This window comes from Camelus bactrianus, chromosome X (genome assembly GCF_048773025.1).
Source record: "Camelus bactrianus isolate YW-2024 breed Bactrian camel chromosome X, ASM4877302v1, whole genome shotgun sequence".
NCBI classification, from domain to species: Eukaryota; Metazoa; Chordata; class Mammalia; order Artiodactyla; family Camelidae; genus Camelus; species Camelus bactrianus.
Genome location: NC_133575.1, coordinates 87,499,201 through 87,560,148, shown reverse-complemented (window position 1 = coordinate 87,560,148; position 60,948 = coordinate 87,499,201). Strand labels below are relative to the sequence as shown.

Here is a 60,948-nt window from a genome sequence, read left to right as displayed (position 1 = left end):
ATGACATGAAAGACTGACACTAAGATACCTGAAAACTCAAAATCACTACTATAATGAGGACTGTGGGGGATGACAAATAATTTCCCCTCTCCCCTTCTAGGTTCTTGGCTGAGATGCCCCTGTAATAAAAAACAGATTAATAAGAGAAAAACAAAGACATTTAATAACACATACACATCCTGTATACTAAGGAGAGACCCAGGAAAACTGAGTAACTCCCCAAAATAGCCCAAGATACCACCTTAAATATCATCTCCAGCTAAAGAAAAATGATGTTGCTGCGGGGGGAGGCCAGTTAAAGGAGCTGGCCAAGAAAAGCACAGTTAACAAGAGTAAGGTTGTTACGCAAATCATCCTTGCCTTCTCCACTGATAAGAGTTTCAAGAGATTTAGTCATCCTTCTCTTCCCAGTACAGAGAGGAAAAAAACCCTTACAAATGGAGATTTCTCTTATAAATGTAAATGTCTCTCACAAAAGGGTAACTTTTCGGTTTTCTGAGCTTCTGCTAGGCCTGCCTTTTCCTAAAAACGATCAGCCTAAAATAATCTTTATGCCCAAGAGGCATATTTTGGGGTGGTAAATTCTGCTCCCCTTCAGGACATTGCAAACTGATTTGTGTCATTATGAAGAATATTTAACATGAGAATCTGCAGAAGACAACTTAAATCTTAAGCCCATATAAAAAACTTGACAGAGGTTGACCAGTTTACTCAAATTGGACAATACTAAAAATTCACCTGTCACCAATAATGAGTTGTAAAGCTGAAACTTTTATCAGTAACAATAATAAATTGATTAACCATGCAAAGGAAAGATTGAATTATCTTTATGTTTTCTCCAAGAAATATAAAATTACAAAAACATGAAGAGAGGATCGAAGAGTTTGTAGTAAAACATTGCAGGGAAAAAAAATCATAGAAATGTGCCAGGTAGTAATTAATAAAAGTGTTATTTGTATGGAAATTGGGATGTTTTATATGTTAGCTGTTCAAATTTCATAATTTGTTGTGATTTCTTTTCTCATTATAAATAAATACCAACTTTGGCACCTAATTGCCTGCATTGCCCATACATTTTTAATATCCTTTGTCTTAAAGAGGGTCCCCCAAATTGTAAGTTTCAGACCCCGCATCCTAGATCTGTTCCTGAGATGGTAAGAAGTAGTACAAAATTTGTTTGCAATTGGAAAGGGTTAATAGGGATGTGGATGTGGTAGAAAACTGGGAAACAGCAATTGTGGAGGTTGAATCAATAATCTTGAAGACCAGAACATGTGACCGTCAGCTTTTAAAATCTGAAATTCCAAGATGTTCTGGTATTTTGAGATTATGTGACCTCAGAGGATGACTTCATAGACCACCCCCAACACACACAGATGGGCCGCTCCAGCTGCTCTGTACATTTCAAACTTCCAAAAACGTGGCTGCCTGAAAGATCTATTTTTGTATTATCACTGCTCAAGGAAAACAGGTGGCTGGGTTGTTTGCTTATTCCCCCCTCCCCCACACACGTGAATCTATCTCCTGCTTCCCAAATGACAATAGATAGTTCTTTTTTATTTTCTAATGGCAAACAGGAAGTAAGCTGACAGTAATAACAGGAATGATAGTAACAATAATATCCATAAGGAACAGAACTGACATATATTAAAAAGGAGACATAGTTGCAGTAAGGGGCTGATCTCTGATAATCTGAGAAAGACACATTAAAAACGCCAAGGAGATGATACACTTTTCATGTTTCTGGCATGTTTTTTTAAAGACTGAGTGTCAAGTTGGGGCGAGAAGGAGGGACAACCCGGCTTCTGCTGCAGTGCTGTTGCGAGGGTTAATTGGGGACCTGAACTCACTGTTAAAGCGGCCTCGCTGGACAAAGCGCTGACGTGAACTTTGTCACTGTGTGGTCTGAGTCCTCTTTCGCACCTGAGCACCATCTCCCTCTTACTTTGGAAGCAGGCGGGGGCGCTTCTGGACACTAGACCAGAGGAGGAGAATACCACCTGCCAGGGATCTGAGCAGGTCTGAAAGAGCAGAGGATATCCGAAGGCGAGGGCGAACACCAATGCGGGATCTTTCCTGCCCCGGCTCTGGTCCACTTTGGGGCAAAAAAAATGGTGGGCTTCGGGGAGGGGTCTGGGGAGGGGGCAGCGGTCGAGTTTGGGTGCGAGCTTCCCACTGCATTGAAAGCAGGCTGGCTTCCGGCCCGGGAAAAGAGGAGGAGGAGGAAAACTCCCGGGTCCCCTGCGAGGGGGTATGCAGGTGGGAGCCACCTGCAACCCACTGCAGAGGAAAAGGGGTGAGGGAAAGCGGACCCCTGAGCAAGCCCCGTAGTGCAGTTTTCACCCTACAGCCACGCCTTCTATCCATTTTGATTCAGAAAATGGTGGGCGAGGGGGAATGCTGGGGAGGTGGGCGGGACCCGTGCGCGGGTGCCAGCTTCCCATTGCGGAGGATGAGGGCGTGTCTAGGGAAAGATGGAGAAAGACAGGTAAGCACCCCGGATCCCTGCAGATGGGTGCGAGAGTGGCTGGTGCCAGCAGCCCCCAGGGTGGGGGCGGGCAGACATGGACGCGAATCCAGGACTGGATTCCCACTCTGGCCATCCTGTGTGTGTGTGTGTATGTGTGTGCGTCTTGTGTGTGTCTGTCTGTCTTGTGTGTGTGTGTCTTTGTTTAGGGGAGTTGACGGAGCTCTCCGAAAGAAGTACTATGGATTCTTTTTTTGTCTTTTTTCAGAAGAAAATTCCTGTGTGGCAGAGTTCTGGATTTTAAATTTTTCCTTTTTGTTTGTATCCTCTGTTTTTCCAAGTAGACTATCACCTGGGTAACAAATACTATTAATCAGACTAAAAACATTAAAAAGTATAAAATTCAAAAGGATTTGTTAAATCAGCTGAGGAGAAAATTGAGTAGTTCTCTCCTATCATCACTAATCCATAAGTCTGTTCCCCAGTATATTTTTGTCACACAATATGTATTTTAACATTTCACGGGTGACTCTTGCATGCTAGACTTTGAGAGTCATCACTGTGTTTGTCAGGTTAGGCTAAGCTTATCCTGAGGTAGCAACCCCCAAACTTCAGTGGCTTAACATAATAAAGATCTATCATACAATAAATGCCCAACATGTGTTGGTGAAGATCCGATAGTCTGTCCGGGACCCCCCTGACAGAGGCGCCACAACCTGGTACATGGCTGGTCACTCTGGCAAGGGGAGAGTGTTGTGGAGCTCTCTCACACTCACTCTTCTAAAGTAATTAGTCAAGAAGTAACATAAGTCACGGCTGTGCACAGCTGGTTGGCCAAAACTAGTCACCTAGTAGCCTAGTTACACTAGTCGCACTAGTAGCCTCACCTAATGGCCAGGGGCTGAGGGTGCTGTGAGACTGGATGGTATAGTTTTCTGTGTGCCCAGAGGCAGTGCAAAGTATAAAGTGAGAAAAACTAAAAGAAAATATTCACAAGAATTCAAGGGGAGTGCCTTTCTAAAGCACTATAATGAAAAATTAAAAATTGTGAAGAAAAAGTGACAAGTATAAGATAATTAAATTTCTATGGAGCAAAGGAAGAATGAATGTGCCCTTGACTTTTTGTTTTCTCTGTGGTGTTATTTTGGGGGACTCTCCAGACCATTCTTGAAGGTTATGGCAGCCTGATGGATGCTGGTAAGGCTGGATTCTGGCTGGAGTAAGATGAAGGTCCAGGTTCTCCCTGTGCCAGTTTTATGGGACAGGATGCATCCAGCCACCTGGCGCTCTGAGGGGTGGCGCTGGGGCAGGACACGGAAGGGCTCCTCCCAGCCACACCTCTCTCCAGGGTGGTCTGACTTTGGTTTCTCTGCTCCAGCCTGCAGCAGACACCGGACTCTTCTCGGCTGATGGCCGGGCTGTCCTGGACATACATACCTGGAGGGCGACGACTGTCCTATTGCAGGTCAGAGCACTCTGCCTCTCTTTCCTTTTCCCTTTCTCTTTTGGACAACCTTTTGTAGGGGAGGAGATAAGGCCCCAAGGATTCCCAACTGGAAACACTGGTTGGGACAGTCTTTGAGCCAGATGTCTGACCTGGGCCTGACCAGGGAACTTGGGGCTGAAGCAGAAGGGGCTGGCCTTCTGTCAGAGTCCAGAGAAGGAGCCCCCCACCAAATTGGGGTTAGACCTCAGACAAGCCCTCACCCATCCCTCTCCCACTCACCTTGCTCAGATTCCCAGAAGGGCCTCGGACATGTCCCGGCCTGTTTGGATGGTTCTGTGGTGACTTGATCTCTGTGTGTGCCTGGGGCAGCACTTGTAATGTCTGCGTCAGCCCAGGCCCAGGGGCACAGGGGACCTCGAGTAAAGGGAGCTTCAAAGGCACATGGTCTTACAGCTCGGGACAAAAGGGGTGTCACCTCCTGTGTGAACACCCCATGCACTGCAGGCCTAGCCCACGACTTGCGGGTCAGGGCCTTCAGGCTGTGGGTTGGTGTGAAGATGCTTTTGGAGGCATTGATGGTGGGGGGTCACCAGCAACCAGAACCTAGGTCTCTTGGCCCCTCACCGCTTCCTTGCCACACAGAAGGCTGGTATCCCCGTTACGTGTCTAAGAAGCTATTTGCCTGGTCAACTCCAGAGCAGAAAGCACTGAGGGTCTAGGACCCTGGCGAGAGCCGTGTGCTAAGCAGGATGCACAGGCTCTTAGGAGACAGTGCATGGGAGTGGGAGCCCCCCCTGGTGAGGGAGTGCGTAGAGGGATCAGGTTCAGGGTTCTTGCAAAACACTCAGGCCCCAGTCAGTAGAAGGTATGTGGATGACTGCCAGGAAAAAGTCACCAGGTCTGTGGTGGCCATGGAGTCACATAGCCGAGATATTTCCTCAAAAGAATCTTTGGATCTCTCCTGTTATTTATGCTAAAGCCACACTTTCCCCAGACTGCTCCCACACCCTAACTAAGCACAGTTGGGGAGCCAGAGCCAGGCCATTTCTGCTCGTTGGAGGACTCCCTTAATCTTTGCTCGCACTCCTCCCTGGCCTGGTGCAGACTTTATTATCGCACTCCCGTCTGAGGCTCTTCATGCCTAATCCGCCTTCCTTCTCTCTCTTCGGTTCACAGGTGTGAGATGTGCATCACAGTCTGAAGGCTCTCCCCGTGTCTTCCTGCTCCTTTTATCTTCATAGGTGTTTCCCTAATCTCTAATCTTGTCTAATCCTATTTTTGCATTTGCTTCTAGGAGGGCCTGAACTGATACACAGGGTCAGGATTCTTTCACAGATGAGAGCTCAAGTTTCACATTTCTCAATAGCTGTACTGTTTTTCAGAGAGGCAGGATAATATAATAGTTAAGAGCTTGGCTATCTGGGTTCAAGTCCCAGGTCTATCACTTTTAGCTGTGTGTCCTTGGCCTCTGTACCCCTTTTCTAAAATGAGGATAATTAGGGGGAAGGTATAGTTCAGTGGCAGAGCACATGCTTAGCATGCGTGAGGTACTGGATTCAATCCCCATTATCTCCACTTAAAAATATATATAAATAAATAATCCGAATTACCTCCCCACCAAAAAAAAAAAAAAAAATCCACAAAAAACCAAACCAAACAAACAAAAACAAAAAAATAGGGGATAATCACATTACTTCCTCTTAAGGTTTTGTGAGGTTTATATGAATGATTTTTATACAGACCACTTAAGTGTCTCACGTATTAAATAATATCAGCTGTTTTACCATCTTTGGTAGATGGAAGGGTCTCACCAGATCCTGTAGCTGTTGATGAGTTTGGCTCTGGAAATTTCAATATTAACTTCTAGAGTTCTAAGTACATATGCTTTATTGATTTTTAAACTAGAAGCTAAAATTAAGGTTCAGGAAAACATATGAACCAGTTAAATAGAATGATGATTGCGTCCCCCACTTTCAAGTCCATTGGGTGGGCAACTCCCAAAATGAGAATGGTATGATCATACTGTCCCTTTTCCTATATTGTATCCATTAGACAACTTATTCTGCAATACAGAAATGGCCCTGAGGACCATACTGCAATTCTCCTTCTTGTTACATTTACCATGCTCTTTGTGGTAGAGTGTCTCAAAGGCATGTTTTTCAAGGAAGGGAAGAGGCAGGGAGGGAAGGGAACAAACATTTTCATGAGTGCCCACTAAGGACCAGATGCAGTGTTTGGTGTTTTGGGTTGATTCTCTCTTTAATCCCCTTAACAATCCTGTGAGGTAGGTAGCAGTATTTCCCTTACATGAAGAAGAAACAACTCGGAGAGGTTAAGTGTATTTTCCAAAGCCCTTAATCTAGTAAATTACAGAGTTTATATTTCTAACCTAGGTTTGTCATACTCCAAAGCCCATAATCTACCTTTTAAGTTTTGGTGACCTTCCAGGACTAGGGGATTGGTTGGTTTAAATTTGCATGACAGGATGTTAAATTGGAGTTTTCTCTTAAGCACCAAGATATAATAGATATGAACTTCTGAAGACAAGTTTTCAAAGGAAATAGCCAAACAGCTGTAAAGCCTCAAAGGATTTAAAGGGTCCAGAGAGAAGAGATATGAAGAAATTTTTGTGAGGATTTCTTTGGAGTCGGCTTCCGAGGGAGGAGAGTTCCTGTGCTTTGCTCTTCACACCAAGACTTTCACTGGACCCTTTGAATCTTGATATGTAGCTCCTGGAGTTTGTAGGCATAGCGAAATGGGATCTGACTCCAGCATGAGAAATGTTAAATGCTGGAGAATAGGAAGTATAAGGAAAGAGGAGAAACCCAGTACATCCCTTTCCCCCGAAGTGGGAGGTCCACCTGAAGTCGGTGCTAGCTGAGGGAGGAGAGATTTAACTTTAAATCAAGTTCAGAAGGTCCTTTATTATTTGGGACTAGGGGTTCTAATCACTGAAAGGAGGCTCAATTTGCGATTTAAAGTGACTGTAGGGCTCTTTGGAGTGAGTAGCAAAGCCGTGGCTCCTGGGAAAAACTTAATTTTAAAGGTATTGTATTAGACAAAAGTAAAGTTGCATTTTGATTATATCTTACCAGTAGTTCTTGTCCAGTTTAGTGACTGTATCTGTGTGGTATGATGTTGGTGATGGGCCACGCTCCTATGGGGGAGTACTACTAATATTTTTGCCTTAATTTTGCTACACCGGCTTTCTTTTGACTAGTATTTGCCTGGTATATATTTTTCCATCCTTTTATTTTGAATTTTTGTGGATAATTTTAAGAGTACCTCTGAGAAAAAGTATGAAACCAGATTCTGTGCCTTGAAAAAAATCCAATCTGAGGTTTTATTCCTGTTGAGTTTAATCCATGTACATTTATTATAATTATTGGCATATGTAGATATATTTCTACCTTCCTATTTTGTGTTTTCTATCATGTTTTTTCTTTGCATCCTTCTTCTTCTCTCCTTTCCTGCCTTCTGTTGGACCAATGGAGTTTTCTTTGGAATTCTGGAATTTACACATTCTATTTTTAATCCTTTAGTGCTTATCCTAAGAGTTTTCTAAATTGATTATCTAACTTTGTGTTTTTAAACAAAATCTAAAGTATCTCTAACTTCTATCCTCTTTATTATAAGACTTTGACATTTTGAAATGCTTTTAAAAATATATATATATACACAACTTCTGATAATTGGCATTTCTTTAAGCAAGCAAACTATTAACCATTCTTGTTAGTATAGTTCACAGTTTATGATGTATTTTTTAATGTATTATCTCATCTGATTCTAGATAAAGCTCAGATAAGTGTTACTTCATAATGACTTAGTGAATTAGGGGGCAAAATAAGAAGAGGACAGACCAGAAGAGAACAGAACAGAAAAGAGTTCTTCAATTCTTAATGGTACCTTCAAAAACCCTTAAGAGTCTGGGGACCTCAGGTTGAGAACTACAGATCTTAGAAATATATCCTTCACCTTTTTCTTTTGAGAAGGGAAAGAGGAAAGAGAATGACCATTTTTGAACATTTATTCTGTACCAGAAACTTTTCTTAGGCAAGACAAGCCTTATATTTAATGGCGACCTTCTTTACTTTCTAGGTGTTCAAGGATGTTATGAGCGTTATTTCACAACATGCTTCCTTACCAATCCACGTACATTCTCCTGAATGGAAAATGAACTTACTTTTGTTGTTGTTAATGATATTGATGAAAATAATAACTAACAATTATAATAGTATTTCTTACAGAAACCACCATGTTAACTAGGTGCTGAATCTGATGGGGTAAATATATTCTCAAAACCACCATTCAGTTTTAGAAGGGAAGCCACTTAGTCATCTAGATGACTAGATAAAACTACATCCTGTGTAGTTTAAGAGTAGAGAAACTTGCTAAGTCAACAAAGATTTGGATAATAATTTGGTTATACTTATTATAACTGCCTTCTTTTTTTTTTTTAACCAATAGGATGGCCTGGTTTAGATCCTAATAAAGTACTTTAGGCCTCTCCTGATTATTCCTAAGGTTTTTTTTTTCAAATGAAACAAGAAGAAATCAGCTAAAATGAAAAGAAACCACCTATGATTTTAACTGGAGAATACTGAATTATTAGTCATTGGGATATTAACCTGTGTATTGTGTTCTGTTACTTTTCTTTCCTCCCATTTCCTGCAGGGAACCGGGAGAGAGAGGTTTGTGGTGGAGCTGGAAGTAGAAGCTGCTTAAAGCCAGTGACTTTTACATTTTGAAAAGGATTATGTCCCTTGATGAAATCAAGCCAAATGTCCCTCGGATGGGAATGGAGGGCATTTGAAGGCAGCAAGAGAAGTCAGGGTTTGTGGGTCCTTCCCGTAGCAGATACATGAGTTTCTCCATTATCAGAACCCAAGGAAGATTCTGTGGTGGGCTCAGGGAAGTTGGGCACCTAGTCTTACCAAAGATCTCCCTACCCAGAGGGTGGATGGAAGCAGTGGGGACAAGGGATATGAAGATACCATGCCAATTCAGTAAAGGAGAACCTCATCCCTAACCAGGGTAGACAGACATATGTCAGTGGGGCTCTCCTCAGGCTTTGGTGCCAGATAAGACCATAGGATGTTCGTTCAACTAGCAGAAATGGGGAATCACCGATAATAACTGAAGAGAAGATCCCAACAACATGTTACAGTCAGGATATCAGATTCCTATTTATGTTCATTTAGAGGCAATGTGGTATTTTAAAATGTGTTTTAAATAAATGTGACATTTCTAACATGTTTAAGCCAAGATCCATTTGTTTACTAGGCCTTGTATTCAATGGATAAGTCCTTGTTAAGAACTCCTCTAGGGCTCACACAGGCACCTTTCATCTGTGGGGCCCGCTGTTGTCTATGGCAGCGTATCCCTAATAAACTCCCTTTTATTCCCACTAAAAGAAAAAAAGTCCTTTAGTTGGCGAAGGCCCTAGGTCCCAAAGAGGACATGACAATTCTAAGAATATATGGCAAAGTATGAACGATGGTTATTTCAGGTATGTGTATGCTAGTAATCTCATTTGCCCCTTCCCCTATCCATTTCCCCCCTCTGCTGTGTCCCCCAAGGTTACCAGTATTGCTGTATCAAAGGCCTTCTTTGCCCTTTGGCTTCTAGTATGGCCAAAGGGAAATACCCAACAGGAGACAAAAAGGAGGGATGAGTGAGGTCAGGTATTCCACCCCTAGCCTGCTTCCTGGAGTCTGTCTTCTTTGAGGTTTCTGTGAGCTGACTGCATTCTCAAGATTCCAGCTGCCGTCAGGTGGCCCTTTCCACACAGCTGTCTACCATTCCAGTAACTCCCCACTCCCACTTTCTCCCCTTACCCCATTCCTTCCTCTCACCACCCCCACTCGTCCCCAGCTCCTACTCCACTGTCCCCCACACTCCCTCCTCCAGCTCCCTTCCCCACCCCATCCTCTCCTTCTCTACTCTTGTCTATAGGCAGTCACACCATGTCACACGCTGAACTGTCACCTCCAAATTCATGTCAAAGTCCTAACCCCCACCCAACTACCTCCGAATGTGACTGTATTTGGAGATAGTTTTTATAGATGTAAGTTAAAATGAGGTCATTGTGGTGGGCCCTAATCCAGTATGACTGGCTTCCTTCTAAGAGATTAGGAGGACATAGGCAGGTACTGAGGAAAAGACCACGTGAAATCACAGGGAGAAAGCAGCCATCTACAAGTTGAGGAGACAGGCCTCAGAAGAAACCAGCCATGCGAGCACCTTGATCTTAAGACCTCTGGCCTCCAGAACTATGATAAAATAAATTTCTGTTGTTGAAGTCAGTCTGTGGGTGACTCCTCTGCTGACAACTTGGGAAAAAATTCTCTATTAAACTCAAATCATCCATTTTGAGTCCCTTTTATTTCCTGCTGGGACCCTGACTGATCAGTGGTAGGATTATATATGATTCTTACTCTCATTCATTCTTAATGTATTTTCCAAAATTCCTGAAACCATGGAATTTTTTTTTCACTGAAGACGTAAAAAACACTGTCATGAAGCAAAACTTGGCTTGACTAGGAAATTTTTATATAAAATGGATTTATAATCAAAGGCATCCAACACCACTCCACTTCTCCAGAAACCCCCTGCTCTAGGATCCCCAATGCTTTGTCCAGGGGATTATAAAAACAGAGGGTACATGGCATCAATGCTGGAGCTGGGAAAGTTGCCATCGTTGGCCCCAAATCTGCAAATATTTCTGATAGAATACTGAAGGTGGCTTCCCAGGCTGCCTCTGGAGGGAAAGAGCACAGGTCTGTCCGAGTGTAAGGGACTGTTAGAGTACCCACTACATACCCTATTTTACCAGCCCAACTCATGGAGGCGAGGAGCATCAGGAACAGAAATGGCTCTCAGAAGCAGCATTAGAAAGCAACCCCACCCTGAGAGGCCACACACAAGGGAGAGGAGGGGAACTGGCCTGACAGGGCATACTTCTGGCTGCCACACCCAATGATAAAAGGAATTCCTTCACTAGGAGTCAAAACTCTCTCCTTTAATACCGCCTAGATCTTTCCTGAGCCTGCTGACTTCTCAGCCTCAGTAACATTAAAGGCACACTGCAAATTACTTGCTTTGAAATTTAGAAACAAATTTTATTTAAGATCTGAAATACAATTCCTAAAATATCGACTTCTCCAGAAAACCGTGGCTACACAATAATGCATTGCCTCTATCATGTTAGAACGTGCATTAGACTCAAATACAAAAACCATGAAACAAACCACCATCCTTCAACAATTTGAGCAAAGATAGAATGCCTAAGGAACAACATAGATGGACTTGCAGAGGATGGGCTGTTTTACTTCAAGCACCATAAAAAAAAAGAGCACAAATGCATGGGTTTTCAGGTATATACATGAAGTTGAACCTTTGGCACTAGGAATCAGGGCATTTTCACATAGCATTAACACATATTAGAAAACTGTGTAGTGTCAAAGGGATAGAACCACCAGCATTCAAGCAATGTTGTCAACTAGGCAATAAAATGTTCTACTGAATGTTTCTTCTTTGTCTAATTACTGCATACACTGGTAGCAACTTTGAAATGAGAAAAGGAGCTTGTACTCCTTTTATTTTCTGTTTAGAACAAAACAGAAAACAAACTGAAACATAAGCCCTGTTATACATTAACAATTTTAAAGAACATCAATTATACAAGAAAAAGACTAAGAACAAAAAGAGTGTTTACAGATACCAGACAGAACAGTGAGTGGTCAGTAGACCCTCACAGGGCTTTGCGGTGGTACTCAGCAGAAGCCACTTTATAATCACTGGCAGTAAACAGAGACGCAGCATTCTTTGCCAGGTATTTTAGGAAATCATGCAAATAGCCCAACAATAATGCAAGGCTCTTCTCATCAAGGGGCGTATACGCCAACATTGCTCCGATTCTCACAAATAATCTCAGTAGGTGTGGTGCCCCATAAACCTGGGACATTGGCGCATCAGGGTGAGCCAAGAGGATTTCGGCATACTGGGGCCTCTCAAATTTGTAGAGCAGCTGAGTGCCCAACATCACATTGAAATACTCTTTTATTCCTGCCACAACTTCATTAACTGCATACTCCTTATTATCAACATTTCCCTGCGATTTCTTGCAATTTGCATATTCTTCCAGGATAGCATCTACATTTTTCTTAGCAGGGAGCTGAAACAGCTGCTTCTGCCTGGTAACTAAGTCCCAGTCCTCAACAAGCCATGGTTTTAATTCTTCAGGAATCTTCACTTTAACTTCCATCCTATTCTTAAATGCCTCCTCACTCTCAACAGTGGGGTCTGCCCGGGCCCTTTTCTTCCGAGGTGGCTGAGGTGCTTCGCTGGTACTGCCACCATCTCCGTTTCCAGGGGTCTTCTGTTTATTCTTTCTTGTCTTCCTCACAGATCCCGAAGGGGGGTTCTCTGCAGAGCGACCCCCCCATCTGCCTGGGAGTGCTGCTTCCAGATTCTTCTGCTGTGGACCAGCTGCCTTCTTTCCCGAGGAGGCCCCTCTCATCTTACTTCTCTGCATATTGCTTCTAGTTGGTTTTTTGAAGTTGTCTTCTTCTGCAGATTGTTGTCCACGAGTTTGAGAACCCTGCTTTCTGGAACTCATTCAACCCTGTTTTTATTCCAACCACTGTAATATACAAAGTATTTCACTTGGTTGTTTTCTATGGTGACCTTTAACAGAATGTGCTTCGTAAAGGCCCATCAAAGCACAGCACACGCTACTCTCTTGGAATTTGGATTTGGATTTCAAATAAATCCTATTTCAGGACCAATTAATTTTGACTTACTACCTCCTCCCTCTCTCTTTGATCCTTGCTACCACCCACCCACTGTTCTCAGCCCACCCAATCACTCATCAGACCTGCCCATAAACTAGCTTTTTGATGCCACTCAAAAGACAGGAAGATAATCTTAGAGAAAGAATGAATTAAATGGAAAAGAAACTACAAAAGGCAGTGGAGTTGAAACTCAAGACTTCTGAACAGGAAAAATGACAAGATGAAAGAAAGAAAGATTAATTTAGGTGGCTGGAGGCAAAATAAATAATAGCAAAGATTTTGGTCTAAGTCCAGGTAGGCCTGAACTAGGCTGATGACAGAGTCAAGAGAAACTGAATGCAGAACTTGGTAAATGAAGAAGAGGGAGGAGTCAAAGGTGACTCTGCAATTTTAAGCCTGGGTAATTAATGAATTACTAAAAGCACTAATTTTTAATGGTTAGTTTGGAATTGGTAATAAAATAATAAGTAACAGGTAATTTATCCATTCAGTTAGTCATCATACATTACTGCTTATCTGCTTCAGGACAAGTACTAGGCACTAGGGATTCAAATATCTGAAGTGATGATTATAAAACAACAAGGTTAGTACAGTGATAGTTACAGGCACAGAATATTTTGGGAGCAAACATATCACCACTTTTAGCAATAGCTTGTTGGAGGAGGTGATAAACTACTGAGGGATAAAGTCAGTGATGACTGCCAGGGTTTTGAGAATGGGTGATTTGGTTACATTGCTATCACCAAATGAGACTGCTTCTAGAGGAGGAGGAAAGGGATTAGAGAGAAGTTCAGAACTAGATCTAGTAAGTGTGAGTACGCAGTTAAACGTATGGCTTTTAACTTTAGGTGAGAGGTCAGAACCAGAAATGGAGATCTGAGAGCAATCATCATATAACTGGTAGCAGAAACTATAAGAGCCAATGAAATCTTTCATGGAGAATAGAGGAAGAAAAACTGGACCAAGGATAGCATTCTGGAAACAACCTAAGAAAGAATGATATTTATGGGGTGAGTAGAGAGAGGCCACAAATAAAACAAAAATGGTCAGAGCAGCCAGAATAGGAGAATGTTACACTGGAAGCCAAGAAGTTGAAAGTTTCAAGAGGGAAAAGGGATGATCTACACTGTAAAAAGCAGCAGAGCGGGCTAGTAAGAGAAAAGATGAAAAAAATAGAGTTCTGTGATTCTTATGGTGTGACAGATTAAACAATTCCTTTGACTTACATAATCCTCTTCCTTCCTTCCCTTCCAAGAACTCCTAGTGTTTTCCCAGATGGAATCCTATAGATCTTCTGGGATGGTCTGGAAAGATGAGGTGGGAGACACAATCTACAAAGGAAAGCAGGCATTGGCAATGAAGATAAACTTCTGTGAAATACAGGAAAAAGAAAAGATAATCTAATTTAAAAACATGTGGTTTACAATTGTGATATCAGAGAAAATACATGAGCTCTGCTGTTAGACATACTTCAATTTGGCTCTGGCATTTATGGATTATGAGGATTTGGGCAAGATATGTAAGCTCTCTTAGCCTTTTATCTTTATCAATGGAATGTGGCAAATTACCCCTAGCCTTCACAGGTTCTTATTAAGAATTTCATAAATACGATGTGGCTGAACAGCTAGCACTGTACCTTGCAGGAATACCTGCACATGTGAACACAGATACAAAGATGTTCACTGTAGTGGTGTTTGTAATACTGAAAAACTGGAAATACCTAAATTATTCTTCAATAGCAAAATGGTAATGTAAATTGTTATGTATGCAGACTATGAAAGAACATTCAAATGAATTAAGCAGAGATCCATGTACTGATGTGAAAAGAGGTTCAATTATATACTATTAGGTAAACAGGCAAGTTGCATGGTAATGCGTACAACAGGATCCCAGAGAGAGCACAGGTGGAGGGATAAGCATTAGTCTTAGACAGTTCTTACGAAGTGAGGTATGATTTCTGTTTTTAACTGATGTGTTTAAAAATACATAGGATAAACACCAGACCGTTAAAATCAGGGTAACCTCTGAGATATGACGGTGGACCAGCATTAAACCAGGTTTCTCTGGTAAACTACAACTTGTAACTCACAGAAAAAGCCCTTTCACCAATCGCTAGCCCTTAAGATCACGTGAGCAGGTGTCACGGAATCCCTGAAGGGGAAATAAGAGGTAAGAAATGTTAGAACACTAGCGCCCTGAATCAGGGAAGCCAGTTGTTGGGAAGAGAGGCCTGGGTGCTTCCCTTAAGCAAATGCTAACTGACAGAACGCAAAGCTTTCATCAGAAATCAGAGCAAAGGTGCTGCCCGGAGAGCATCAAAATCTGTGAATACACACACTGACCCTGTGGGAATCAGAAACCTTCTGGCTGAGATTGCTGTATAGACACATCCTGTGAAGGATCAGAGTGGCCAGTGTCATGGCACTATAAGCTATCAGGCTTACAAAATAATTTCTAAAAAAAATTGTTTCTGGGACAGAGTGGGCACGGTATCTGAGACTATAGTTAAACAATATAGGTGAAATCCAGAAAACCCACCTCGGGGCTAATAATGGGCAGAGCTTCCACAAAACAAGGGGACAGTTAAAATATCAACCAAAAAAAGCAAGTCGACCCAGTGCCAAGCAGACTGTAAAACACGCAGAAGTAGAGCCAGGCGGCATAGGAAGTATTCTGGAAGTTGCACTGGTCATCAGCAATTCCTCAGTGAGGAATCTGAGAATGATAGCTGAACCTATTGTATACCCTTGGCATCGACTACATATATTTATGCATAAGAAAACTACAAAAAGAAATTCTAATTGGTTCTCATTAAGTGGGTTTCATTATTCTCTACAAATTCTATTATTCATATAAAGTTCCAAGTTAAATGAAACATCTGACACTGTACCTAAAAATACCTGCACTATGAGTAAGATCTGTGCCCAGACTAAAGCCAGGGAAGCAGCCTTTCTGTCTCAGTACCTTAATTTTCATCTGAGTTCCTTACCAATAAAGCAACTATTACTGCCTGGAGTCAGAAGCCAGACATCAAAAGGAGGGGAAGACCCATCCTTTTGATGTCTGGCTCCTACTTGTAATATGAATTTATGGGTAGCTTTACTAGGGTCACGGGACTTTGTACCTCCCTTCCTGGCTCCATGGCTCCGTGACAGATGTGCTGTGCACATTCATTTGAAACGTTAGCACTATATATTGCTTCCAGCGGTTTTAAACTTCGAATCTGCCAGTTTCTGACTTTATTAACATCGTTTACTGGCTTGGTATACCTACTCTACTCTAGCGCACTTCCTCCCTTTGTCTCCCTCATCTAAATACCACGTCCCACTTCCTCTTCAAATTTCCTAACTACTCTAGCCTGTTTCTTTCCCATCTCCAATACCACATGAAGCCGACCTTAGTACTCTAGGGCTTAGTATTTATTATTTAAATGTTTCATGTGTTACTTTCACTTATGGAACTACATTAATCTCCACTTGCCATAGGTCTTGTGTAATATACCTCTTGCACTTTCTGCAACAGCACTTTGGTCCTGGTGGGTATACACTAGTGGATCAGTGAGGTGATTTTAACACATGGGAAAATGGAGAAACAAATTAGGGACAAACGTCATCAAATATTTCCCACTTGTTCCCTACAGGTCAGCTCTAGGGTAGGCCATATACTGAGAAAACACATTTATATATTAACCTTAATTTTCTATCTTCAATGTCTGTGTAAATATTCAATTCAAAGAGGTAACTTCATCCTGGTAGCAAATCTTAGATCCTCACTTAAAAAAAAAAGTTGCTGTTCTCATTTCCTCATGTTAGTGAAGTTATAACATGCACATATCTTGAGAGCTGTAGGATATTCCACCAAATGGGCATACTTTAACCACCCTCTCTGGACAGTGACCGCCCCCGTTCAATTTATCCTGTAATATTAAAATATTTGTAGCCTTCATTTCGTATTATCCCTTTGAGTCCCAGACACAGATTTAGTAGGCTAAGAGGCAATTTTACATTGCCAAGTTACTTCCCCTAAAGTTGCACAACCTCACAGCTCTGGTCAGAACTGGCTATTAAGAAAATTTGTAAATTTGCTAAGGAAAATTGGTTTATCTATTCAGCTTGTACTTTTTATTAGTGGTTCTGACATTTTAAGAGTGTTTACTGGTCAGTTATAGTTTACCTCTTGTCCTTTGCGCATTAATTTGAAGTTGGTTCTTAATGAATTTTTTATGAGTTGTTTATCAGTTGTCATACCTGAGTAAATATATTCCCTAGTTTGTTTATAGTGGCTTGTAAGACTTTAAGTTTTACATGATAAAACATGTAGTTTTTCCTTCCACTAAGCTTAAAAAAAATTAAGATGACATTTAAATGGATTTGCTTATATTTTAATTCCAATTCACCCAGAAATTATTTAAGTCATGAACTAAAAATCTATTATTTCCCCAAGTAATTAATTTTGTGGTATCATTAATACTCCCTTTACATACTTATAAATACCAAGTTCTCCCCTCCCCACCTCAACCCAAGTGTATATGCTTTCAAATCTTTTCATGTACACATTCACACAAAAACCCACCTTTAAAACTAAATGTGTATATTATATACATATGTGAATATGTATCATTTATTTACATGTCTTGACAAAGGTGAGATATGTATTGCTCCCCTTTTCTCACTTTAACAATGGGCATCTATGTCCACACATACCTAGCTCATTCCTATTAATACCCACATCATTCTATAATCTGCATGTAACATAATTTAACCAGTCTCATATTAATGAACATTTAGGTTCATTATTACAGAAATGCTGTAACAGACATCAGTGTGCAAATACATTAGCACATTAGGTAAGTATCTCAGGACATATTCTCAGCAGTGGAACTGCTCAGAGGATTTGCTTATTTACAGCTTTGATGACACAGAGGCAAATTTAATTTTTAAAAATGTAAACGTTCATTCACCCACACCTTCAGTAACACTGGATAAACATCTTTTTGAAAAAAAAAACTGGGGGAGGGGATCTAAAATGTAGCAAGTTATTTTTATTTGAATTTGTGTGATATTGAGCGTATTTTCAGACATCTGTATCTTTTTCTTATGTAAATACCTTTGTTCCCATGTCTACTAGGGTGATTTGCTTCTTTTAGACTTCTAATAATTAAATAGTAAGTTTTTTTCCTTTGTTAGAAATATTTTTCCTAAATGGTCATTTTTCTAATTGGGCCTGTGTGTGTGCATAAAAACCACAAATGTGTCAACCTTTTCCTCCATGAACTTTGACATGTCATGCCTAGAGAAATGCTCCCAAATCAATATTCTAAAAATTTCCTGTATTATTTCTCGGTATTTTTTTAGTTTCTTTCAAATATATAACTATTTTTTCCTAATAATTAGTCCCTTTCCCCACTGATTTGAATTGCTATTTTATAACATTCTAAATTCCTAGGTATATAAGTTTTTTAAGATACTCTTTCCCCCATGATTTTTGATTATTCAATTTTTAAAGATATTACTGATTCTAAGTCACCTGTTCTGTCACAGCAAGGTCTGTTCTCACACCAGTATCACACTGGTTTAATTATCATAGTTTAAATAAAATATTGCCCTGGAATAACACTTGTAAATGGGTTCCAAGGATGTTTGATACAGTATTATTTGAAACAGTAAAACACTGGAGTTAATGTAGAGGACTACCAATAGTGATTTGGCAAAAATAAAACATGGTTTATCCATTATGTGGAATATGCCAGTTAAAGGAATGCCACTGGGAATGGAATCAAATAGAACTCTATGAATGGACATGAAGACATCCAAGACAATTTGTTGAATAAAAACAGCAAGCTGCAAAACAATACCTATAGTGTGACACCACATTTATGTGAAAGAAAACACAAAACAGTATTTTATATACATATCCATATACATTTTTTGAACAGGTACATCAATTAGAGATTTAGAAGGAAATAGAACTAATAGTGGTTAACTCTGGGGAGAGTAAGAGAATTGGGGGTGGTGAAAAAAGGTAATTCGAGCCTAATCCGTATTATTTTAGCTTTTCACATTACAAGGAGACTGTATTCACATATCATTATAACTAAATACTTATATTAAAATACACGTATTTAAAATTCATGATTTTCAAATCTATTCTTATCCATGGTTCTCACACACAGCTGGACTTTTCAGTTAATTTTCACTGTGTAACATATACTTTGTAGGCATTAACATGTGAACTGGTTTCTTTCCCCACTTCTAGGTTCTGCCCACTTCAGAGGCCCAGGTCAAGGTCCTTTCCCTCCTTGAGGCTTTTTCCATTTCAGGCTACTTTGGCCTTTGCCTTCTCTGAGCTCCTATTGGCCTAACAGTCCACCTCCCCCACCTTTTGCCTTTAATCATTCTCCAAATGGCCTCCCGTAAAGGAGTTCTATGCCTAACCATTTACTGCATCTTTTCCACCAGGGCAGTAGTACCCTCCTCTGCAATCTAGCTTTCAGAAGGAAAAAAAAAAAAGGAAAATATAGTGACTCCATGGGAAAATAAAGCTGCCAAGAGACTGGAAAACCTTCATCTCCCCATGCAACTGATGGGTCATTCAGGAATGCAGACTCCAAATGCTACCATTTTTGTGTATGGGTCTATCACAAATGAGTGGGAACATCTCCTACAGTTTGCTGGAATAACCTTTAAATGCATATACATCATGTCAGTTACATTTATACCAATTCTGGATCTTGGAACACTTCCTTTATGTTTAACAGGTATTTTATAAGTCTGAGACAAAGGAGGAATGATATAAAAACTGTTAGCAGACTGAATATGGTTATGATTTGCTAGTTAAAATTGTAGTTCCTGGAAATTCCCTTTTAAATAAATATGATCAACATACTCAGTATCTTCCTAGATTGTTAGGATAAGCCAGAAGTTATAATCTCAGAATTCAGTTCTAGTGGTAACTGCTGCTTCTGGAAAATCAGGAGAGAAACCAACAGTATTATTATTATTATTATTAATAACTCCAAAAAGAGGTATCCTGCTTTTATTAGTGTAAGAGTGTGCATGTGCACACATGTGTGTGTGTGTGTGTGTGTAACACAAGATGTACCAGAAGGACTAATAGAGCCATAATAATTATTAAAGCAAACACTTATACGTGCCAAGCAATGTCTTGGTACTTTACATGTGATCCTGTCAATGATCCTACAAAATAGGAACTATTATTATCTTTATTTTACAGATGAGGAAATTTAGAGACAAAGTGAGTAAGTACCTTGGCCAGGATCACACAGTAAGTGGCAGAGCCAGGATTTAAGTTCAGGATGTCAGTATTTGCTCTTAACCACTAAATTATGCTGCATACGGGATGCCACAAAGAAAACAAAATAGGGATGTATGGAGCTAACTATAGGGAGTCAATTATAGTATCTTTTATCAAGGAATGTAAGATGACATAGCCCTCTTGTTTAGGCACTTTTTATACTGGAAGCACAAATGGACTTAGCTCCATCTTTCCTTTCTTAGACTGTAGAGTGCTTTCCTAGATAGGTGCTTATTAATCCTCAAAATATTCCTGGACAGTTAGGACAGTTATGTGGAATTATCTTGTCTGAGAACGGAGGCCAGGAGAAGGGAGGCACTTACCCAAGATTCCGTAATCAGGGATGGTTCTGCAATCAGGACCAGACCTTCTGATCCTTACTACACAGCTAACTCAGCTTTTCTGATGGTAGCCTAGAAGGTCAAACAAGGGGACAGAAAAGGACATAAAATAAAAAGATATAAGATAACGGTTTTCTTCTCCATCAATGTATTTTATCACCCACAAAGGACACCAAAGCTGATAAATAATGTACAAGTGTTTTTTTTTTCTTTCTTGTGGTTATACTTTCTAATTTACCTTGTTGTATATTCACCCTGATTTTTGATAAGGTAATGTTTTCTTGACTTTTTATTAACGATAATTTCAAATGGATAAAAATGTGGAGGGAATAATATAAACCTGTGCGAATCTATCACCCAGCTTTAACAATTACCAACTGAAGGCCATCTTGTTTTATCTGTAACCCCACCCACTGCTCCCCCCACCTCCGTTTTTTTTAAGCTCATTTTCTGTATTTTATTACGGAAAACTTCAAACATATACCAAGGAAGGCAGAATAATAGAAAGGAATCCCCTATGCCCATCACTCAGCTAAAACGATTAACTTAGGGCCAATTTTGTTTCATCTATACCCCTCCCCACTTCCCCCTACCGCTGAGATTATTTTGAAGCAAATTTTAGACATCAACGTATTTGGAAGCCAATCTCAGAAATCTTATTATTTAATCTGTAAGTGTTTTCGTATATATCTCTACAAGCTAAAGACAATTTGAAAACATAACCACAATACCACTATAACGTCTAAAAAAATCGACATCAATTCCTGAAAAACAACAAAAATCGAATCCGTCTTCAAAATTTCCCGATGCATTTTAAACAGCTTTTAAAATAGTTGATGTATCCGAATCAGGACCCAAACAAGGCCTACTCATCGCATGTGGTTCATCTCCAGCTCGCTCATTCTCCATCTCTCCCCACCCCCCACCGCTTTTTTTTTTAACTTTTCAATATGGAAAATTCCAATCTCCGCTATTTTGAGCTAATTCCCAAATAAATTATTTCATCGGTAAAGACTGATACGTCTCTCTTATATCTCGAATTCCTTCTAGGGAAGGAGGTGATGGATAGGAAAAGCACTGTAACGAACGACTTTACATAATTTGTTTCTTCTCATTCTATTACGCGGGTTTTTCTCTCCACAATAATGGCTAATATCATCCGGAGCCAGGCTTCATATTAAGTTATTATACGTATTACATTATATTACTTCGCATTAGTACATTATACGCATTAATTTGCAGCACACGCCTCTGAGGCACACGTCTCTGAGGTAGATACTATTATTATCACCATTTTACAAACATGGAAACCGAGACACAGAAAGAACAGGAGCCAGCCCAAGCTGGGCGTTGGCGACTAGGAATTTGAATCTAGCTCTGCCCGATTGTGAAGCCACTAGTTAATCTTGTCTACATACGCGACGATAAGAGGAAATCGTCAACCCTTTCTCCCCACCCCCACCCCGAAACCTGAAACGAGAATCCAGTTCTTTCCAGCAGCCGACGTGTGATCACTGCCGACCCTCCAACCGCCATAGTAAAGACAGGTTTCTCTGGCAACTGATATCCATAGGCAGACACGTCACCCTGGAGGCGGGCTTATGCCCTTCAGCCAATCACAATCGTCTTCTCCAAGTTTTAGAATGTTCCATAACCAAATGATTGGACGAAGCGCACCACGTCAGCAATGACACTCCGCCGCAGTAAAGGCGGGTGCTAGCAACCTGCTTCTTCACCGTTAAGGCTTGAAGCAAACCAATCACCTTCCTCCTTTAGTGCGGGCTCTGGCCAATGAAGTTCGCCCTCTTAGGTTCTTAGCCCGCCCTAAAAAAGCGCGACAGCCGTTGGGTCATAAGTCTATAGGGCAGGGTGTTCACGTGGCCAACTTTCACGACCCAGAGTTCCCCTGACCAGAGGTTTTTTTTTTCCTTTTTTTTTCCTGCAGGGAGGCATTATGGGTTTTTTTTTTCCACTGGGAAAGGAAGTGTCTACGTGGCCTGCGGAAACAGGATGGGCGGAAATGAGCTAAGGTTCCCGCGAGTGGGGAAGCGCGAGGTCAAATGTGGGGCCACGCCCCCGAGCCTCTTGCGCAACTATCGGAGGTAAAAAAAAAAAAAAAAAGGCAGAACAAGGGGTTTTGATGTGTGTGCTAGCGGGGGTGGGCGGGAGTACTGCGGGCGCGCTGTGTCAGGGCGAGTGCGTCTGTGCGCAGGCGAGCCCGCGAGGCCTTGGCGTTGGCGTGTGCGCGAACGCCAGGCATCGTGGCGCTGGAGGTGGCGGGTGTTCGCAGGCGTGCGCCCCTAGCGTTGGGGCCGGTGTGTGTCCCGGAGCGGGTGCGTGCGCGAGTGCGCGCGCACGCTCTATACCGATCGTTTTCTACTTTTGTATATGTTTGAAAATTGTTGAAATGAAAAGGAAAATAATTAAATAAGTAAGGCAAGGCGACCATAACTGAGATTAAGAGTCTTTGCGAGAAATATTTCGGTCTCCTTTATCGATTTAATTTTAGACCCGAAAAATACACTTTGTCTTCCCACGTTTTTCTCAGTGACGAAATCCTGTTCTAAACCCTGGCCCTCCGGTAATTAAGAGTCAAAACCCTTTCATTCCCGTATTAGCAATTCCAAGAAACAGCTTCTTTCCTGTTCCCTATTAGCCTTTCCCCCTTCCTCGCTCCCTCCCCCTACCCCAAGTTGCGTTCAGTTCCCCTGGCACAAGCAGAATGTTCTGCTGAGAATATCTATATAACCACAGATTTCCCCTTAACTAAGGACTCCAAATTTCTTTGGGGGCTTAGGCTCTCTTACCTTTTGGTCCAGATCTCCAGCAGAATGCTCCTCAGGCAAGTACGCACTCAGTTAATTTTCCAGAAAGTTCGCTGGGTGAGGTTTATACCTTTTGAGACTGCCACTAGATGCCGCCAAATTCCAGCAAAGGATTGGCTGTTTGGTCCCTGGAATTATGGGATTCACCCCCCCCACCCCCTTTTCCTGATTTGCTGAACTGTCCAATTTATAGAGATCATATATATCTTTCATTGCTGGGGGATAATCAAATTAACTTCTGTTCATAGCCCTACCAAGCAGGGGACTGTGTCCCTAGATTCAAATGTTTTGCCATGTTTCTTTCCTTCTTAAAAAAAAAATCTCCCCTCCCCATCCCTCTCTTCTTTCTTCCTTGCCTTTTGAGGGTGGGGGTCAGAATTGCTGAATGACCCCAAGCACTGATCTTGATGAAGATCCTAACCCTTTCTGTGGGATCTTCTCTTCAAATGCTTCCACTCCCCCTCCTCACCCCCCAAAGGGAAAATAGAGATGGGTCTATAGTCAGTAAAGACATTTGTCTTTACTGGACTTGGACCCTGGTATTAAAAACTGATCTTCTTTCCTCTTGAAATTATGATTAGATATGGGTGTTTCCACCATGTTTTCTGTGCTAGTACTATTAAGCTTTATTATGTTTTTCTAGTCAGAGGCCTAACTTTAAACCCCATTCCATCACTTGCTAGTTCTGAGACCTTGGGATTTATGTTCTGTGATCCTCAGTTTTTGTGCATGCTTGCTATATTTTAGATGCTGTGTCATATCCTTCACATGGATGTTCTTTTATTCTTCACAAAATCTATATTAGGTGGATACTGATAAATAAGTACCAAACAACAAAAGTTATCTCTCTTTCAGTTATCGATCTTATACATGTGTGCATGCAGGCACCTGTGTGCTCAGGAAACACACACACACACACACAGTAGGGCGGGATTTAGAGCAGTGGTTCTCAAAGTATGTTTCCCAGGCACACCAATAGCATCATTATCACTTTTTGGGAAGTTGTCAGAAATTTAGATTCTCAGGCCTTACCTCCAAGCTAATTAATCAGAAAGTCTAGGAGTAGGGTTTGGCTATCTGTGTTATAAGAAACTGTTCTGGTAATTTTAATGTACACTGAAGTTAAAAGCACTGCTTTGGAAGGCAGAAATACAATGCTTATTTTTGCACCCTCCACTAGAGGGTGCTACAGAATGTAAAGCAAAATAAAAGGTTTTGTTGTGACACCCTGCTTGATATCAGTCCCTTTTCAGAGGTTAAAAACTGTTGTGTGGAGGTGTCAATTATTGTCTCAGTGCATATAAAAGTACGAGAACCGGAACTGAGCTTTACCTGTCCCTCGAACCCAAGCCCTTGACAGTACTCTGTTGTTCAGCTGCAGTAGCTTGTATTTCTGGGCCTCAAAATACATTACAGATACTTTGTTCCTTGCCTTGGCTAATGTTGACTAGAGCATTAAGAAGAAGACAGGGAAGCAAAGCAAATAAATGGAAATATTTTGATGACTTCATACCTTCCTTCATCTCCATTCTATAATAAGATATCACATAAAAGCCCATAAGTGTTTCCTTTTCTGCTTTTATATTTCCCAGATGCCTCCTCTATCCTGCAGTTATCTTTTTAAGTTTATGTCTAAACCTCTTCTATGTTTGGGGAAGAAAAAGGGGGGTGAGGAAGCACAGTTGTCAAAAGCCACACTCTCTGTATAGCTCTAATCCATTAATCCCAACAATAAGCCGATAAATTAGGTGATAATATCCTCATTTTATAGGTGAGAAAAAAAGTGAGTTTTAGAGACTGTAATTATTTCTCTTAGTTATATAATTTGTAAGAAGTGGAGCCCAGGTAATTCCTGGTGTATCTGACAGCATATCCCTGTTAAACTTTCTACAGCTTGGTTTTGACTCTGGTCTAGTTATTTACTATTTATGTGACTTTCAGCAAGTTCTTTAATTTTTCTGAGCCTCAGTTTCACCATATATTAAATGAGAACAAATATTCCTGCTTCATAATCTTAGAGCTGCAGTATCCAATACAGTAGCCACTAGATATGTGGGTATTTAAATTTGAATTAGTTAAATATAAGTAAAATTAAGAATTTAGTTTTTCAGTCAAACTAATCACATTTCAAGGGCTCAGTAGCTACTCATGGCTAGTGTTAGTACCAAATTAGATAACAACAGATACAGAACATTTCCATCACCATAGAGCGTTCTACGGGGCAGTGCTAATTTAGCATAGGTAGGGGATGTAGAAGGGCCTAGTATGGTAGGTATTTCATAGCAGGTGCCCAGAAGTGATTTCCTCTGCTCTTTCAGCATCAGAGCTTGTCATGTTCTGTTTATTGATGGGGTCTGGAGAGAGGAGTCACTTACCCAGTGTACTATGTAACAGGGGATGTGTCTGGCATTGGGCCCCACATCTCCTGACCCTTGCTCCAATATTCTGTCTGCTAGACCCGTCCTTATGCTCTGCTGAGTGAGGTCCTAAGGCCAAGGGTGTGAATAATGTGACTTAACTTTGGAGTCAGGGTAGTAGCAGAAAAAACCTTAGGAGTTGAATGCCTGCTATGTGCCAGGCAGCCGTGTGCTCAGCTTTTTACTGTGATTATCTTAGTGACTCCTCACTGAAGCCCAGAGAAGTTAAATATTAACTCTGGGTTGCCAACTAGTAAAGAGCAAAGATTCAGACTTCTTTCTGACTCCAAAGCACATGTTTTTTCCCATTCTACCATGGTACCCTCTCAAATATGAGTAATTGTCTCCTTCCACGTATTAGTGGGATAAAGCTTGAGCAGATTCCTGACTCTTACTGGGCCCTCAGAAAATGTTAGTTACTCTCTTCCTGTTGATTTTACAGCAGAATCACTGTCTTTACCGTCTGCGACAACTGGAAGGGAAAGATCGCTTCGGTCAATGTTTGGCTTCAAGGCCCAAGGCCAGACAGAGACTATTTATGATCCCATCCTTCAGGGAACAAAGAATGGCTCTGAGAACTCTGTGTTAATTTTTAAGGCTACCATTTGCTATTTATATGATGCCTTTGTGCTCACTAGAAACATGTGCCACCTGGGGGCAGACAAATTGCAGAGAAGTGTCCACTCTAGTGGACCCATGAGAAAAATTTTTTTCTTTCTCAGGGATGTTGGAGTTCCACCAGGGCCATTGAGGAATGAATTTCAGCCTCCAATTGTTCCCTCTCAGTGGGGCACCCTTGTGCAGGGTGCAACCTGTCCTGTCCAACAGTATCTGCTGGCCTTGCTTGTCTCACTTCATGGCTAAGATAGCCTCCTTAGGTCTGGAAGGTAGTGGTCAGTCTGTTCTTGAGGTTGGAGAGGGACACTGGTGTCTTCCCCCAGTGTCTGGATAGTAGGTGAAATTGCTTCATTCTAAGGTTAATTTGATATTTTTATTTGGTTCTGACTAGCTTATTAGATGACTTTTAAAAGAGTGCTTGGTTAATTTAAAAGTTTAAAAAAAACCCTAGTATTTCAAGGCTAAGTAAAATGGTATTTCTTTAATAGCAATGTTTTTTTCTGTCTGTGTATTTATACCTGCCTCATTCCAGTCTGGAGCAGTCAAGTTTGCTACGACAGACAGAGCCAATAATGGAAATAATCATGGGAAAATTTTATCCTTTTAGGGGTATCTGTTCTATTCTGGCTTCTCTCCTTTCCTGTCATCAGCCCCCGCCCCTGCTCCAACTGACCCATCCATATGGCAGAAAGAGGTTACTTCAAATGACTGAGAACCAGAATTTAATCAGTGTAGTCCTTGAGTGACCTTGGGATGCTGGACTTGCACATAATCCCTTGGTTTCCCCTTCCTGAATCACTAGCTTAGTGTGCGATTCACCGAAATGTGTGGTTTTGTGAACCACAGACTTTACTTGGAATGATCATGTCAAGTCATCTGTGGTACATATCACCCAACAGAGATGAGGACTGATTCCCACTAGTGTACACTGACTCCTACCATCCGAGCAGTGCCTCGAGAGGATGCCTTGAGCCCATTTTCAGAGGTAACTATGTTCATGCTTATAACGTGCACCCACAGCCCCCATTTGACTGGAAATGATAAAGGGTGTGTCCTTTTTTTTTAATTGAAGTATAATTGATTTACAACATTGTGTTAGTTTCTGGTGTAAAGCCACATCTTTTGAAAATTTCAGCTGCTATATTAAAGAGGACAAACCCATAGCACTTAAAGTGCTGTATCTTTAAATTGTTGAAGCTTAATGATGGGCACATGGGGGTTCATTATACTATGCTTCCTACTCTTGTGTGTTTTTTTGAAGGTTTCTCTAATAAAACAGTGTAAAAAGACCAAAAAATAAAAATAAAAAGTGCTTCATCAGTCCTGAGAAGGGGAGCAGACATGGGTTTCTCTTCAGAAGAATACTTATTAACCAAGGGGTTGGGTGGTAACTTTTAGTAGGGAGGTACCATGTAAAAATCTGGGGAGGGGGTATTTTAGATTGAAAAAGCCGCTGTGCTGGCAATTCTGAGAAGGTCTCCTAGAAGGGGAGTCTCCTGGCCTGCCATCCCTCTCCACCAGACCCCTGAAGAAGCACTGGTAAGCGAATCATCTCCCTCGGGTGTTTGGGAGTGGGGAGAGGTTGGAAATCAGGAAACGGGTCTCAGCTGATTGCTGAAAACTGTTAGTCAGAAGGCAGAGAAACACAGGCAAAGAGAAACGGGCAAGAGACAGGACTTCATTCTCACCCCAGTTGAGTGCTGGAGCGGGCAATCTGCTAAGGAAAGAGGAGAGCAGGGAACAGAATATGTGGCAAAGAGGCCCTCACTTGGATCTCAAAGGATATTCTTTGAAGGTTCCTGGCCCCGTCTGATTTGCAGGTTTTAAAACAAGCGGAAAAGCCATCTGAAGGCCAAGATCACACAAGCACGCCCGCGAGCATCCTTGGTCGTTTGGAAAGGCAACCTCCATAAAGTATGCGTTGAAAACTGGGCGGTTGGGTTCTTCCTTGGTGTTTTCACTTCGACCCAGCAAACAACGGTGCTGGTACACTGCTGGGAGTAAGAAGATACGATTGGAGAGGGGGGGCATTGTTGGGAGTGTGGGGACCCCGGAGGACATGTTCTTTCAAGGCCCTGAGTTGAGGTGACATATTAGAGACCAGGGCCAGAAAAGAGACCAAGGGCAGTACCTAAAAGGTACAAAGCCGAGATTCACCCAGCTGCTCCCAGGCCAGAGTTGTGGGTGGGATGTCAGTGAGACCCAGGCGGGTGTGGCCAGTTTTCAATAGAGCTGGTCTGTGAAACTTGGCTGAGAGCACAGAGGAAGATTGATGTTTGCTCCAGAGTGGGGCTGTCAGCTGTGCTCACCGCCTCACCATGGTCCCAGCTGTAAACAAAAGTCCTGGCCCTTCATGGCACTGCAGAGCAGTCCAGGCTGGCGTAAGTCTCCGAGGACAGCTAGACCATTTTCTCATCCTGGCTGACAACCAGAAGGCAGAAGAAACAATAGAAGGTGGTGGTGGTGGTGGTGGGAGAGGGGACAGGATTGGAAGGGGGTGAGAAGCCGTGACTAGTGGGAAGGAGCTGTCCATTTCAAATCTTAGGTCTTTGGATGTAGGTAGCAGAAATCTTGTAGGGAAAGCAGACCTTTTCCTCGTCAGCTTCACAGATAATAGTGAATCACTAAAGGAGTCCTGCAAGGATTCTAGTGCCTCATTCATTCATTCATTCATTCAGTGAGCACATTCATCACTGTGCTAGGTACCCTGGGTGTGGCGAAGTTGTGGAAGGTAGTTCATAAGTTTAAGCATCTTACAAGGAGTTTTGTGTGTAAAGTTAAGTAACAGTACTAGTGTATCTTTAAATGCCACGTGACAAACATGGAATAGGAGTTTAGAAGCAAGAGAAGCCATATCTGGGTGTGATCGGAGAAGGTGGGATTTGAGAGGGCCTTAGAAAGATAGACACGGTTTGATTAGAAGGAAAAGGCACCCGGCATTCCAGGTTGAGCCGCAAGTGTTAGTGAGAACAAGGACTGCTTTGGCTAAAGCAGCAGGTTACTGTGCCGGAGACTTGTCAAATCCTCACCCCCTCCAGCTCCTGACCACAGCCAACCCCGTCTTCAAGTCTCACTTGAAATGTCCCTTCCTCAGGGAGGGCTTCCTTGACCTCCAGGACCAGGGTAAGCACTCTTACTTTGTGTTCCCCTGGCACCCACTGCTTTCCCCTTTTTAAGATGCCGCCATCTTCACCTGACATCCTACTCTTGTCTCCCTACCATCTGTTCCCCACACTGGGACTCAGAACGTTCTTTGCCAGATGCAAATCTGTTACACTGCTTCCTTTTATAAAACTCCCTTTGTTCTCTTGTGCCTCCCTTTTTGTCCTTTCTGCTTGCCTCCCTCTGACTTTTCCTCATATCTTGAACAGCTCTGTCTCTGGGAAGCCTTCCATGATGTCCCTTCCTCCAACTTCTACCATAACCCAGTCAAGTCCTCTTCTTACATATTGCCATAATACTTCTACATTTTCTCCATTTCACTCTTCTCCAATAACTTAGTCCAAGTTTGTCTCCCTCATCAGAATATAAGCTTTCCGAGGGCAGGGGCTGTGTTTCTTCTTCGCTGTGTTGCCTTTGTATTTATTACAGTGCCTGGCATATTGTGGTAGGTGCTCCACAAAAATTTATGAATGAATCCAAGGGGGATGAGGCAATATTAGTAGCTGAAAGCCAGCTGAAGAGATTGTTCTCACATCTGTAGGCAAATGGAAACCTTTAAAGGTTTTAATTATAGGATAAAGAAATCACTGGACAGCACAGACCTTTTTAGGGGAGGAGGTAATTAGGTTTATTTGTTTGTTTTTATTTAGTGGAGGTATAGGGAATCAAACCCATGACCTCATGCATGCTAAGCACGCACTCTACCACTGAGCTAGACCCTCCCCCCAGCACTGACTTTTGAAAACAAACAGAACAAACAAAAGGTAATTCAAACAAACAATACCCAGAGAATTCCAGCCTCAGCTTACCATGAACCCCAGCCTCCCAATTATCTTGTGGACTCATGTTCCCTTTTTACATGCTCACCCCAGCACTCCCTTCTCCCTAAACAAGAAAACCTGCTCTTTGGTTCTTTAACCAGAGAGATTTGGCAGTAGAGTCAAATGCACTTACTTCCACACGTGCAGTTGTTCACTGGGCTGCCATTTATCGCCCATCTCCATTGTTTCCAACAGTGTGTTCTTAGTCACAGATGAAGAAGACCTGATTCCTGTGTTAAATGGGGCTCACAGTTGAGTGAACCCCTCATGTGGATCACTCAGTTGATAGCTTCAGATTTCTGGTGAAGAGCTTTGCCTTACCTAGGCTCAGTTTGGGAGATTGTTCAGGGCACTAAGCCTGCAGAGGACCTGAATCTCAGGGGTTGGTCCTCTATAAAGCTGGGGACTCAGTGAGACTCAAAGAATGGATGCTTATGCCAATCCACACCAGATTTTCACCCTTCCATAAGGAGGCTAAATAGGGTGAAGAATGTCTGGAAGGGCATTCAGGCAGTAGCCATTTCTTAACCTTATGAGGCTGGACTTATAAGGCCAGTAGACCTCCAAGGTACACCCCTTGAGTGAGCAGAGTGGAGGAACTGCAGGAATCACAAAAAAAGCAATTAGATTTCCCAGTAAAATTTAAGGAGCTGTCCTGCTCCCTGAAGGGGGCTGAAACAAAAATGTGGCTCCAAGAAACCTTCCAAGGACAATCAGAAAGCACCCACTCTCACCTGGGGTAGACATTAATGCCAGGGGATGGTGTCTTTCATCTTAGATTTGGTTCCCAGGTGGTTAGGAAGATAGCGAATGGGAATGTCAGAGAGGCAGTGCACCCCTGCCCCTGGCCCCACCCTAAGGGAGAGTTAAAGGAAGCAGTGGATAGTCTTTTGTAGCTATAGTCCTAAGTGGTTATCTCTTGGTTGAGGGATAACATCAAACATGGTATTAGTGAAGCTTTGAAGATATAGTCATTAGTTTTTACCCTCTCTCTCCCCCTTGAATCATTTCCCCTGAATATGAATCCACCACCAGAATATCAGGGAGATAATACCTAAGTAGCAGATAGACATGAGTGAGATTACTTTCCATGACTCATTGCTCTACTCTGTTAGGTGGCCTTGTGTGAAGAACGTTCAGGCACCTGGGATTTGAAATTCCAAGAGATGGGACAGGAAAGGTTAACTCCAAAATCAGTGAAGGATATTTCAAATAAGGATAATGATGTGTTAGTGAGAAATCACATTATATCCTTCCCTAAAGGATCAAACTGAAGCTTAGGCTAATCAAATGGGTGGTAATAGGTTATGTTTCTATTAGGGAAAGGGTAAAAGGGTATAAAACTAGAATTCACAAATAAATTTACAAAGGAACCCTGGAGAACTGAACACCCTGAGTTTGTAGAATTTGGAGCTTGGCATGACCACTTTATACCTATACTATCATATCTGTTGCCAAGATTTATTTGTGGTAGCCTCTTTCAATGGGGACTTTGGACATTGAATTTGGATATCAGCCAACAGATTGGCATGCCAGAGGTTGGGGACTGAATGGTATCACAGGGACAGTTTCCTCAGCTACAGATTACGTCTAGGTCTTGAATCTGCTGCAGTTTATGTGTCAGAGTAGTCTCAGAAGTGAGCCTCTGGAGCTAATAAATTATGACACACTTTGATCCCTCACTTTCTATTCCATTCTTTCCCTTAACAGCTTCAGCTAAGTTGAAAAAAAGAGTGGAAGTAGTTACACTTAGGGCTTGGGATTTGCTCAATCAGGCGCTCGGTGTCCCCATGTTATCTGATGAGCAGACAAGACAAAATGACCTGGGAGGGCCCTTCTAACTCTGTTGTGCCAGGATCTAGAATTCTAAGACATTGTGCTCCATTGACCCAGTTGCCTTATGGGAAATCCCATGAGAGATTAGTTTTCTAAAAGAGCCAATTGTTTGTTTCTCTGTGTGGGAATAGTGGTAAATGCAGTCAAGATAGCAAATGTGCTGCTGAGACCAAAGGTCCCAAGCATTCTTGCCCTTCTGATAGTCAGGGCTGTCTTTATAACAAAGATTCTCACTCCCTGAAGTAGTTAAGTTTTAGTGTTAAATTGAGGAGTGATAAGACACATTAGTCAACAAGGCATTGTTAGTAAGTGTAAGGGGAGGGAGGCTGATAAGAATTCAGGACTTCTGTAGTTTGATAATTTGAAGAGGAGCTTAGAGTCAGAAAGATGCCCAATTGTTAGATTCCTTTGTCATGACTGCCCTTCTTTTTGACTTAGTCTCAAAACACAAAGTCTTTTTATACTATTATTCAAATAATACAGTTGTAACACCCATTGACCTGTTAAATGGATTACCTCTGCAGTTTTGTTTTTCAAAAATTTAAAAGCAGTAGTAAACTCTGTCCTCCCTGCCCCTGCCCCCTCCCACGTGAAATATTATTATGCTGGAGTAAATGCATCAGCTGCAAGTATCGTTGCTCTGACTGAACTGTGCATGTAGTGTGGGGAGAAGGAGAGAGGGAGGTGGCTGCCTGGTCTAGGGTGCCTTAAAGCTGACTTTAAAAATTCTTTGCCCATGTGATCTACAAAGTAGAAGAAAAATATCTCCCAAGCAAGGGCACAACAGAATGGAGGTGCTGGGGTTTGAACCCATGACCTCATGTGTGCTAAGCATGCGCTCTGCCACTGAGCTACATCCCCACCTCATGCACCTGTCTTTTTTAAAGTAACCTTTATGAAATAAAACAAATTTATTCCCTTAAAAAGACTAGTTATAGTGGTAACCAGTTGGGTTTTTTGGTGGGGGAGAGGGGGTGCAGAGGAGCAGGTTCTGGGAGTTAGGAGTGAAAGGAAATTTACTTTTTTCCTATGCTTTTGTACTATTTTTCTCTTTTACCAGGCAAGCATGGCCTACTTAAAACAAATAAAGATGTAAAACAAAATAAAAGAGAAAATTAAATGCTGAAAAATTCCTTGCCCAGTAAGTAAGACTTTGGACTAAGAAATAAGAAAACTGATAAATAGGGTTTTGGTTTTGCCCCTGTCACTTACTCTCTGTGAGACTTGGGTAAGTCAGTTGGCCTCTCTGAGCCTCATTTCCACATCTGCATGAATACATGGTTATTTGCTTTGAGGATGATGTGCCACTTAAATGCTTTGAAAAGGAAGATTACAAGGATGCTTTTTACCTTGATAGCATAGTCCCTCGTGACACAACCCTTGCAAAGTCAGTACAGTTGGTGAGAACTGATGCTTCATTTGGGGGGTTGGGTTAAAAAAACATCTTTTTTAAAGAACTACAGTTGCTCACTACTTAAAAAGTTATCTAGCAAAAACTCATTCATTTCATGCTATGAACTTGGTATGGGGAATTCAAAGATAAGTACATTATAATCCTTGACTTCAAACTCATATTTATGTATGAGAGAAACAAACAAAACACTATATTATCTTACAAGCAGAAACATAGAGTTATGTACAGGGCATTACTGGAGAACCCAAATGTGGATGTTGGGGTGACAGGGGTTTGAGAAGGCATCACAAAAAATGTGATATCTGGTTAGAGTCTTGACAGATGAGTAGGGTTACTTCAGGTGGGAGAGGTCAGAGGAGGGCATTTAAAGGCTAGGGAGCAGCATGTGCAAAGGCACGGAGCTTTAGACAGGATGAGTTATTGGGTTCAGGGATCTGTGGTGGATCAGACTGGTCAAATGCAGGGTGCATTTAGGGGAGTCGGGGGAGTGATGAGAGAAGAGGCTGGAGGCACTGGCAGGGGCCAGAGCAGAAAATCTCTTGGAGGTCAATTTAAAGAATGTGGACTTTTTCTGAAGACAATAGGGAACTATTGAAGGATTAAAAGCAAGGAAGAGTCCCCCAGAGATTTCTGTTTTAGAAAGGTGAATCTGTCGATAATGTGGAGAATAGGAAATGATGCTGGAATCAAAAGCTGAACCAAGATGGGTCAGGGAGGAGACAGAAGGAGGGACAGATTTCAGAAGTATTTGGGAGGCAGACTCAACAGGACTTGGTGATTGATTTGATCTGAGGGTTGTGGAAGAAGGGATTGTCAAGGCTGACTCCTGGGTTTTTGGCTTAGGTGACTGGGTAGGTGGAAGTGCCACTCATGAAAACTGGGGAGAATGGAGGAGGAAGTCTGAAGGAAGTTGTGAGTTGCTTGGCTCCAGACATGTTGAGTTGGAGGTCCTTGTGGACATCCAGGTTGAAATGTTCAACAGAGAATTGGAAAATAAGACTAGAGCTGTGGAGAGTTTGAACTGAAGGTAGAAATTTGAGAATCATCCGCGTACAGGTTATCACAGCCACGGAAACAGCTGAGAACAGCCAAGCAGTAGGCAGGCAACGAGGAGAGGTGAAAGCCAAAGGTGAAATCCTGGAGAATGAGAACACCAAGATGCTATGGCCAGAGGGGCGAGAGAAGAAACAAGAATGGGAATAAAAGTCAAGGGAGAAGACAATTTCAAAGAAAGTGTGACAGCTGTGACAAATGTTGCAGGAGGTAATGTAAGATTAGGACAGGATTAGGACAGGAAAGTGTTGACTTGATATGGCGATGAAGAAGGCACTGTGAGGAACATGGGAAAAGCATTTTTGGGATGGAGTTAGGGAGAAGGCAGAGGATAGATTGCAGTCTGTCAAGGAGTAAATGGTAGTTATGAGGTGTGCAAACATCTGATAATGACATCCCTTTTAAGAAACTTGATGGTGAATGGAAGGAGGGCAGTAAATCAATAGCTAGAGAGAACTTCAGGCTCAAATGGAGGGTGTGTTTTATTTTTAATTTTCATTTTGAATGGGAGAGACTTTTCCTCTTTGCTCTCCTCTCGTTTTTACCTCTCCCCCTCCTCTTCCTCCCCCTCTTCTTTCTCTCTCTCACTCTCCCCACCCTCGCTCAATGAAAAAGCTATGGTTCTAAGAGATTCAGCTATTTGCCATGGTTACATAGTTTATAAGCATGTTGTATGCCAGCAAAAGAACCCAGTGACAATGGAGAGACTGAAAAATATATAAGGTGATTTTCACTTGACCCTTTTTGTGAGTGTGGACCCTGCAAAATGAGACACACAAAATGGAAATCTGAAGTTCCAACCAGGCCCATGTGCTGAAAGTTTGACAGGTGTAGAAGAGACTACGATATTGTGGTCTGGTCATATAATAGCTAATCTTCATTGAGCAGTTACTATGGGCCAAGCACTCAGTTAAGCACTTTACCTACATTAACTCATTTAAGTCCCACAACAACCCTATGAGGTAGGTACTGTTATCACCTTCATTTAACAGACGTGAAATTTGAATCACAGAAAGATTCAATGATTTGCTCAAGGCCACATAGTTATTGTGTGCTGGATCTTCCAGAGCCTTCAAGGGACCCTTTAGAGGAGGAAACTGACGCTAAGGGAGGTGGAGTCATTTGTCCAAGAACCCATATCTGGTGAGTGTTGGACTTGTAATACAAACCCAGGCTCTGTCTGGTACCAAAGCCACACTCTTAATCACTACATTGTCATAAATGGCAGCTATTAAAATAGAGAATTTGCTAGATCCAGCTTGGTAAGGCAAAACATTCCCTGAACTTAAGTAATGGTACAAATTGCCCTTATTCCAGGGAGCTGATAGTGAGGGCATGTGCTTGCCTTGGAAATGCACCACATGGTATGATGCAGCCAGGGAATTTGTAGAAAGCCTCCTGGTGAAAGGAGAGACTGCGAAAAACAGAGCTACTCAAGTAGGGTGGCAATAGCTGAGTTCTCACATGAATTCTTCAGGTGGCTTTATGACAGCAGCCATGCTCTGTGAGCAAGAAAGCCCTTGGCTCAGATGTCCTTCCTCCTTCTGGCCTGAGATTTGATAACAAGCTGTTCTGATGCCACTAATCCAAGCTTGTAGACTCTAAATGTTACCCTAGATGTGAAGTATAATGAAGCAAGGAGTGCGAGGCTGGGAAGAGTGTGTGGAACAGGGAAAGGCAGATGGTTGTACTGCCAAAATCCCTGACACAGTACTCACTGGTTGCTGCCAGAGTTTTCATTTGGTGATTGGTTTTTGAAATATAGCTCGATACTAGTCTTTGTATTTGGAATATTATTAATGTTTAATCAGATTGGTATCATTTTTTATTCAACAATGCAACTTACCAGGCTTTGATGTCTTTGTAACTTTGGTTCTCTTATACCCAAGGACCAGCTTGGGTATGTGTTTGCATGCAGACTTTATCTGATTTTATAATTTGCCTTCCACATCTGTTTGTCTATGATCAATAGGTTAATAGAAAGCAAACGAATAGAAATGTGGTGTATAATAAACCACAGAAGTCAGGCTTTCATTCCACATATACATACCGAGCATTGCTATGTACCAGGATCTGTGTGGGTTAAAAAAATTGTATAAGATGCAGTCCCTGCCCTCAAAGAGATTATTCTACAGTTCTTCCATTGAGCAGGTGATACTACTACCTGGTTTCCTAATCCCTTGGTGGTTCCCGTGTTTGGCTGATTTGTTTTTCATCAGCCAAGCAGCCTGGGAAAATCTTTAATCCTAACATAGTGAGTTTGAACTTAAGATTTTGACAGCCAGGAATGACAAGATGATGATGATGATGATAACATTGATAATAGTAAATGGAGAATGGAGAGAGGGAAGTGGGGGCACATAGAAAGATTCATGGGAGGTGATACATTCTAGACAAAGTTGAGATATTTGCATGGCTCAGTGAAAAGGAAAAATAACTTTGAGAGGCAACTTAACATTTCAGCAAGAAGGGTTTCCATTCTTTGGTGATAGGTGGGGGAAAAGGCTTATGGGAGAAAGTGAAAAAAATAAATTTTATTTACTGCCTTTCTTTCACATAGAACTTTTTTTTTTTTTAATTTTAAATGTGTTGGTGAAATTTGGGAGAGCAGGAGGCCCTGCTAGTGGACTGAGGGGAGAGATGAAGACAGACCACCAGTTTTCCAAAGAGCAGAGCAAACTGAAGGAAAGATGGAGGCACTGATAGCCTCAGCAACAACTGAATAAATATAGCCCTTTCTCTGGAAAAATATATGTATAAAATATTTAACAGACATTAAATGCTAACAATGAATTAATGAAAACACCCGAAACATTTTATTTATGTAGCAAGTTTTTTCCCATTTAGAAAATGTGCTGTTTTAAAATTTAACATCATTTCATATGTGATTCAGGCAGAAAGTAGTGTGGGTCTCTAGAGCAACGAGTACTATAAGAATGAGGGTAGATGAAAGAAATCTGACAACTCACTGTAAGAAGGGTCCAAGTTCAAGAATACTGTGATCGAATGGATTGTTGGGTGTCAGACGCTTCCAGTGAGACCCAGCATGCCCCCTACCCCCATACATGTGCGGGAAGGGTGAGGAAAATAAAAGCTGTTTGCACCTGATCTGACACCATGTGTCTCCCTGCTCTACTCGGGGGCTCTGATAGGGAGGGACAGTACCTTCCACCTGGCATGGCCTCTGAGTAGCTTTGTGAACTCCTTTGGGCTATTATGTTGGTTGGTACTTTGGCTTCTTTGGCTCCCAGCACCAGCTGATGCCCTGCGCTGAGTCCCAGTTGGGCAGGCTGTATTGCTCAGTGCTGTAGCTGTCTCCAGGGCATTGTTCTTGAGACTTCCAACAGGGCAGATTTGTGCAGTTGGCCCATCTGGACAAGATCTATAACAAGTAGAGCTCTGTGCAATAAGCTCATCTCCATAGTCCACCCCCCACCACTCCCGCCTTCGGGCTGCAGCAGCCTGACACCCCAGCCCCGCCATAGAGAGTATCAAAGAGATACTCTCTGCTCCTTTCAAAGGGGTATTGCTTGGGGCTTCTCATTGATTGGCACTACCTGGGCAGAAATGGGAAAACAGGGACTCTCTGCCCTCTCAATTCAATCTCCTCTCTTAAGCCAGTCCTTTAGTTTTCAATCTCCTCGGCCACCAGAGTCATAATTAAAACAGTCAATAAGATTAATTTCTGGTCCAGCTTATCCTGGTCAGCCCTGGATGCTCTCCCCAAAGCCAAGAGACAGACGAGAGAAGTATCTCAGTGAACAGGAAAAGAGCAAACGAGCTCAATAGGAAAAAGGGGGAAAGAAAGCTGAGTTCTTGCTCTGACTATAGGATTTGCTTTGGTCATTGGACTTACTGACTTTCAATTTTGACCACTATTTTGAGGAAGGGAGGGAGGGACAGGGTGGGAGGAAGATATGAGAGAGGGAGAGAAAGAGAGAGAGAGAGATTGGACTCACATAGTTAATTATTCTAGGTCCAGAGAAATGGACAAGATGTTTAAGAGATCATTTGATCACCTGTCTTCCAGCTGTTTAGCCCCACCCTTTAATCTTTCCTTTTTCAGTTCCTCACAATTGGGTCATTTCAAAGGACTTGGAGTACCAGGCCCAGACTTCCCCACCTCCCAGTGGATGTCAGGCCTGAAATGGGCTCTCCCACACTCTCTCTATTCTGACATTCCTGGTTGCTTCAACTGAATGCTGCCCCTCCTCACTGTGGAAGGAGAAGGGAAGCAAGAGAAGGATTAAGAAATAGCTCCAACTTACGGTTTTCTAACTTCTACAACACCATCCTGAGATTGACCAAGTCAATGTTTGTCCAGGAAGGGGTCCTCTATATACCTAGTTCCCTCCCAGGAACCTCAAAGATCACTTTATCTAGGATGAGGCTGCACGGCACCATTATTTGCTCACTAAAAGGAAGTGAAGGAACAAGTGGAAAATGAGGGGTCCTGTGAAATAAAGAGACTGTGGAGAAAAAGAAGAAAAAATGAACGCCCAGCCAACAGAAGACTTTCTGAGCATAGTTTCTGTATTCTACTCCTCCTAGATCCCACTGCCTTGGATCTGACTTTTTTTGAAAGTTTTCTAGCATCACCAAGTAACTTTCTTAAAGACTAAGCATTTTTATCTTTTTATACTCCACAGCAGTCAAACACCTGCCGCCATGCTAGTTAGGGAATAAAACAAGTATTTCTGAGAGCTGAAAGGGTGGTCTTTCTGAGAGCCAAAGATTGCTGACTCCATTCTGACAGTGTTGCACTTCCAAGGAAACTTGAAGACCTCTCTGTTGGGTCATATAGCGATGCCCTCCTCTGGTATAGCTGATGACTGCTAAGAGGTGGGGAATCTATCCCCTTGCCTTCCTCCTATAGTCAGGGAAACCTGACTGGGTCAACACAGGGAAGCACTTGTGGATGGACAGGACTCCCTATTTGAGCCTGTGGTAGGAGGGACAGAGGGCACAGTCCAGGCCAGGCTCTGGTTGGAGGTGGCAGGACACAGACTGGTGCAGATTAAGATGACCAATGGCAGAATCTAGTAGCAGTGTTCTGAATATTCTGCACTGGAGAACAGAAAAACAGAGATGACTTAGCCATGGAAGACGATCATCCTGGCCCCAGGAGTATGGCCAAATCTTATTCTCATGAGAAATGGGAGAGCATGGAGGAGATCTAGATTTGGGCAGATAAGCCATCTTTCTAAGTACAGCCACCATCGGCACCATCCATTGTAGACCCACATAGCTCTGAGGTTGGCTGTTGAAGTTCTGAGTGGGAGATCGGGAAGGAATTGTCCAAGCCCTTGACAGAATCTAATGGAGGGGGAATGCCCACCCAGGAGGAAGCAGGAAGCCAACAGCCGGACTCTTTAGCTCTGATTCACAGCGCCTGGTGGATATCTTCTGACCGTAGCACTTTATAGACAACCCAGTAGAAGATGTTGAAGATGAGGAAAGTGAAAGGGAAGACAGCTCGGGAGATGGTGTCAATCCTCTTGGCCTGGTCCACGTAGAGTTTTCGCATGGTTTCTCCTTCCCTTAGAAGAGGGGCTGGAGGTTGGGGGCTATAAATGCCAGAACCTTCCATTGGACCTCCATCCCTTGCCTGCAGGCAGTGGCCCAGGCCATAGCCACGGAAATAAAAGCGACTTTCTCGGATGATATCTTCCTCCTGGAATTACATGGAAGAAAAAGCAGAATTTGAGGTCACAGCTCTAAGGCAGAGGACTAGAGACCAGGCCCCACATAGAGATCTCAGGTGATGCTATGCAGACGGGGTGGCTGGGTATACAGGCCCATTGCATGCTTTTTAATGGCCACAAAACTACTTATGAGATAGATGTATGCTAAGCAGCTCTACAAAGTACATATAGTAAGTGTTTAGATTCCATTTGCAGATAAGCCCTGAGCTGCCTTTTTAAAATGCATAACATCATTTAGAGCCCTCTAAAACCCAGTGAAGTGCCAACTCACTGTGAGAGGGACATCTCAATGTCAAGTTATCTCTGACTGGTAATAAACAGAATAAACAGAACAATGAAACCTTTAGAAAGCACAGCTGAGATATTGAGACTTGGGAACTTGACTTTAATGACTTTCCCAAGCTGCAGAAATAATTCTCCTTGTACACAGTATCTTTTAAAAAATGTTTATCTCGACTCAAAGCTGAAAATTCCCAAAGTTTTAAATAACCTAGTTGGTATCCAAATTAGGGTAAAACTGATTACGCTATTGCAGATACGTGTGCTTCTCTGCACATCAGCAGGTTTTGACATAGGGGTTGGTACACCTTGGGTGACATTACCCAATGCACATTACATTTGTGTACAATACATGCATTCTGATGAACGCATTAACACTGCAGAGGTAAATTTTATAAAAACATTAAGCAATGTAGCAGATGACACGAAGTTCATTTGTCTAGTAAGTGATAGCTGACAATCTTAAGTAGCTATAACACAGCTGAGAGCTAAGAGTTAAGGCCAGAGAAAGAGAGAGGGAGGGAGGGAGGGAGAGAGAGAGAGAGAAAGAGAAAGAGAAAGAGAAAGAGAAAGAGAAAGAGAAAGAGAAAGAGAAAGAACCAAAGCCCCTGAATGATCAGTAGATCTTACTCATATAAGAGCCTTTCAGGGCCCCACTCAGAGCCTATTTACTCTTAGTTTCTATCCAACCCAAACCTGCCTAATCTTGTCTACTTCTAAAGGACACACTGCCATCAGAAGTGGTGGTGGTTCACAGCCTGGAAATTAGAGAGAGGACAGGTATACCAGAACCTAGAAATACTTCATTCAAAGATGGTTATGACTTTTTAAAGTATTGATGTTTACAGGAGTGAAATCTTCGGCTCTCCGAGAAATAACCTGAAGTGAAATGCCCCCTTGTGGGATGATGCCAACTATCTCCTCAGTTTGCCCAGGACTGAGGGCTTCCGGAGACACTGGACTTTCAGTAAAAAATAGAATAAGTACCTGTATATTTAATGGATGTGACAGATAGACATACAATGTGGATAAAAGTAGGTTTTACACCTACTATGCAGTTAGAAGAACATCATAGGGTCTTTATAATGGGACCTCTGTCACTGTAGTAACCGGCTGCAAAGTGGCTTCATGGATGAGATGTCAATGTGGTGGGTCCCAGTAACTCTGGGTTATTGCAGCACTGGAAGGCCCAGCCGGGCCCTAGGCAGCAGGGCAGACAAGCTCAGGTCAGAGATTTACCAACAGATCCCACCTCTTTCTCTGCTCCCTGTGGGCTCCTAGTACAGACTTGAGAAAGGGCATTGGACTTGCTCACTGCTGTGTCCCAGTGCCTAGCACGGTGCCAGCATCCAGTAAACACCCAGTAGATATCAGTTAAAAGAATGAATGGACTGGGAGCCACATGCTTCAGAATATGGGACAGGGAATGGCTTTGTTCTCATGAAGCCAGCATCCTCGCAGGATCTCCAACTGAAGAGTCTACTCAGAAAAGAATCTTAGTGACAAAGTGCTTGGCAGGAAAAAACCATCACTCCCTGCCCCACCTCCGCACAATGGCCTGATGCCCTTCAGCCTTCAGAAAGAGTGGCACCTCTGGTCTAGGAAAGAATGTCCTTAGGTCTGCCCACTGGAGAGCTGAGCTACCCACTCCTTCATTGTGCTGGTCTCTGTGGAGAGAGTTGTACACGTGTAGGTCAGAGGCAATTCGCTCTTGTGTTTGTGCTTCGACGTTGAGTCTGTGTAGTGGGGTGGCCTCAGCTCTCTCATCAAGGTTATTTACATAACATGGGTCACCGCAGGCCTTGGCTCACCTCCCTATATCCTGTCAATTATTTTCACACTGTTCCTACCTGAGAGGTTGTGCTGGACCCATTTTAGAGATGAAGAATCAGAGGCCAAGAAAACATCTCCCAATTAAGTGAAAAGGGCGGGGGTAAAGAAAATGATTTTCTCTTTTGCTTTCTAGTTCAGGGTTCCCCAGACCTCGTGTTCCCTGCGGCTCATCCTCATCCCCTCAGCTCTCCAGCGAGAGGATACAAGCATGGAATGTATTTGTTTGCAAAAAGCCTTGAAAGAGAAAATTGACTCCAATTGCTGTTTCTGTGTCGGCAGATCTCATTATTTCCCCTTTTCTCCAATCACAGTAAATCTAAAGGGAATTATTTGGAAATATTTCTCAGGCAAAAGCTATTTCACATGGGAGAGAAAATATGGCAGAGAGAGTAAGCCACCCTTGGCTCTTTTTGATTTTGACGTACTGTACCCCATTGTAGTTGAAGGAGCAAAGATGAATGACCTAAAATCCAAGGACGGGAGTCCTGGATTTGGGTACTACCTGTTTAGACCAAATTCTGAGGGGTGTGTGTGTGTGTGTGTGTGTGTGTGTGTTTTGGAGGGGAGGGACAATGGAGACAAACATCACTTTGTGGCTTCCACGACTGTTGAAATAGAATGTTTTTTATGGCAGCTATCTATAGGGGAGGAGGGCTGGGGCACTAGAGAGGGAAGATATTCCCAAACTAAGCTGAGAAGGGAAGGCAGAGTGTGGGAGAGGGGGTGTGGAGACAGGACAAAGGGATAGATATTGAGTGATATATATTGAAGTGAAGAGAGGAGACTGGAAACCGGGGAAGGGTCTTGGGGGATGGAAAGAGGCAAGGCGGGTTCTGGAACCAAGCCCCTGAGTGCTCTTGGCAGTATTTTGAAATTTCTTCCTTTTCTCAAGTTATTCCATCGATAATGGAAAGGCTTTTTCTCTGTCCGGCTGGCAAGAGAGCCCTCGCCAATCAATCTGCCGAGGTTGGTGAGCTGCGCTCCACGGCCACTGTGTCCAGACCCTGGTGCGAGGGCCTGCTGAGGTTAAAAAAAGGAGAAACAGACCCTTCCCTGTGAAGCCGATAGACTAGCTAGGAAGACAAAGCAGAAATGTCTGGAAAAAGATTAAACTATTTTAGACCGTGACATGGAAGGAGACCACCATGCAGTGGAGATGGATGGTTGAAGAGAGATTAAAGGAAAACAAGATGGAAGTCTGGAGCTGGGCGAACAGCCCCTAGCATGCTTCTAAATTGCTCTTGTCTAAGGAATCCCTGAAAATCATATGGATTCTCTCTCTCCCCGAAGAGGGCTCTTCTCAGACTGAAAACTGACTTCTCTAACTGGAACAGCAGGGCCCAGGGTAAGTTTCTAGAAATGGATTAACCCTGCATCAACTTTTTCAGCCTGCTCGGTGACCTCCAGGATTCTGCTACATTTCTTCCTGGATAGCAAGGGGTTTAGGAAACCTGAAAAGGGACAGGACTAATGGCCTAGGTTTTGGTTTTCAGGTTTTATTTACATTTCTAATAAGCCATGCACACATTTAGGTAGGATCCAGGTGCCTAAGCAGAGCCCAGGCTGCTGTTATAACTTTGCAGTGATTGAGCACTGGTTATGACAGACTTCATTATGAGATCAGGATCAAGCTATACATGCCCAGGAGGGGATAGGCTGTGGGCAGTTGGGGGTTGGAGAGGTGAGGGCAAGGGGGTGGGACAAGTGTCAACCTGGAGTAGCTCTACAGTAACTGCAGCAGTCTTCTGTTGCTGGGACACTCACTCAGGCAATTTAGCTGGCAAAAGGACTCTGGAACTGGTTGGCAGCCTGCTCTTCTTTTCTGAGGTGGGTATTAAGAAGGCATCAAGACCAAAACCCCTATGAAGATGATTTTGATATCTGCAGGCAGGTTTGATACAGCTAAAGAGCGAGTGGGGGACCGTTAGTTTAGAAAAGAGTGCTTCTACTTTTCTTGCCCTTCTGCCAAGACCATCTATTTTTTTTTTTTTTTTCTAACCCTCAGCATCGAATGGGAAAGGCTTTTAGGTCCCTTGAAGAATCAATTACTCCTACTCAAGGAGATGCAGTTGTGGATAGATCCACTAGAGGGCGAGTTTCCCAAGCCCTAACTCAAGGACTGAAGCTGGGCGATGATAAATTCTGACAAACCACTAGAGACAGGAGCCCTGCCCCTCAGCAGAAAGGGACTTTAGCAAGGGATGTGAAATCCCAGCGGTAACTTGAGAGGTATTTTTAGTGTGATATGTGGTAGGGGTACCGCAGGAGCAGCTGAAGTGGGAGGTTGGGGTGTTAGGAAGGGCAAAGAGCCTTAGGGCTAGAGTGGCCCCGACAGGCTAGAACCAGTGGGCTCAGATAGATCTTAGTTTCTTCTTCCTCCAGATGTCATACGTACTTGCCCCTTGGCTTTAGAGCCTCTAGATTAGGCAGAAAACAAGGAACTGGAGCTCAAGTCCAACCAGAACTCTGTCTGTTGATTAAGCGACCAGTATGTAGCTCAGCAAAAGGTTTTAGCTTTGCTCATAATTGGGCCCTTGCTTCTGTGAGAGTGGCCCAGGCACCTCTGTTGTCATGACAACGTACCTAGCACCTAGTGTCTGGGCAGTAGGGGAAGGGGAGGAACTGCCTCTGTTGTCATGACGACAAGATCCCTAATCTATTTCCCCAGGTGATCACTTTACTGTAGGAGAAATGGGGTTAGCAGACAAGAGTGAGGGAGAAGAACAGCTCATGCCCAACAACTCTGATGAACCCAATGAAGATCAAGGCGAAGAAATCCAACAGCCAGAAGAGGCAAGTGATGGTTTTTCAATTCCAGCTTCGTTATGGGGACCCTTTTAGAATGCTCCCCTAGAAAGGCACCAATGCCTGACTCTTGAATTCTTAACTACCAATCAGTTTATGACAACTTGGGGTACCTTCTTCCTGGCTGGGAGGAGAGCCAGGAGCAACCACTACTAATTCTCAAAGCAATCTCATGTTAACTGGCTTGATGAGGTTCTAATAATGGCTAATATTTTTCAGTGCTTACTATGTGCTGGGCACTGCCCATGCTCTTAATCACTCTCCTAGACTTCCCTACAGAAATAACGTCCCATTAGACAGATAAAGAACTGGAATCAGAAGTTAAAATACTTAGCTTCTTCGGGACCAGCCTGGGACTAGAACCCAGGGTTCCTGATTGCCTGTCTAGTCTTTGCAGTCCAGGTCAAGTCTTGGTTTGTGGGAGGAGGAGGAGGGAGGAAGGAACCCAAAGGAGGGAGGAAGTGGGCCCCGCCCTAGTTATACTCACCATACGTTGGCGCCTCTGCCTTCTTCGAAGTCGCATGAATTCCTTATGCTGACGGGAGACAAAATTGACAGCAGCGTATTCCAGCAGGGCAGCGAACACAAAGAGCAGGCACACGGCCATCCAGATGTCGATTGCCTTCACGTAGGACACCTGCAACATCCGCCAATGGAGCAGTCAGCCGCCTTGGAGTCCTCCCATGGCCCATCCAGTGGGTTGCCAGCCCATATCAACTGCCTGCTGTTCTTCAGTTTTATCCTGAATTTCTTCTGGTTTTTAAAGAAGCTTTTCATGATATGTCCCATTGTCTGAGGGCCTATGCCAAAGAGATCGGGCTACCCACCATCCTTCTCTCTGCACTCTCCACCCTCCACTTCTATCTGCCTTTCCTCCCTCCACTTCTTTTCCTTTCTTTCTTCCTTCCTTCAGGACTTCTGCTTCTGCTTATTTTTCTTTTCATTCTTCTTCTGATTCTTTTCTTTCAGTAAACAGCAATGAACATGAAGCCTGCATTTGTTTGCTCTCTGTTACCTCCTAGGGTCATCACAGCTACGGTGGTAACTGGGCAGGGTTCATGGTTCTCCAGTGAGACACAGGAGGACCTTGAGGCCTGGAGGGGAGAAGTCTTAGTCTGACCCAGTGAGAAGATGGCACTAGGGGGAGATCCTGGGCTTTCAGTTCAGTGGTGCTGCCATCTACCTAGGTTGCAGTCTCAGTATCAGACCAGGAGTCCATTCCTTTCTCTCCTCCACCCCTATTCTTCCTTTGACCCTGTGACTCTTTGTAAGAGGCCCTGGTGAAGATTTGAGCTCAGTGGTGAGTGGGGGCCTCATCTCTCACAATGAAGAGCAAAACAGGGCAGGGATCCCAGTGGAGAGCCATCCTCCCCCTGCTCCGGATGCTTCTCTAACTTCAAAGCACTGTTGGCTTCTGCCTATCTGGTCCCTAGTGCTCTCCTTTACTACCTGCCTTGGTAGCCTGTAAGTACAGTCAGCCTTCCGTAGCCGTGGGTTCTGCCTCGAGGATACAGAGGGCCAAATGTAAGGGACTCGAGCATCTGCTGACTTCGGTATCTGCAGGGGGTCCTGGAACCAATCCCCTGTGGGTATAAGGGACAACTGTACTTTTCTCTCCCATCTCCCTTGTGAGGATTGAACGCTCACCTCTCCTGAAACAGGGTCGTGGCTGGGTGGGACCAGAAGAGTGGCCAGAACTCAGGTTTTTGATGGCCTTTCACTTCCTCAATCACATCGACTCCCTACATAGTTTTGCACAGCTGAGCTCACCCTGGGGGGCTCCCCAGCAGGAGTAGGATTCATGACAGGCAACCTCTTTCACCAGCCTCTGCTATGTTGGACAGCGAGGGTGTTGCAGACTCTAGGTAAGGAGCAGGTCTCACTAGAGAAATCTTCCACCTCAGTGGTTCTTAGCCGGGGATGACTTTCCCCGCCCCCAAACACCAGGGGCATTTCACAATGTTTGGAGACATTTTTGGTCACACAATTTTGGGGTGGTGCTGGCAACTGGTATCTAGTGAGTAGAGGCCAGGGACGCTGCTAAACATCTTACAATGCACAGGATCCCCTCCATACTTGCACAAAAAGAAAAATTATCTCACCCAAAATGACAATACTGCTACGATTGAGAAACCCTGCTCTATTTCTTTTAAGGCAACTCCACTGAGATGGTAGTGGTGGGTTGCTAGGCAACCCTGATTGAGCATCCTTTGGTGTTTCCAGTTTGCCACCTACTAAGAGGGCATCCTATTTCATTCACCATCTCCCAGTCCCACTGTGCCCCCAGGGATGTTGAGTAAGTGCTATGAAAATCCATAATGAGATAATGACAAGGGACGTCCATGAAGGGCTTTGGACCATCAAAAGAAAAGAACACCTTAAGCAGCAGGAAGAAAGTCTTGTTAACAATAAATGTGTCAATAATGCACCTTAAATATCTCTAGAATCCATCCACTCACTATCCTCGCTCATCTGAAGAACTGTTACCGTTTCCTAAACGATCTCCCTGCATCTATGCTTGCCACCTCCAATCTGTTCTCCAAACAGTAGCCAGAGTTTTGTTTCCAAACTGTAAGTATGATCATATCGCTTCTCTGCTTACAACCCTTCAGTAGCTCTCCATTACCTTACGATACAGTCAGTGCTTCCCTTGGCATGACACCTAGTCCCTGTCAACTTCTTCAGCCTCATCCCACCCCTTGCAATCCATGACCGTGCTGTGCTGAACAATTTCAGTAGTCTCCCAAAGAAGTAATCTTGCTCTCTGTATCTCTCCTTTACCTTGATAACTTTTACTGAAACATTCACTATACCGTGTCCTCTGAGACGTCTTCCCTAATCATCCCAGTATGGGTTGGTTGCCCCTCCTGTATGTGCTCTGGTTACCTACACCTTCTTAGCATCCATCAAAGAGACCTGGCCGATTCCTTCACTAGACTGTGAGCTCTTCAATGGCAGGGACTTCTGTTGTGTTCACTGTTCTATCCCCCGTGCCTAGCTGAGTGCCTGGCACACAGTAACTATCTTTTGAATCAATGAATAGATGGATGATTTAGCAATGTATTTGTCTCTGCTGACTTCTGTTTGCTCTCTTGGCTCTCCTTCTTACTACCTGCCCCAAGAGCTGTGAGCCATTTAGATGACAGATTTGGAAAGAATTGGGTCCCTCCTCTCTGCTGCAACTTTAGGTCTCATCCGTCAGTCTCTGGTAGAAAATTCAGTTTACCCTTCCATTATTCACTAAGCCACCTGCAGTTTGTGTAGATCAAGAGCCTGGCAGAGAGACAGCGATAGGTGCCTTCGGAAGCCTTCATAAAGGCAAAGAAGGAGTGGCTTCCGGGAGTGTGGGGAATGGCCATCCCAGCTGAGTTCCCTTACAAAGTGAGTCTCTGCTTCTCTCATCCTGGACACTAGGGTTGTATTGGGGGTGGGGTTGCTGTGGCTTTCAGAAGCCCCTGACCTGGCCCCACCTCTTTCCTTGGGGCGCCCATAAAATCTAATGTTGCACAAACTCGGGAATGAGCAGAAGCCTCCTGACTTAGTCCCTGGCTCCGTGGGGCTGGCCAACGAAGCTATTTAATTCGGAATGCATGCCTACATATTTTGCCACTGGCCAATGAGGCTAAGAGAAGGTCATCAAAATTTGATGAGAAGGAACCAAATGCTGCAACACCGCACCCCCACCAAACCAGAAAACAAAACAACCCTCCAAGAAAGTCCATTTTTTCCATATAAGGAAACGAAGTGATTCCTGGGAGCAGATGGACCGTTCTTGCTAACAAGGGGGGACTGGAGGAAGACGTTTCACTGGCAGGAATAAGGCATAAATTGCAGCACCTTCCTGATCTAGAAAAGAATTTTCCTTCTTGTGTGGCAGTGGCACTAAACAACTTCACCTGCAACACTTGATCTTAATCTGAGTTTTGTCACTGTTTATCCATAGAGGGCTTTAGACTACCTCAAAGGTTTCCTGGTGTCTCAAAAATAATTGGGGACACCACCATCTGCTTTAGGCCTAGGTCCACCACCCCGTTCTTTCCAACTAAACACCTAATAATTATAACAATAGCTAACATTTTTTGAGCGATTCTTATGTGTCAAACACTGTTCTCTGTATGAATACATTATCTGATTTATTTCTTGCAATAACCCTATGGAAGAGGTAATATTTTTATTCCCATGTTACAGGCGAGGAGATTTGAGAGGTTAAGGAATTTACCTAAGATCACCATCAGTAAAGGATGAGGCTGGGGCTCAAATACAAATCTGACTAATCCCCTACTCTTAACCACTACCCCCTCCACCATAAAGTAAATTTGTAAATTCACCGTGGATGTCCAGATTACCCCCTGTTGCAGTCCCTGGTAAAAGTCTTCTTAGGAATAAACACTGGGAGATGAGAGATCACAGAGCCTGGTTTCAACATCAAAACAGAGCAAGAGAGTATGTGTTCACGATAAGATCCACAAAACCTGTGTTGTTTTTGTTCCCTGTTATTTCTCCATGGCTTAGTACAGTTCCTGGTATATAGTACTTGCTCAATAAATCTTTATTGAATGAATGAATGAGCTTGCTCCCTGATTTTCTCAGAGTCTTGCTGACTGTAAGGACACTGAGGTGATGATCTCTAACTTCTGTAATATGAAGACACGAGGCAGGGAGAACCTGGGCCCAGTCCCATCAGCACAATATCTGCATCATCAAAATATTGCCAGGCCCCAGACAATCAGAGCCCACTGACTTTAATTGCTATTTGCTACCTCAAGGTTTTGTCTCCCCCAAAAGAGTGGACACTGTCCCTAGAGCTCTGTGAAACAGTATCCAATTTCTGACATAGCAAGAAAAGGATGTCGGTTTAAAATCCTTGTATTTCTTTGATTGTTTCTTATAAGGCATGATCTTGAGAAGGTCGTTCTACCTCTCTAGGCTGCATTGCTATCATCTGTAACATGAGTGAGTGGGACTTCCTACTTGCTAAGGGTCTTTTGATTTTGGACACGCTAGAATTTCCTGCTGAAAGTCAAAGTAAGTCAGGCACTGTCTCTACTCGTTCCCTAGCCAGACAGTAGCTGCAGCCCTGGCTTCCACACAGTTAGCAATATTATTAGCATTATGTTCTGTGGGAAGAGAATGCAGCCACCTGCTCTGGCACAATGGCTCTTCTCTACCTTAAATCCAAGGAGAATAGGGAGCAGGAGGGGACGGGATGAATGGGAAATGGGGAGCTCTACAGAAAGCAAGTTCCCTTGCATGTCTCTTCACCTTAGGCAAAGAGGCCCGGGAGCCAGAGCTCTGAGTTGTCATGGTGAGCACGGTGGTGATGCCTAGGCCCACCCGGGCAGGGGCCGCATCCATGTTGATCCAGAAGGAGACCCAGGACAGGATGACGATGAGTAGGCTGGGGATATACATCTGAATCAGATAGTAGCCCATCTGTCGTTCCAGGTGAAACTTTACCTCGATGCAGGTGAATTTCCCTGCAAGGAAAGAGGTCAGGGATCAGGCCCCAGGTCCCCAGCCTGCCGCGGAGCCTGAGAGGCAGGACTAGGGCAGCCCTATCTCTGTGGGCCAGCCTCTGGGCATCTAAGCTGGGCCAATAAATGAGCCTTTCAAAATGGCCCCAGGGAGCGCCGTATGTCTCAAGGAAGCTCTCAGAGCTGCCATCAAGGAGTTGACCTCTTGCTCCCAGCACTCTTAGTTTGCACCAGAAGGCCTTCCCCTTGACAACTTTGCAAGAGGATTAAGAGTGGGAGGGCTCCAGAGCCAGACTGTATGGCTTTGAATCCTGAACTTTCCACTTACTAGCTGTGTGACCTCAGGTGAAACACCTAAGCTTTTAAAGCTTCAGTTTCCTTGCCTGTAAGATAGAGTAATAACAATAGCATCTCCCTCGCTGGGCAATGGTAGGAATTAAATGAGATAATGCATTAGAGGTGTTGAGCACATAGGTAGCTGGTACTATCATCACTGTTACCAAAGTGATGAGCTTAGATGCCACTCAAATCTCAGCCTGGCTTGAGCATGCTGGTACCCCCTGAAACTCGGGCAATGACTCACTGAAATGAACACTGCCTGTGTCTTAAGCAAGTAAGAAGAGCCGGACAGCAAACATCTGGAAACAATGTCTAACAGAGACCAGCTCTGGACTGCGTGCAGCGGGTTCCCAGAGAGCATCTGGCAGCAGCACTCTCTGCCACCAACAAAAAGTACATTGGCCCCGGGCACATGGACCGATGCTCGCCTCCTCTGCCAGCTGTCTTCACTTTACCCTGCTTTCCGTGCCCCAAGGCTAAGAAAACACTAGCTCAGAGCTTCTCCCAGCAGCAGAGGCTTAGGATAACCAAAGCAAAAGGCAGAGGCTGTAGATATTATTATTTTATTCTGGCCTAGGCTTGCTCTTAGCAGGACTGTCTGAATCCAGAAGGCTAGTGATTTCATCAATGACTGATTATGGCTTTGACGTGCTGTTCAATGCTGTGATCTCCTACTCTTTCCCGAGCCTACCCCACCTCACCCCACCTCACCCCACCCTGGGTTTCTTGCCGTGACATGTTTTTGCTCGGTTTCCGTATTTTCTTTCCTTCTTTCCTTTTTTTTTCCTCTTGTAATAGCCATTCTGCTTTCAATAACAAAATGAACACTTGTTTAAGTAGAAAAAAAGTGAGAAGTAGAAAAGGAAGAATAATATTCATAAACTAATGTTTATTAAGCCCCGACTAAGTGCCCTGACTTTATATAGTTTATCTCATTTAAATCCCATAGCAACACTTTGGGGTGGGTAAAATTATTATTTCCCATTTTACAGGTAGGGATACTGAGGCTCAAAGGGATTCAGTTAGGTTTCTCATGGACAGCCAACTAGTGTGAATGGTGGAGCCAGAATTCAAACTCAGCTCTATCTGACTCCAAATTTCTTGCTCTCATCCCTTACATCACACTGCTTTAGAAACACTGTGCTATCTCCTTCCAGGATTTTTAAACACATGCTTTTGTACCATAATAGAATCATTCTGTGTATACAACTTCAAATCTTAGCCTTTTCCACCTGTACTTTCCCATGTTGTTATAAGCACCTTGCAAGCATCCTCTTGAATGTCTGGATAATATTCCACCAAGTAGATGCGCTATGTAATTTGCTTAACTTCTCCCTTTATTGGTGGATATTTAGAACAGTTCCAAGTTTTTGCTAGTATAAAAGTCTAAAGTCAATATGATAGTTTGGGCTATATCCTTATAATAAATTCCAAGGAGTAGAATTCCCAGATCAATAGGTAAGGAAAAAAAAATTAGCTTCTAGACTAAAATTTCTTATTGTGCCCCTGGACCACCTGCATCAGAATCTTCAGGAAGCTTATTCAAACACACATTTCTGGACCTCACTCCAAGTGCGTGTAATCAGAATCTCTGAGAGGTAGAACCCAGGAATCAATAGTCTAACAGCTCTCCAGGGAAATATGCACATCAAAGTTTGAGAACCACTGATCTATATACAAATTGCCAGGTTTTTTTTTCCTAAAAGAGTTTATACCAATTTACACTCCCCCCAGCATTTTCTAAGTTCAATGGCTCATTCCTCTCCCCATTCCCTGCACCCCCACGTACACGAACACATATATTTATAGGTTGCACCCAGAGCACATCAGCACATAGTAGGAGGAACCCAGGAGCTCCCCTCATCAGCTTGTAGCCTCTATCTCAGGGTCATAGCTCTTCACAGCCAAATTGCCAGGGCAAATGAGAAACCAGCAGTGATCAGGGAAGCTGCAGGGAGCAGATGCTCAGGCTGGAAAAGTAGCTCCTCTCCATTTCCTGGCTCCACTTTCCTTCCCTTTCCTTTTTATATTTATTTATATTTATTTGTTTATGTATTTAATGGAGGTATTGGGGATTGATCCCAGAACCTCGTGCATGCTAAGCACGTTTTCTACCACTGAGCTATAAACACCCACCCTCCCTCTTGGCCCACTTTTCATGCCTGGGAAACCAAGCCCATTCGTGAGAGTTGGGCAGTGGGGGCAGTGGTAGGATGTGTGGATGGGAAGCCCACTGGTGCCCTGAATTCTATTCTCTCCTGGTTCAGTGCAACCACGGACCACTGCCAGATATTGATTCTCCACCTTCGATACAAAGTTGGTCCCCGGACAGATGGAACACTCCTGCCACTCACAGGCGCAGGCCCATTTGTTCTGCAGCGTGTGACAGGGACAGGACCATGGGCGTTAGACAGATCTGGATTCAAATTCTAAATCAGCCATTTACCAACTGTGTGACTTGGGCTATTGGTTTAACTTCTTAGAGCCTCAGTCTTCCCTTTCTGAAAAATGGGGCTGATCATCCCTACCATGATGCGATAAGACACACGAAGTTACTTAGCACCACATCTGGCATGGACTAGACCTTAGGTAGAAGCTGGCTGCCTGGCCCTTTTCCCTCCCATCTAGAGGCCCTCGTGTGACCCACAGCCGGTAATAACTTTGGGTTTTTACCTGTGTTGTAGTGCTTGGTACAATAGCCTAGATCCTTCTCATCCCGTAGGATAAACTGGGGCAGCGTCAGCCCTTCAGCCACTTGGACAGCAGGAGCATCTTCCAGCCATTCAAACACGAGGTCATTCATGGTGTAGCCAACTGAAAGTGACAAAGATGGCAGAGAGCTGCAGACTGTGGGTGTCGGGTGGGGGTAGAGAGAGGGTTAGAACTGGCAAAAAAAGAACATATGAGGGATAAAGCCTGGGTTTTTGGCGCTTCATGCTCATCTTCAAGAGGAAACCCTTTTTTGAAGAGGGTGCTTGGTCAGTCATCTCATGGACCCAGCCTAAGTGGGTAAATCAGAAAGATTCCAGACTCCTCTCCTACCTAGTTCTCAAGCTTTAGCAATGCGCCAGGAGAAATGATCCTGGCAGACCTAGAAAGCACGTCAAAAGGGTTGGAAAAATGTTAAGGAACCCAGCTGGGAACCTCCTGCCCCATCTCAAACCCAGGGGAGGAAGCATGTGTACCGACCACATGTCTTGAGCTGAGCCAGCCTCTGAGCCGGGGCTTTTGCCATCGCACTCTGGGGAGGAAAGAGCTATTTATACCCTGCCGGTCGTGCATGGGACAATGTGCATACCACAGACTCCTGGCCAGGGCCCTGAACTGGGGCGAATTGAGAGTTAACATCCAAAAATGCCAAGTTGCTTGCAGATAGCTAGCAGTTTGTGAAGGCTCTTGCCACAGAGATGACTATATTCACACAGGTCAGGTAGAAATGGGAGCAGGGACACCAAGGCTCACAGATGTCCAGTGTAGGGCCTCTGCCCTGAGGAGCTTTGTGACTTTGAGTAAGTCACTTCCCCTTCTGTAAGATGCCCCACCTACTTTTCAGAGTCGTTATGACGAGGTGATGAGCACCTGGATGTGAACGTGGTTTATGAACTCTACAAAGCTGACCACATGGGACACATCCTACCCACCGCTGTTCTATGCTGGAAAAAAGCCTGATAAGCCGTCTTCTCTGAGGAGCAAATGGATGATTCCTGAGCTCACAGTCTCACTTGCCCAGGAGATGGCAAAGGAGAGGACATAGGTCCAGCCTTGTCATCCTTTAGCTTCTCTGCACTTGGGGCACCCCCTGCAGACTGACATCCCCTGTCCTTGATAGCCCTCAGCTGACCTCGTTCCCCTGGGCACTGCCCTACGCGCAGGACTGTCCTCTCCCACCTCTCTACAAAGGTTATCTGCATTCGTGAGGAATCAGTTTTCAGAGACTTCCCCTGCCCTGCCAACTCTGGATTTTTATAGGCATCTTGAGTGCCTTAACTCAGGGGAAGTAAAGGTAGAGGCATCTCTTTGGGCAGAGGAAGTACCCCTCAAATAGCCCCCCACAACCAGCACAAGCACATTTGTATGTAAGGCTGGCACCTTCCCACTCCCCGGCCCCGTGGGGCAGCCAGACCAGCCAACAGTGTGGGGATGGAAAGCCACGCTGGGCTGGGTGTTGGCGAGCCTTGGCTTCTAGTCTCACCTGTGCCAAGAACCGACTGTGAGTGCTTGGGGAAGTCTGTCCCCGCTCTGGGCTCCCCTTTGCCTGTCTGGAATATCATGGGATGGGGTTAACTAGCTGGCATCTCAGGCCTCATTCTGTGGCTCTCTAGGGACACTTACAGCTCTCCAGCTGCATTGTGCAGGTCTGGATGTCCATAGGGAAGTTCTTGAGGTCCATCGGGCAGGACAAAATGAGGGTCAGCCTGGCAGGGATGGTAAAAAAGAAGTGACATCGGCTTACTGGGGCTCAGCACAGCCCAGGGGACCCTTCTCCCACCCCTCAGCCTCTATCCGGCTTCTTCCCCTTGATCTGAACTCTCTTGGCCGCCCACCAGTGGCACCTGATACTGTAGAGTACGTTCCCATTCTTGAAGATGCGCAGTAACTTGTTGTCCGTGGTCACCTCGTGGAAATTGGCCCCTTTCTCGTTGGCAAAGAACAGGTCTGGCTTCCAAATCGAGTCCAGCATGGAGGGATCAAGGTCTAGTGAGTCATCAGGATATTCTCGGTAGGCCAGGCGGGGGTCATTCCACTGCTGTCGCAGGAAGACGTTCACCCGGTAGTCCTGGGAGGGGGGAGAGGTGGGCCCATCATAGGCAGTGCTATTCCGGGGGCCTAGCAAGCCTACCTGGGCAGGAGGGCCACGAGGTGGAAATGCTGGGACCACATCTCAGGGGCAGTGGGCATTTTCCACTGGAGAAGGAGCCTGCCTTGGGCTGATACGGCAAAGGTGGGGAGGGAAAAGACACTTATGAAGCACTTACTATGTGCCAGGCCCTCTGCTAAGTGCTTTCTTTATGTTCATTACCTCACTGAAATCTCACGCCAACCTGAGAGGAAGGTGCTGTTATGATCCCCATTTTACAGATGAGGAAACTGAGACAAAGAGATTTAAGTAACACATAGCTATTAGACGGTAGAGTCAGGGTTTGAATGCAGGTTTGTCTGATTTCAAAGCCTGTGCTCTGCACCAAGCTACCTCCCAAATTTGAACATCTGCTGCTTAGGCTAGACTGCCTTGAGCCACTAAAACCTGGGGCTGGGGAAAGATCCTCCCAGTGACCAACTTCAGACATCCCATGGCTTTAGCCATGACCAGGAAACAGACAGAGGACAGCAGAGGGAGGAAAGGCTTGCTATTTGGTGAGTTTCTCCCACTCCCACTAGAATGGAAGAGGGGAACAGGGAGATGCTTTACCATGGTCGTCTCGGTGACGGAGCCAAAACTGTTGATGAAGATGTTGCAGGTCACATTCACAGGTGGGCCTAAGGGTAGCAAAGCACAGCCATATTGGCAGGGCATTCCAGGAGTCTGGGAGAAGTTTCCAAGACTCTCTCCCTGGGCTTGAGGCCAGGGCACTGCTGGGAGAAGGCAGTGCCCAACACACAGGACCATCCATGGGCAAGGGGGAGGGGACACTCCTTCTGAGCTATGACAGCCAGCCCTGGACCTCCAGCCTCCTGTCCCTGAGGCAGGCAGGCAATAGGGGCCGGCTTAGTAGTGTGTCCCCAAAAGGAGTGGGGAGGGAGGGGTTTTGGTAGGATGAATGCTTCTTACCTTTAAAATTGGGCCGAATCCGGGCATCATATCCAGATGTCCGCCCCATAAGCTTGTCCAGAAAATCCGAGGGGGACATGGGCTGGGACCCCTTGGTTCCAGATTTGACTTCCTCTTTTGCCAAAGCCACCCTGGACAGGAGAGATAAAGAATTAATAACTGAGATCAGTTGTATCCTGCCTTTATCGCAGATCCTCTCCTTCCCTGATCCCACCCACCTCCGGCTGGTCTCTCCATCAGGCAGGAAGATAGGAGATGGGTTTCTGGGTGCCCATTTGCAAAATGAGAAGACCAGAACAGAAGCCAACATACTCACTAGTTAGTCCTAGAAAACTGCTTTCACATATATTAGATCTTTTTGCCCTCCTAATTCTCAGTGTGATGGGGGCGAGAACTGTTATTTCCATTTTACAGGTGAGAAAATGGAGGCTTCCAAAGGAGGAGTAATCTGTGGGACTATAAGCTGTTGTAACCACTGTGGAAAACAGTATGGAATTTCCTCAAAATATTAAAAGTAGAATTACCGTATAATTCAGCAATTCTACTTCTGGATATTTATCCAAATGAAATGAGATGCCAGTGTTCAAGAGCAATCTATACCCTCATGTTCATAACGGTATCATTTGCAATAGCTAAGACATGGAAACCACCCAAAAGTTCCCCAACAGATGAATGGATAAAGGAAATGTGGTGTGTGTATGTATATATATATACATACACACACACACATACATACATACATACATACACACAATGGAATGTCATTTAGCCATAAAAAAGAATGAAAATTTGCCATTTGCAGCAACATGGGTGGACTTGGAGGGCATTATGCTAACTGAAATAAGTCAAAGACAAATACCATATGATCTCATTTATATGTGGAATCTATTAAATAAATAAATAAATAAATAGTTGGATGGATAGATAGATAGATCAACCAACCAATCAACCAGAAGAGGAGTGACTTGCCTGAAGTCTCACAGCTGTCACAGGTGAGTGACACATGTCCCAGGATCAGGACTCAAACCCAAGGCTGAGGCCTCATCCAGGATTCTTTCTGAAGTTGCTTTGAACACACTCAAAGAAGAGTGACAGAAATAATGTGGTTGTGGCAATATTTTGCACACATGGCTTAGCCAAGGACAATCTCCATCCCTGAGAGTTGGTTTCAGTTGCTTGGCCTTTGTGCTGACCCCTCAAGAGGCTAGGACCCAGATACTGGAGAGGGCGGCTTGGCTTCTGGTGTTTGCTCCAGCAGGAAGCTATGTCCTGAGCTGGACCTCAGTTCAAGGTTGTGGCAGCTGCGGGCAGGTAAATTTGCTTTGGCAATACAATAGGCCGTGGAAAGCAGGGCTCTGGGAGCCCAGGCGAGCATCCCAGTAGGGTGGCCATGCTATACAGGTCAACTCCCATTTTTCTCCCTAACAGCTTGATTTTGAGGAAGGGGCCAGAGGGCTTTGGCCTGGCCTCAAGGCCTACCCCCTTGTCCCCTGCCAAGTTTCCCTTTAAGAACAGCCAAGGTCCTTTCACATGTCTGCTTGTCTGCTTACCAGTCAATAGCTAGAGACCAAGAGCTCAGCAAGGGCTTGAAGGCAGGGGTGAGGATCAGGGCGTTGTGCAGGCTGGCCTCCTGGCTGGGCCCTGTGCCTCCTGCTCTGTCCTGCCATCGTCACTGTGTCAGGCACCAGGCCTAGCTCCCATGCTGCCACCAAGGCTGCTTCAGTGTTAGGGCTGGGAGGCTGGGGTGACCACTGGCCTTCTAGGTCTAAGTCTCCTTTGGGCCAGCGGGCTCCTTTTTCCCAGTAAATCTGTGTGCCTACTGGTAACTGATAGAATAATAAAAATCGCTGAGGCACCATGCTAAACCTAACTGCTTGATCTAGTAGAGGTCTCACATCAACCCTCTCAATAAGTACTATTATTATCCTTATTATACAAATGAGGAGACTGAGGCTCTGCAGGGTGAACCGACTTGTTCACGATCATGGTAAAGTCGAGATTCCAACCCAGAGCTGTTGACTTCAAAACTAAGTCCATTTACCGCAATATCATGATGCGAGCAGCCCAGGGTGGGTTGCCAAGGAGCCAGATTGGGGGAAGGTCAGTGGCAGCTGCACCCTGACCCCTAGAGGCCTGCTTCCTTGAATCCCCTGAGCAGGAGGGAGCTCTTAACCTGGGGACAGAGGCCACCTCGGCCCTGAGCTAAGGCTGCCAGAACAGGCGGCCTAAGCAGGCTCTGAACATCCAAGGAGGCGGGTGGTGGAGCTGGAACAGGCAGAAGCCCGTGGCTTCACCATGGGGCGTCCACACTGCCAGGTGCTGCTGCTGGGCATTTGCCACCCGTCTGCTGGGAGGCCATGTGGTCCTGCACATTGAGCAACCAGACCCTTGCCACCATCCTCAGCACTCCCTCTCTGGTCACCTCTCCAGGGAGCCCCAGCCCTAGGACCCTGGGACGGGCAGTGGGTTCAGCCTCCTTGGGCCCCCGCCCCTGTCGCAGCCCCTCTCTTCCGGGGCTACCTCGTCTGCGGACCTGAGAGCAGAGTCACCGTGTGTGCGGCCTCTCCTTCCTCCCTTTCATTCCTGGAAAGTTCCAAACACTGGCAGGACTCAGGAGGTTCCAGAGCTGACAGTCTTTCTCACAGAAGGTCCTGGGGTGGGGGAGGGGGAGAACTCTGATTCTGTTCCTGGTCCCTGGGTGACCTTGGCCAGGTCACCCCCCACCTTCTCTAGTCCTCAGTTTCCTGATGTACAAGAAAAGACTTGGATTCAAGACTTCCTAAGGCCCGCCTGGCTCTAACCACCCAAGTGGGAAGGCTGCCACCGAAGCCTGGGCCTTGAGGCAGCCTCCCCTCCAGCAGGGCCAACAAGCACCAGCTGGGTGCCCCCTTCTGCATTCCCCTCTCAACTCCGGCTGAGCTGCTATTCCACTTTGGGCTGCTTTTCACTCTTAAGAAGTTTATCCTCTCCCCACCCCCCACTTCATCCCTGCCAGCTTGCCCTGTAACGTGTCTGCCAGCAGTGAGGCAGGAGGGCCCTCAGAGGCAAACAGTCCTGGTGTGCTCTTTGGAACAAAGAGGAGGAGGAGGACAATACTGCAGTGGCACTCACCCCCTCCACCTTGGGAGCCACTCTTATGACTGGTTCAGCCCAAGCCACAGCCATCTTTCCTCCTCGGCTCACCCTGTCTACCTAGATTGGCTCCTGGTCTAATGAGGAAGTGAGGATGGGTCGGGAGGGCCGTTTACAGGCAGCCCAAAGCATGACTTGCCCCCCAGCCTAGGAAATGACAGCCACTTAGTACCCCTTCGGGGATAGTGAGGAGCCAGGCGCACCGGGGCAGGGCAGGGTAACTGCAGAGGGCCAAGGTTTGATTAACCCAGCTTCATTCTGATGAGGTTTTGGGCAAATCTCTGCTCTTTGAAGCCTCTTACATGGGCAGCTGGCCAATGTTGGTGTCATTTTTAAGGATTTGAGGAGTGTGTGGCCAAGCTGGTAGGGAGATTGGGTTGGATGGCAGGACAGATGGCTTCCGTTCCGTTCTGTTCTGTTCCGGGGCTCGCTGCCTAGCCCCTACCCTGACCCAGGAAGCTCTCACCCATGCAGAAGCCTTCTGGCTGGCTCTGGGGCCGTGGCATCCCGCATGAAAATCTCCTGGTCCTGGCTGGGGGAGGCCACGTCCTCCCCTGGAGCCTTCCAGACTGTGGGCTTTTCGCAAACTTCGAGGAAACTGTGCCAGAGGCCCCTGCTGCCCACCGGCCAGCGATTGCATGCACCTCCTCCTCATCCCCACTCAGCTCACCTGAGGAGGACCTGCCCCGGCAGAGTCCAGAGGAGAAGGAAGGAGAGGGTGGCTGGAACGAGAGTGGTCATTCCGCGGGGACCCGGAGTCCTTCTCAGCAGGGCTGCCAAGGTGAGAGGGGATATCCTGGTGGCGGGAAAGCCCAAAGTACAAAGCCTTCCTCCTACTTGGGAGCCTTGCAAGGAACTGGAGTGGGGGGCCCGGAGCGAGGAGTTGCGCTCTCTCTCCTCTTCTGCTCTCTTCTCCTCTGCCCTGTCGTTACCAGTCAGGGGCTAGAACTATTCCCCTGGAAGTGATCTGGACACAGAGAACCCTACCGGCTCGCCCGGGGGCTCCGGAGGGCCTCAGCCAGCCTGCCCTGCCCGGGAGCTGAAGGAGATTCTCTCTGGGCAGCAATCATTCTCCAAACCCTGGAGAGTCTTGGAGGGGAG

At 44.4% G+C, this 60,948-nt stretch overlaps 3 protein-coding genes and 1 long non-coding RNA gene across 8 annotated transcripts; 2 read left to right on the top strand and 2 right to left on the bottom strand.

Annotated features, from left to right (window-relative positions):
• The first annotated feature begins 1,975 nt into the window (after window positions 1-1,975).
• On the top strand, window positions 1,976-8,836 carry LOC141576431 (uncharacterized). The gene is made up of 3 exons (XR_012504833.1): window positions 1,976-2,114; window positions 3,846-3,932; window positions 8,589-8,836. It is a non-coding gene; the product is annotated as an uncharacterized LOC141576431 (long non-coding RNA).
• A 2,174-nt stretch (window positions 8,837-11,010) lies between these two features.
• Window positions 11,011-23,309, bottom strand: MORF4L2 (mortality factor 4 like 2). 5 transcript variants are annotated; one of them, XM_074359785.1, is made up of 4 exons: window positions 23,172-23,309; window positions 20,347-20,436; window positions 13,936-14,079; window positions 11,011-12,558 (listed from the first exon to the last, which is right to left on the bottom strand). In XM_074359785.1, the coding sequence occupies exon 4, from the start codon at window positions 12,532-12,534 to the stop codon at window positions 11,668-11,670; it is 867 nt and encodes a 288-aa protein (XP_074215886.1). In that variant the 5' UTR covers window positions 12,535-12,558; window positions 13,936-14,079; window positions 20,347-20,436; window positions 23,172-23,309; the 3' UTR covers window positions 11,011-11,667. The 5 variants fall into 5 exon arrangements, with proteins under 5 accessions (XP_074215886.1, XP_010966094.1, XP_074215885.1 ...); XM_010967792.3 differs by having other exon boundaries at window positions 13,936-14,040; XM_074359784.1 differs by lacking the exon at window positions 23,172-23,309 and adding an exon at window positions 21,835-21,991.
• Window positions 22,245-46,121, top strand: TMEM31 (transmembrane protein 31). The gene is made up of 4 exons (XM_010967800.3): window positions 22,245-22,466; window positions 43,618-43,672; window positions 44,996-45,120; window positions 45,694-46,121. The coding sequence occupies exons 1-4, from the start codon at window positions 22,425-22,427 to the stop codon at window positions 46,102-46,104; spliced, it is 633 nt and encodes a 210-aa protein (XP_010966102.2). The 5' UTR covers window positions 22,245-22,424; the 3' UTR covers window positions 46,105-46,121.
• A 2,689-nt stretch (window positions 46,122-48,810) lies between these two features.
• Window positions 48,811-60,916, bottom strand: LOC105079092 (glycine receptor subunit alpha-4). Its single transcript, XM_010967791.3, has 7 exons — window positions 60,518-60,916; window positions 56,716-56,846; window positions 56,356-56,423; window positions 55,499-55,722; window positions 55,278-55,360; window positions 53,619-53,759; window positions 48,811-50,609 (listed from the first exon to the last, which is right to left on the bottom strand). Exons 1-7 carry the CDS (start codon window positions 60,586-60,588, stop codon window positions 50,302-50,304), a joined length of 1,026 nt encoding a protein of 341 aa, XP_010966093.2. The 5' UTR covers window positions 60,589-60,916; the 3' UTR covers window positions 48,811-50,301.
• Window positions 60,917-60,948: the final 32 nt, after the last annotated feature.

Excerpts from the sequence above, each read along its gene's own strand:
- MORF4L2 (XM_074359785.1), bottom strand. The coding sequence starts at position 12,534 with ATGAGTTCCAGAAAGCAGGGTTCTCAAACTCGTGGACAACAATCTGCA.
- TMEM31 (XM_010967800.3), top strand. The coding sequence starts at position 22,425 with ATGTGGGGCCACGCCCCCGAGCCTCTTGCGCAACTATCGGAG. Across the intron at positions 22,467-43,617 it reads CTCTTGCGCAACTATCGGAG|AGGGCTCTTCTCAGACTGAA; the intron begins GTAAAAAAAAAA and ends CTCTCCCCGAAG. Across the intron at positions 43,673-44,995 it reads CTGGAACAGCAGGGCCCAGG|GTGATCACTTTACTGTAGGA; the intron begins GTAAGTTTCTAG and ends CTATTTCCCCAG.
- LOC105079092 (XM_010967791.3), bottom strand. The coding sequence starts at position 60,588 with ATGACCACTCTCGTTCCAGCCACCCTCTCCTTCCTTCTCCTCTGGACT. Across the intron at positions 56,847-60,517 it reads CCGGGGCAGGTCCTCCTCAG|GGTGGCTTTGGCAAAAGAGG; the intron begins GTGAGCTGAGTG and ends TCTCCTGTCCAG. Across the intron at positions 53,760-55,277 it reads CACAATGCAGCTGGAGAGCT|TTGGCTACACCATGAATGAC; the intron begins GTAAGTGTCCCT and ends TGTCACTTTCAG.